Here is a 60,001-nt window from a genome sequence, read left to right as displayed (position 1 = left end):
GGCCGGCCCAGCTCCATTTCTTCCGCTTAATGTCAACTAGAATATCGTCTACCCCCGTTTGTTCTCTGATCCACACCGCTCTCTTCCTGTCTCTTAACGTTACTCCTAAGATTTTTCGTTCCATTGCTCTTTGTGCGGTCCTTAACTTGTTGTCGAGCTTCTTTGTTAACCTCCAAGTTTCTGCCCCGTATGTTAGCACCGGTAGAATGCAATGATTGTACACTTTTCTTTTTCAACGACAGTGGTAAGCTCCCAGTCAGGATTTGGCAATGCCTGCCGTATGCACTCCAACCTAATTTTATTCTTCTGTAAATTTCTTTCTCATGATCAGGGTCCCCTGTGAGTAATTGACCTAGATAAACATATTCCTTTACAGATTCTAGAGGCTGACAGGCTATCCTGAATTCTTGTTCCCTTGCCAGGCTATTGAACATTATCTTTGTCTTCTGCATATTCATCTTCAACCCAATTCTTGCACTTTCTCGATGAAGGTCCTCAATCATTTGTTGTAATTCCTCTCCATTGTTGCTCAATAGGACAATGTCATCTGCAAACCGAAGGTTGCTGAGATATTCGCCATCGATCCTCACTCCTAATCCTTCCCAGTCTAAGAGCTTGAATACTTCTTCTAAGCATGCAGTGAATAGCATTGGAGAGATTGTGTCTCCTTGCCTGACCCCTTTCTCGATAGGTATCTTTCTACTTTTCTTGTGGAGAACCAAGGTAGCTGTGGAATCCTTGTAGATATTTGCCAAGATATTCACGTATGCCTCCTCCACTCCTTGATTACGCAATGCCTCTATGACTGCTGATATCTCTACTGAATCGAATGCCTTTTCATAATCTATGAAAGCCATATAGAGAGGTTGATTGTACTGCGCAGATTTCTCGATTACCTGATTGATGGCATGGATATGGTCCATCGTAGAATACCCCTTCCTGAAGCCAGCCTGTTCTCTTGGTTGACTGAAGTCAAGTGTTGTCCTGATTCTATTGGAAATTATCTTGGTGAATATTTTATACAATACTGAAAGCAAGCTAATGGGTCTGTAATTCTTCAATTCTTTAACGTCTCCCTTCTTATGGATAAGTTTAATGTTGGCGTTCTTCCAGCTCTCTGGTACACTTGAAGTTGTGAGGCATTGCGTTAAAGGGCCGCAAGCTTTTCAAGCATGATATCTCCTCCATCTTTGATTAAGTCTACTGTTATTTCATCTTCTCCAGGCGCTTAGCCTGGAGAACATAGCCTATATGTTCTTATAAAACAAGGTTTTCATGTCAAAGGTGGAAGGGCAGATAAAATCTACTGCCCTGGCATAGGTATCTTTGCTGGAATTCTTAGGCACTAGTCAAGGTTCATGATTTACACAGCGTTCGAGTGCACTCAGATATATATATTACAACCTAAATAAACCTGTGTAATATAACGCTGTAGCTTAAGGATTTTTGGAATGTGTTTTATACCTTACGTCTCAAAAAGTGAAGGATTTCACTATCATTAGGGCTTCGAACTTGGTCATTCGGAGTCAAGGCTGGGCCCGAGCCCTTCTGACCTATCATCATCATGAGGCTATATTTATGTCCACTGCAGGCCTTCGTCCTGCAGTGTAATGCAGAATTGGAATAAAAGCAGATTGGAATATTTTTATGTTATACCGGCCCTACTTTCCGTATATAGTTGTGTATTGATATATGGGAAGCAATTTTTAGAGGCTAATTAGCTGAAGACATGAGGCAAATCAACCAAGCAATGTATCCTTTCAAAGGGACACTAAAGAGAAATTCTAAGTTAGTTTAGATTGGCAAAGTACTCTTTTGAATTTACATGTCAGTTAATTTTGCAGTCATGATTAATCTATTAATAATTAGAGAAAAATTAGGATCGAAGCTCTATTTTTTAAATTTTTCACGAGAACCCCAGTGCCAGTATGTCAGTCTGATGTCGCAGATTTCAAAGTAATTCTCTTATCTTGCCTGTTTTGGTCCGGTAAACGTTCCCAAAACTTCCTGAGCTCAGTCTTTGGCCCTTTTGGAATACAATGTGGTATATCACTATGGATGAAAGATTACTTGGGCGCGAGCAGGCGCCATCTAAACCCATGTCGTCACATCGAGTTAGTATGGGAGCATCAAGGTGGCATCACCTTTGCCACTCCTCTTTTTATTTGGGTATTTCTGCGGTTTAATTATGTACAACTGCACAACTTGCTCCTTATTTCGAAGCTGCCAGTCTGGACACTCAAATGATAAGTCACCACTATTTATATTGGCCTATTTTAAAAATGTGGTGCAGTTAAACAAAACACTCTGTACATGCTGATCTCTGAAGTGGTATGAATAAATGCACGCTTGTTATGTATGACCAAAGAATAAATCATACCTCCAAAATGGTGTCAGTAAATGCAGCTTTGTTGTGCAAAATCAAATGATAAATCAGGGCATAAAATGTGCATATGTAATGCAGCCTTATAGGGGACTCCAGTGCACAAAGAACTGTTAGTAGAAGAGCGAATGATTTGTAACAGCTTCTTTAAATTTGAATATGTTTGGCCTACCCTCATACTCGGGCCACAGCATATGTGCCACAATCACAAGGTATATGAAAACCTTAAGTGAACTTTCGTATCTGTATTTTGACACAAAGGGTATATTACATATGTTTCGTTCTTGCCTCTGCAAGTGAAAGCAGTGTCTTTAAGAAAGTAACTGCATAGTAAACGTTTATGAGGTTTGGTGAACTTATGGATATGTAATCACAAATTTTCTACTTGAAGTTTTAATTTCTTGTTTGGTGTATGTAGCATGGTTGTAATGCTAAAGAATAAAGGCGACTTCAATGCCTTTCGTAGGTTTTTGCCTGCATACATTTTCTGCTAGGTATTCTTCTCGTTGTCGGTGTTTAGGGGGATGCTTTTTTGTGCAGGATGAATGGCTGCCATAAATTTTTTTATAGCGCGTGACAGGTGCACCTCAGTGCGCATTCGTACCACCTTAGTGCCATTGGCTCTAGACAGTTTGCTTTCAGCGTGACCTTTCAGGTGGGCAGGTCAGTGCTGCTTCATATTTCACTGCATAACATTGCTGAAGCCACTCCACATCACCTTTGTCGTGGAAGTCTCAATGTAAGTTGCTGGACTTAGGAAAAAGGCATCTGAGATAAATACAATCATCACTGGCTGGCTGTATGGTGTTCTTCTGTATTGTACATGGAGCAACATGATTTGCATCATGTATGCACATTTGGAAGTGGATAATTAATTACAGGAAATGCTCTTGAGGGCTTCTTTCTGAGCAGAAGCTTTTGATACTGTCTGTCTCGCGGTTTTGAGATATAGCTTCTGGCACATGCCACAAATACACTCAGGACTATGCTGCTCACATGCTCCAGACAAGGGAAATTGAGGGCCCCAATCTAGTCAGCAATTTAGACTTGAATCTAGAAAGTGTGCAGGGGGATTCAATCTTAGTCTCCAATTTTGGGAGCTTTGCTCTTGAAATATATCTTTACTCTGTAGTTTGCAATATTAAAAGTTGCTAATGAAACATTGCTTTGAAGGAATGGAACAGAAGCTGTGACACTGCGCAACCGCAAGCCAACACCCTTGCGTTAGCAGCAGTGTCAGAGAAATACCTGGCCTCCCTACAAGAGGACACATCAACGGAAGAAGAAAATGAAGATGGCCAGGGCGCTGTGGCAGTATATTATGGTGAAGATTTGGCTGTTGACTTCACCAATGGAGAGGACACTGTGAACGTTACCCAGGACATCAACAGGAAAGAGGAACCCATCAACTGCAGATGCTCACTGGGGGAGGACCCACAGGCTCCTCGGTGCTTGTGGTGCACTGTGCTTGAATACAATGACCCGCCGGTGATCCCCGTCTTCAGGTTCGATATCAGTGTACCACCCGGCACTGTCTTGATTATCTAGTCGCAAACATTTCTCTTGTCTGTGCCATAATGTATGGTGTACAGCTGGTTATGACAATATGTGTCCCAGCAGTGATGAAGACAAAAAAACTAAGGGAATAGACACAAAGAGCTGAAAACATGATGGTCATTGTTGTTTCTAGCTACTGTCTTTTCTTTGGCCTTGTCTTTAAGCTGATCATTTGCACACTTCCACTAATTCTCTGATTTGAACCACTCGATGACTTCTTTGCCAAATACAGTACTTATTATGCGCCGGATTACATGCTCATATTAAAGGTGCACAGTGGCAAATGAAGACACTGTGGTTGGTGCACATAATCAGATAAGGACAGCATTGTCTGCTTTATCAAGAATATTGATTTAAGCCCAAAAGCTTATTTCATTGTCATGAAAAGTGTGACCTTTGAATCAAGTTTATTACAATGTTGCCTTGTAAAGTACAAATCTTGCACTGTCTTTCTGCTTCAATGAGAACTAGATCTTCATTTGCACATCTTATTCTACTGGGTCGACCTGGCATGTCAAGGTGCCTTTTATATTTTAGTATTCCTGCATGATGTGTTCTGTGATAAGGAAAACAGAAAGAAAGACTGCATTTATCCATTGTGGTGTCCTTTACTTTGTGTTTATGTATTACTACTGCTCAATGTGGAATTTTTCATTGTCATATACCTCTAGTTGGTGAGTCTGTGTTGTATATTCCTTATTTTGTTGGAATGTTGCAATCAAAGAGCTTGTAACATCACATTTCATCTGCTATTAGTAACCTTTGTTTAGCCAAAAATTGGGTACCATATGTAGCTTATTTGGTCAACTTGTTATATTTTTGCAACATGGTTGGAACGTTTCTACAAACCTGTCTGCTATGCTGTGACCAAGAGCATGCTTGGTGTGAAACTTTCTTGGGCTGGATTTGGATTTCATAATCCAGTTTAACCGTGCCACCTTGTACATATTGTGGTTCATGTGTAAAATACCATAAAACGCTGTCAGGGTGAATACAAAAAAAAAAAAAAAAAAACATTGTGCACCATAGAAGTCTACAAGAAGATGCTCAAGGAATTCTACATTAATGTCATATTTTGTAAGTTCTCAAAGCGAGAGGAATTTCTGCCAGTAACCACACGTGTGCTTTCAACAGAAAATTAGTATTGGTCCGGCAGTATGCCTTAGCCAATAACCTCAGGAACAGATCAACCCTGTCATCAGCGCACAAGTTGTGTGGCCTCACTGGTGAATACTTTCAGTCGTTTCTTTATTGACGTATGTTCTAATGCCCTGCCTTTAAACAGAATTCTGATACTAATGTGTGTGAGACGGCTTTCTTAACTTGAAAGTAGAAGTGATAGATGACATAAAAGATTCCGTCCAGCGGCATGCTGTGGTGTACGTAGTTGATGTTAATACTCATGCACAGCTGCCTCTGCTTCATCCGCTTAAGTTCAGCAGCATGAAAGCCGAGTCCACTTCACTCTGTCATTGACTTGTTTGCCACTTGTTTCATCTACCCTTTTGCCCTACTTGTAGCAGTGCAGCTCTACCAAGTGTTTCTACAATTTGAGTTGACTCACAAAGACAGTGCAGTAGAGATAAAATTGTCTGTGCCAATTGGCATGAAAAATGTGCAGAAAAACCATTAGGCCATTATCTAAAATTTAATATTTTAGCTTTATTGTTGCTTTTACATGCCAGAACGTGCGGCGGTTGCAGAATTGAAAGCAAGTACCCAAGGCTTGTCAAACTTACTAGGCATCCTGTTATTGGTGCCAGTATCAATATAACTGGCTGCAAAAGTAATGCAGATTATGTTGGCATTTCGGTTACTTTCTTTGGGCCTGAATTGCTTCTTGCTGGACAAAAGTGTGTTATGTAAAAGGCCAGTGTTTTCCATGGCAGATATTTGGCACAAATGTCAAAACTCAAGGCATATACTCTTACTTGCGTACATGCCCTGATTATGTACCAGCTTCAGTTCGATTATTGTACCATATTTCCTAAATCGAATATGATAAAATAATGTTTTCTGAACTTTGGTTGAATAATTTCAGAACAAAAGAAGAATTTAATCACAATTTCTGATGTCCTCTGGCTTCAATAATTTATCATTGACCTTCTGTACTGCAGCGTTTACAAGAATTGATGTATTAGTATAAAAGGATTTGTGTTTTTCCATAGTGCTATATGACATACACCACTTTTTAGTTTTTTGTTGCACGAAAAAGTCTTAACTAGGCCACAAGCAGTTGGTGATGTGCCAGTTCGGTATTCACATGCAGACACTGCACAGTATGGCACCACAGCTGGACCAATGTGCTTTGAAGTGCACATCAGCTTTAAAACATGTGCTATCCAGCAGATCCTGAAACACGTCATGAATGTTCGTGCCTATTGAAAATCGCTTGTGGTTTGAACGCTCGCATCATTTGATCTCTGCTCCAGCTGTGTTGATTATTCTAAGCACAGTGCTGGGTGTGCCAGTTATTGTCATTGGTGGCTAGCTCTTGAATATGTTGCAGCCTGTATGACTGTAATGTTTTCTGTTATTAATTATTAGCCCCTTAGACAGTGCTATTTTGGCTTGTGATTTTTTGCCGACACTCAAATTATTCATTTTTATTCATTGACAGGCATGTTATATTAAGTGCTTATTTTTATGACAGCTTCATTTTTGTGTTTACCGGTGACAATTTAATTACTGGCAGTTACAAATGTTACTGTATTCTGACTGTTGTACTTATGTATGCACATGCTTCTATTTTCTTACTCCAGTGCATTATTGTGCAAAGACCTGTTATGCCATAGCCAGACTTTTAGCATCTCTTTTAGAGTTCGAGTTGATTCTACAACTGCCTCTTCCATTAACTTCTCGTTCACGGTAATGAGTGTAGTCACATTCAACCATGAGCACGTTTGAGTTCAATGCAACGGTGATATGTAAATAAAGTTAATTTATCAAGTGCTGTTCTGCTTTGTGTTTGGTTAAATACAGTGAAGGGATTGTGGATGTTAAAAAGAAGAAAAATGCAGTCGAGGGGAACAGAAGATTAGATGAACCAAAGTGATTACGAAAATTGCAAGCATACGATGGAGTTCGCTAGACACCTGACCACGGTAACTTGCAATTTCATATTTTATTACAGTAATGTACGTTTAAGCAAGTACAAAATGAGTTGCTTGCAGATGAAAAAAAAATTACCACTATCGCTTGAATGAGGAGTAACTGGGTTACTAAGTCGTCATACCAATGCTCTGCTGGTGAAATTCTCTAGACAATTCTGAATATAGGAAGCTTGGGATAAAAAAGTGCGAACTGGTCACAAACATGAAACGCACACTAACTTGTGCACGTGCACGTATTCACACGTACCTCCTCTAGTTTATTTTTATTGTCTGTGCACTACCCAATAAATACACTTCCCACAACACTTCCAAATGAAATCTGTGCATCATTTCGTAAACAAAATAGGGCATTGGCCGGACGTCCATGTGTGGATATCCTACCACGGAGTTCCGAAGCATATTGTGCATGGACCTCTATTTGGCTTATACAAGACTAGAATGTCCTCCAAAAAAGCTTTCTCTTTGAGTTTATAAGATAAGTATGTTTTCTTATCTACTAAAATTACAATCCTATGGTGTGCGGCTTGTGCATGCGTCGTACTTTGCAAATTTTCTGAAGGAATGTTCAATAAGCCACTTCTGCTTGGCAGAAGGCCTAGAAAAATGAGCATACTGCACTTCCGATGTCTACTGTGCGACCAGAATGCATCTGTTGATACTTGGGTTCTCTGCCCTATGGAGCAGCAGGCGCAGTGAATGGAATAGACAGTATATAGGAAACACTGCAAAAGGCCAGGATGTACTTAAAATGTACACAGCATGTCCCCATGGTGTCCCTCGCGGAAATGCAAAAGATGTCCACAGGTCACTGCGGCCAAATGATCGTGTAACAGGACGCATTTGACACATACCTTGGCTATCGGTGTCCTGCCAGTGGATGTCTGTGGGCATGATGTTTATTGGCATCCCCTTTGAAACTGGCCAGAAACAAATATTCTCCTAGCCTTCCTGATGTAATCAGGTTTTACTACATTTATTGCTATTTTGCCTTATGCCAATCTGATCTCAATACATATTTCGTATTTACCACCTCTATCCCTATATTGAACCATTACCTATATACGCTTGCAAAAGTCCCGTTTTATCAATCTCTTCCCTGATTTTTTCCCACCATTTCTCTAATCATCTCTTATTTATTTCGACTTCTGACTAGTTCATTCTTCCATCTTTAAATCCCAATGCTTCTGGAAAGTGGACTAGACCAAAGAGATAACTATTCCCCAGCAAAAATTCCCGATAGAAAACTAATAGCCTATTTGGTTATTGACACCTATTGGTCTATTGGTTTTGCATTTGCCTATTGGAACTATATTGGCCTATTGGTTATGTATTTGCCTATTGGTAATGTATTGCTTTTGTATTTGCCTATTCGATCATTGAGACATATTGGTCATGTATTTGCTTATTGTAATTAGTCTTGTATAAGTGCGCCGTGGGTGTTCATCTTCACACATAGGGCTCACAATGTGGCAACACCCCTAGAATGATAAGCATAGTGGATGATTGGGGCACATGTACAAATATATTCTCAACATGAAAACTAAAAATGCTTCTTCTGCCCCTTCATGATGTCGGCTATCTTGCAGAGGACTATTCTGCCAAAGCAACTGTCTTGTGGCAATTTCTTCCAGGCTGCTGCATCAGCACTCCAGGTAGTGCCTGAAAATTGCTGAAAACAAACAGGGCCATGAAATCAGAAAACTGAAACACTTTTTTTTTAATCATCAAAGCTTAATTTTGATTGCTAAGTATTAGTATAGAAAGTTGGGTGCACAATGAGAAATTATCTATACCTTTAATTCACCGCACATGTGCACAATGTTGCATCAGCTGAACTATACCAAAAGCTTGCATGAAACATTACACACCGACTATAGCATTTTAAGTGGGTTAGAGCATACCTTTTAGAACATCATATTTTGTAGTATTCAAGGGGGGCTTGGCCTCCGCTTTAGTTCTATTTGATGCAGTACCTGTGACACTTCTGCTAAAGAGGCCTGCAGCCGAAAATATTTATACACTGGCCTCACTAACAAAAATTCCGTCTTTCGGGTGCTGCATCAAATGTTCATACACAGATTTTTGCAGCCACACGCCACTGCCCAGGAACACCTGAAATGATAAAACAACCAAAGCAATACTCTCGCAAACGAATTTACTGTTACATACTGCAACAGAAAACTAAGCCATGTCATACTATTCTTTATAAATTGTTTATGTCATTGCAATCAATAGATTGTGAAGTAATGCAACTAATTACCAGTAAAAAAATGCAGCTGCTTGTAAACACAGGCATGCAACGTTTCAGAGTTATCATGGAAAAGGACATTCGACAGTGGGTGTAGGCAAGCGAAGCAACAAAGAAGGAAGAACAGCACGAAAGAAACGAGATGAGTGAACACGACTGGCGCTCAGTTATGAACTAGCCCAAGAAAATGTTTTGCTAAGAAACAAGTTTGGTCATCATCATCAATATTTGGTTCCATATCAAATCAATATTTCATTCCAGCAAGATGCTTTGCTAGGCTAGTAGTGCTCAATCCTATCGCCCTCCTTTTTTTCTTCTACTTTCCATTGTGCCCATGTTCCATTGTATGGAGCTACACAGAACACGACACGAAATACTCACCAAAACCAAGGGCAGAACAATCAAGTACAAGTTATACGGATGACAAGGAAGATCCCGCATGTCGGAGCACCAAATCATGTCAATATTTGAGCACTAAACCACCAAATGAGAGTCAGAGCAGGCCAACGGGCCATTCATTACCTGTACTTTGAAATGAATGAAATTCAAGTGAAGTTAGCACAAACCTCATTCACAATCACTGAAATTATCTTCGAAGCTTCCAGCCTCTAATTCTTGTAAGCATCCTCCCAGCTTACTAGTAGTTCGGCCTCTGCAGAAAACTGTGGCCTGGTGGGCAGTGATGGCTCAGGTGTGGGTGCAGCAGGTGACACGTTCTGCTCTCCTAGGAGAAACCTGCATCTGTGGTGAAGGTTTCTTCTGTTGGATGCATTTCTCAGCCACTGTTGTGCAGCAGCCAGGTTGATGCTCCTGGGACAGCATGCGGTTTTCTGGGCACACACATGGTGGTCCAACTCAGTGGAAAATCATTGTTTTTGCTCACAACTTCCGACATTCACCTACCACATGTGTTCAGTATAAGGGAAACAGATATAACTAAACAACCAAATATGTACATCTTAGTATTTAGAGATAAAAATTTACTGTTGCAAATGAAATAAAGACTGCAACAGAATTCAAGTCTGTCTTAAAAGATCCTGCTGCACAATGCATTTTCAAGCATTTCCACACTTTTGTTCATTTTAACATTTTCAATTTTCGGATGCTTATTTCCAGCTTTCAGCAGGTTATTCTTTTTCTCCACCCGCTTGGCCTCTGCTTCCCAGTCTGGGTCACTAGGGCCATTTCTGGGAAACGGCGCATCCATCTGTTCTTTTTGAGAGGCCGCTTCTTCTTCGGCATCGCTTGGCAGCTTTTTTCATTACCTGCATTTAAAACGGAGATGGAGAAATGTGGCCAGATAATATTTACTGCACTTTTAGAGGGAAAAAACTTGAATAAAGAATTTGTGGAACTGAAAAATTACAGCATGACTGTTTGCATGGCAGACTGTCGTGAAAATGTGGTCATTTCTTTTTCAGTAGAAGCAAATTGTTTGATACATCAAGGTGTCCTAAAGCTGCTACACGGAGAAAGAAACTGTGTGGTTAACATTAAATTACAGCAAACTCTTTCTTCAATGAATTACCATCACTGATATGTTCTTTTCCGAGATGGTCGTGACTATCATTCCCCCAAGTATGTCACTAAACCTCAACTTAAAGATGACATGAAATAAATTAAGCTATAGTACTTTCACGATGAGGCAACGAGAAAGATCAGTTTGAAAGCAAGCCAGCCTAGGTTCCAAATTGTAAGTCTCTGCAAGCCAAACACTTGTCAAGCTGAAATGAGCTGGATACCAAATATGCTGCATGTTGCATGCTTATGCAATTAGAGCAACTGCATTAATAAGGCACGCAGGTATATACGCAGTTTATCCACATTCTGTAATGAATTAGACATATTAGTTGGCCTACATCATATGGTTCTTGTGACGATATATGCACCAAGTTTGATAAGCTGCTTGGCGCGCACTACAACATAAATTGCATTGACTTGAGTGTTATGAGGCGATAAATGCGTTTTTGACAACACGTAAGTTACGTGCACAAGCTGTACCCGAACACAAAAAAAAAGGGTTAGAGAGTCTTCCAACAATGCTCACGTGCAAGGCGTGTCCTTGACATTTACTCTATATTCAAGCCGTTTAAGCATGCTGACAAGCACAAAAACAAACTGGAATACTATATTCACCATTTCCCAACCTCGATTAGAGAGTGTGCTTGAAATCGAGGTGTCGCTGGCCTCGCTGTCATCAGACACCGGACGTGGAGGACGAGGGACACGTTTTCCCGGCCTTTCAGCTTCCTCCCTTGTTTCTAATGGGGAAAAAAGTGAAATCAAACACACCTGAAATATAAGCAAATCCCATGCCCTTGACTTTCCAAACAATCGGAGCACTTGGGTCTTGAAGTACCCTTCTTGTTGCTCGTCTTGCCAATATACTTGGTGCCATTTTGTAGAGTCATAATCCAAGACATTTTTGGCTGTGAAGTTCTTAATCTGGTTGACACAGACCGCAGCCTTCATGTCATCATTGTGGAAGTGCACCAGAGCAAGCATAATTGAGGCTCACGTGAACTATCAGACACCAGGGGTTCACAAAGCGGCTGAGCAGACAGAGCGACTCGGCTTGACAGGCTGGGCTTGCCTTCATCCGGCCAAGTGCAGATGGCACGCAGGACTCACGGTCGGTCGCGTTTGCAGATCCACATTTTCTCTCACAGTTCATCACAGAGAAGTTCTGCTGATGCAGCTGTGTTGACCGATATCACAGATGGCGCCTTATACCAGAAACACATGGAAGGCTGCCAGTGGAGTGACATATCCCTCACTTTCAACACTGACGGCGCTAAACTACTCAACTGCAACAAGACAGCCTTGTGGCCCATCCAGGGCGTAATAAATGAGCTGCCTGTAGCATTGCGTTGGAGCAATATGTTTTACTTGATGGTCTCTGTTTTTGAAAAGGACACCCGGAAATGACTAAATTTTACAAGTCTTTGTGAAGGAGGTGCTTGAGACAGGTTCCATAAAGTGGCAGTACAATGAACAAAAGCTGGAGTCAAGGATTCAAGTGATTTGCTGCTGTTGTGATGCACCAGCACGTGCAGCAGTCCTGAGAAGCAGTCCTTCCACAGCTACCTTGGTTCTCCGGAATTAAAGTAGAAAGTTGCCTATCAAGAAAGGGGTCAGGCAAGGAGATACAATCTCTCCAATGCTATTCACTGCATGCTTAGAAGTATTCAAGCTCTCAGACTGGGAAGGCTTAGGAGTGAGGATCAACGGCGAATATCTCGGCAACCTTCGGTTTGCAGATGACATTGTCCTATTCAGCAACAATGGGGCCCTAGTAAAAATTCTAATACAAAAACTAATAGCCTATTAGGTTATTGACACTAATACAGTGTATTGGTATTAGACTAATAGCCTGTATTAGGCTAATAGGCTGACACTAATAGGACTAGCCTAATAGCCTGTATTAGACTAATAGGCCTAGCCTAATAGCCTGTATTAGACTAATAGGTTGACACTAATAGGACTAGCCTAATAGCCTGTATTAGACTAATAGGCCTAGCCTAATAGCCTGTATTAGGCTAATAGGATGAGAACAATAGGCCTAGCCTAATAGCCTGTATTAGGCTAATAAGACTAGCCTAATAGCCTGTATTAGACTAATGGCCTATGAGCGCTGGTTTTAATAGGTGTATTACGACGCTCTATTCTGCATACAGGCACACCGGGTAGCTAGATCTTTCTCATGGCATGCATGTACACTGCGTGCAACACTATGACAACTGTAATACACAAAAAAAGAGATTTATTTTGCTTGTATAGCTATACAGTGCTCAATGACTGTTGGCATTTTCTTCGCTGTCCTGCTGCCCTGCTGAGTTAACTTTCATTATGTCCGAAATCTTGATGGCAAGGATCTTATTCATCAGCTTTTTTCTTTTTTCCATTTCGCCAAGTGGATATCGTTGCAGCAAGAAGTTGCTGAAGAAATCTGGGGAACCAAACACACATAAGTAAATGAATTTCAAGTCCCACACACACACAAAACATGAAATGCACACAGCAAGACAACGATAATGTGTTCTTGATCAAGCTGTGCAAAAAAAAAAAAATTGCCAACATTGACATCCTGGTATTTATAACCTGCTAACTACACAATAAAGCAAATAAATTGTGTAGGCTAAGCAGACGGTCAAGACAATCGGGCACATACTATAATGGGTATTACCAAATTGATTTGACCATCTGTCTCAGTGAAGTTAGCAAATGTATAAATAAGACTTAGGTATAAATACTTAGATTAAACATACCACTCAATACTGAATACTTCGTCTTGTCCAACGCTGGCTTTGCGCCAGTTTTTGTGCGGTTGGACATTGCCCTGGTGACACTGTGGCCAGCCAAGCCTGCTGTGGAGAAAATGGCCACAGCAGCTTCCCGGACAAATCGGCTGTCAGTCTTGGCAGCCATGAGGCGGTTATACAGAGCCTCCGCGACGTACACGTCCTTTCCCAAGTGTACCTGGAACAAGTCACATGCTAAATGCTCTATTGATCTTCTTTATGCAGCAAAAAGTAATCGAAAAGACTGATCATTTAGTAATTAATGTGACAAAATTGTCACAGCATGATGACAAAGGATCCATGGTGTTATCCCATCTTTACCAACAAACACAAAGTTGACACGTTCCCCTATCAGAGAAGTGTATGTGAAAACAAATACTTACTTGTCCTTCAGCAGTTTCATACAGGGAAGCTGCCAAATTTTTAGATTTTGGCTCGCCACTTTTATCGTTACTGAACGATACTGATTCTGCGTTCCGCTTCATTTCATCTACCCTTCCGGAGGGCAGGAATGGTTCAGGAAGACTCCTTAAGGGCTGCTGGGCTGGTTTCGGTCCATTGGGACTTCTGGAGGGCTCCTGTGCCTTCTTAACGTTTGCGGGTGGAGCTTTTTGACCACTTTCCGAGCTCTTATGTTTCTCTGGAATATAGGTTACGAAAAATTGTCATATGTTAAATACACAAATTTTAATGACAGAACACATTTTCCCACTGCAAGCGTCAGCTGAAGACAATAACACCATATCAGGCACGCACAGGCCCATCTACTTTTATGGTAGATGGTTAAAGCAGCAAAGTAAATAAAATTTTGGACCCCAGTAGAGTTTTTTTTTTTTCATTTCGCCTTTGCAAACCTTTCTACTCCCACCAGCTGGAATTATCGTACTTGAGAATGTGAAACTTTCAATGTTCAATAGTGCAGACATATGGGGAAAGAATTGCACGTTAGCGAAGGAACTTGACAGATAATTAAGAAAGTTCAGGGCAATGCAGGGGAAGATGGAAAAGAAAAATGAAATTAGACATTCGGAAGAAAGCAAGCAGCAGGTCTGGGGAGATCTCTGCAAAACGCTCAATATGATAAAATTGCAACTCAAACCTGCATCGAAGATCTTGCTGCACAGAGCTTTTTCCAGCATCTCTATTCTTGCAGAGAGTTTTGAATTTTCCGATTTTAGCTTCAACACTTCCTGCTCCAGTACGTTCGTCCTAGAGTCCTGTTCCTCAGGAAAGAGAATTTGCATGTTCTTCTTCCTAAATGCCGCCTCAACATTCTTTTGGCGAGACTTGGCCTTTTGTTTGTTCTTCTTCTCCTGTGCATGAACAAAAGAAAAAAAAAAACATGGAGTACCACAGATGTGCATGCAGGCACATCTACTCGTTAAATATCCAATAGCAGACCACAATGGTGTCGCCTAGAAATAACTGCAAGTTATGGTGCCAACTCAATAAGGTCACATGTGGACATGCTGCATTCAAAACTCCTGGCTTGCCCTGTTGAGCATGGAAATGTCATTTCTGGATGATAAGGTGCCTTAAATTTCGATAAATAATGTGTGTGTGTGGGGGGGGGGGGTTACTATGCATGGTCATTGTACGCGTTTACACACGAAAGCGATGTCACGTTACATCGCGTAACGCCGAAGAAGTCAATAAACCAATCAGTAATCTGCGCTCGATCTTTTTTTTTTCGCGTTCCTCCTTAGGTACTTCCCGGCTCGCATAATTAATGAACAATCGTTAAAATGAACGAATTGCTAACCCGACATGTTCTACTCAATTGGCCTAACCGTGCAGCTAGCCGAGTTGCCGTAAACTGCCCTTCGCCCATTTCCCAGGGACCATTAGTAATGCCGCAGGGAAGATAGACAGTGAAAGCACTGAATTCGGGCCGCTCAATGGCCGCATTTTTGCACACGTGCCAGGCGCAAGCTACCTGACCATGCAGGCCACCAATAAATCAGCGCCGCTGAAAGGCATTTTTACGCCACCAAATAACTTAATGATGTTATATAGAGATATTTATACGTCTAACCTCTCGGAAGGATTCCTGGCTGGTGAAAGAATCTTCTTCCGAATCACTGTAGAGGGGCATTTTCGGGCACGAAAAGCGCTTGTCCACACCTTCCGTGCAAGCATCGGCCTCCTCCTTGGTTGCTGGAAATCACATGAAATTCGCACTTGTCGACATCCATAACAATCGCGTCATGAAACATTACAAAGAAAAGCATACTTACCAAACAGCTTCATAATCTGGGCCCGGAAATAGCCGCTGTTTTCTTTGTCTTCCCAGCGCACTCCATACCATTTTGTGGAGTTGAAGTCCCTGAGATTTCTCGGACAAAAATTCTTTATGCACTCGACGGCCACAGCTACCTTCATGCCATCATCCCTGAAGCGCACAAAGGCATACATCGTGTCGGGATGTTGGGATGTCGCGATCGGTGTCAAAAACACGTGCCAATTGCTGCTGACAGCACAACTGCGACACCACAACACAAACTTCGTCGGCGAGACATGTGCGAGGCTCCGCGTGGTGATCGATGGCGATGACGATGGGTTGGGGTGGATAAAAAGATAACGAGAAAACAATATTGTTTTATTTATAATAAAGTTATTTTTGCGTTCACTATACTTTAAAAAACAGTAGTAGTTGCATCATGTTGAAGTTTAAATACATAATTTATGCTTTTACAAAAATTATATGTAACAGCCGTCAGCTTTTGTACTCTTTTGCGCAAAGCCGTCCTGTATGGCTGTAGGTTCCAAACCATGATGCGTGCAACCGCAACGATGAATTTTTCCTCCACATTAATTTGGAATAATCCACCCATTTCTTGCCCAATCCCCCACCGTGGGTAGGAGCCACATGCGTGATAGGCTACAACAACAACAACGAGACTTCCAGTTTGTATGGATGTTCTGTGACGCCCATTCACGAATCTTTTGCCGCGCCGCCTTTGTCTGTCCGTCAGGATTCGCCGCTCAGTTCTTTATTTTTTCACTCTTACTGAGCCATTTTGTTATTTCTTCAGTTTTACCGTGCCGTGTACGATGCCGTGAATAGACATTTTCATGGTGGAGAGTCGAAAGACATCTTGGAGTTCTACATCATGGACCAGGCGCGAAGCACCTGCAACGGCGGCACGTCGCAACCTCCAAAGCGTAGGAAACGTTATTTAGAGCCAGGGGAGACCTATTCCTTGCCACGGACATCTTTGCGGTACCAGGAGAGGGTCCAGGACAGCCAGTCATCTTTGCAGACACCTCAGCAGCAGTCTCTCAGAAGCTCCGGCGCTGGAAGTGCAAATGCCGGCGTATGTAATAACTATTTGTCCTGCGAGATTTCTGACAACGATGATTTCGACGCCAGTGATCAAAACCTTTACCATGCGGAAAGCGACGAGGGAGATAGCAACAAACAGTACGACAGTGAATCCAGCTCTGCTGAAGACTGCAGTGGTGCAGAAGAGTGCGAAGGTGATGGAGATGAATTTTGTCGCCTGTTCTCAAGCGAATGCCTTCCGAACTCTGACATGAGTGTCAGAGATGCCATGCTGACACTGATGGCATATACTGCGTCAGTAGGCTTAAACTGGACCGACATGGAGAAGCTTGTGGGTGTTATAAACCTTTTTCTAGGAAAGCCTGTCCTTCCTACTTCGAGCTACATGCTTAGAAAAGTGTGGAAGCAGTGGATGGGCGGCCTTGTCGAACGGCACTACTTTTGTGAGGCATGCGAAGCTGTGATACCGAATCCTCGTCAAAAGGATTTTTCATGCCCACACTGCAATACCACCAACTCGGGACAAAATTTTTTTGTTACGTTGGACCTCAAGAAACAAATTGAAATCATGCTTATTGACAAATCAGTGTCAAAGGGCTTAATGGAATCCCTCAAGAAAAGGCAACTTCAATCGGACGAAGGCACTGTGAAAGACATCAGTGATGGGCGGCTTTACAAAGAACAGATGAAAAACTCGTCATGGTGTGACATCTCTCTGACATTCAACACAGATGGTGCAAAAGTTTTCAAATGCAACAAAGCTTCAATATGGCCAATTCAGTGTGTGGTGAATGAGCTGCCATTATCATTGCGGTGGAGTAATGTACTACTATGTGGACTGTATTTTGGAAAAGGCCACCCAAGAATGAGCCAATTTCTTGGAACTTTTGTTAAAAGCCTCAAACAACTGAACTCTGTCAAGTTTAAGTGTGATGAACAGGCGCTGTCCTCGAAGGTACACATCACATGCTGTTGTGTTGATGCCCCAGCACGTGCAGCGGTGCTCAATATGAAACAATACAACGGCTACTTTGGCTGCAGCTTCTGCCTTCACAGAGGTGTCCATATCCGTGGTAAGTACTTTCAATTACAAGCTAGTTTATGGCCTTTTAAGCACTTATTTGTTCCCATATATATAAAACAACATAGCTTGAGTTAAATTAGTCAGAATTGCAAAGGGGGCACTTCAGTACATAATTCAATATGTAACATGTTTTGAATGTCATCTATGACAGCACTCATGCCAGTGTTATTTTACCATTTAGTGGACAACACAAATCATACAAGGAAACTGGAATGGGTATTTCCTAGTTTATTCATGCCAACATGCTAAATAGAACAGCTATGTTTGATATGCATTTTGTCAACCTAACAGAGCCAGTTCAAGAAGCATAAAAGTAAGGGTGTGATATGTGATTTATGTTCCCAGGGGCCCTGAGATACCCAGTGCCAGAGGGAGGACGCCACCCAGACCTGAGGACCAACAGAAGTTTCAGGGAAGACATGCGGGTATCTCTGCAGTCTGGAGAACCATCCCACGGCATAAAGGGAGCTTCAGCACTTGCCCACATGCCGAACTTTGACTTAGTTTGGGCTGTTTGTCCAGACTACATGCATTGCGTGCTAGAAGGAGTTGCAAAACAGCTGGCCGACATATGGTTTGGGTCAGTAGATTCACCATCATATATTGGAAAGCCAGCTCAAATTAAGAGAGTGGACAAAAGACTGCTCAGTATCAAACCACCACAGTGGTTCACCCGACTTCCCCGCACTGTTCAGGAAAGAGCGATGTGGAAGGCAAGCGAATGGAAATGGTGGGTTTTGTTTTATGGCGCTCCATGCCTCGATGGCATCCTGCCATCAAACTACCACAGCCATTTCTGCTTGCTGGTGTCAGCAGTACACCTTCTACTCAAATCCAGCATTAGCAAAGAAGACATTAGTGATGCAATGGGAAAGCTTTCTAGTTTCGTCTTCAAAATGCAGAAGCTCTATGGGGAGACATCAATGACTTTCAATGTGCATCAACTTTTGCACCTGCCAAAGAGTGTGGTGGAACTTGGTCCTTTGTGGGCTCACTCCACATTTGTTTTTGAGTCCGGAAATGGGGTACTGTTGAAATTAATAAGCAGTGCAAATGGTGCGCCAATCCAAGTTATGGAACGCTTTGTGATGCAGCTACAGCTTGTAATGCTCAAGAATACTTTACTTTGCAGCCTCAGGTGAAAGAAATTTGTGATCAGTTAACAGCTCCAGCAGCTTGCAAAACTAATGAAACAAAAACTTTGGGAAGAGGGGTTGTGTGTGGCATTGTGGACAATGAGCGAAAGAATGCATTTCTTGCGGCGCTTGGCTACATACCAGATAAGGTTACCAGCTTCCAGCGCATTTTAGTTCGAGGCCACCTGCTTCACACCTGTGCATACCAGCGTGCAAAAAAAACCAGGAACTGTACCTTCAAATGCACAATGGGGCAATTCTACACTTTGCACAATGTGTATGAACTTTGTGATAGTTCTTGCATGTTGATGTGCACACAGTTGGCCTGTGAAAGGTATCGTAACATTGCGCACATCAGCTCCTGCGTGCTAAAGAGTGAAAAATTGTTAATGTCTCTTGACAGAGTAGATAGCATTTCTGTTGTAATGTCTCTGGGCAGCTCCTGCTATGTTGCTGGCCTACCCAACTTGCTTGAGAAAGACTAAAACAAATGGTAGTCCATTTAATAAAGGCAAGTCAACAGCTGTTGACATCGAAGAAAGTTTACCAATTCAAATTAGTGTATCATGTGGTTTGTTATTCCACATTTCCTTTTTTTTATTATTATTTGGGAGGGGAGGAAAGCTCCCCTAGAAGACCTTGGGGCTTTCTTCAATGTCAACCACTGCTGAGTCGCCTTAACTTCACCTATACCACCGTACCCTGCTTTAGTACCATCTTACTCCTACATAGAGCCTAATTTGCTTAACCTTTACTTTACTTTCATTTTAGACTGCACTACTTTTAGGTTTACCCCACATGTTTCACTGAATAATACCACACTTCTGGGGGCTATTCTGTAAGAGTCCACCTAGTGGACTGTCCATTTCGGCCGCTGCTGATTGGCTGGAGCTGCATGAGTGAGGAGGCGACAGGTGCCGCCAGCCAATCTTCTCACTCGTGCAGCTGCAGCTAATCAGCAACAGCCGAAATGGACAGTCCACTAGGTGGACTCTTACAGAGTACCCCCACTGGGTCTAGCTTTAGGCATATGCAGTTTGAGTGAGCACATATGGGTTTAATCTGGGCCTTTCTTCACAAATTATGCATTATTAATGCTTTGTACGTAGCTCTATGCTAACTTTGTGTATCTTTTTGTTCCAAGCTTCATTTAGACAGCTTTCTCTTTGTCCTCTGTGCACTAGAAGCCCTAAAATCCTCTAATTTACGAGACAAAGGTGGTTATATACCCTGATCCCACCAACCTCAAATCGATCTGAACTTGCCAAGGAAGACATCTTCAAAACATCACTGTCGGCCACTTCTGTGGCACCAATTGAACAACTTTTATTTAGCCTAACTGTGCAATCTTTACGCTGCCCGCATTTTATTATTTATTTATTTATTTATTTATTTATTTATTTATTTATATGACAATGGTGCAGGCTGCCTTTTAGAAGGTCACTTATATAATATGACCAGAATGCATACTTTCCCTTCAATGGAGTGTGAAGAAAAGCACAATTAACAAAATAAACATTTCCAAATACACATGCTGTGCATAGTAGTAACAGCAAAGTGTTGACGCTGTTACATTTTCTGTTGGAAAGATAGGTGCAAAAGATGACTCAGTACACAAATGCCTGAAATTACAAGTGCACCTGGACTGCAAATAAAAAGGACTTGGGAGTGCTAGAGTAGACCACATTTTGTGAAAGAGCGTTCCATTTGCTTATTGCTTTAGGAATGAACTATAAACCTTTTATGATTCTTGTCTGTGGCACTAAAATGGTTTTAATGTGTAAAGGTTGTTATATCTATTGTGTTTCTGTCACAGTTTATTAGATTGAATGCTCACTTCAGCGCACTTAATGCTCAACATCTGCAAGCGGTCTAATTTGCATCAAGCTTATAGTGTCTGGTATCTGTGACTGAGATATGCATATTGTATTCATTACAAGTAAACCTAAGTGCTTTCTTTGTATGCATACTATGGTACTAATTTCTGTCTGTGTGCTGCTCCTGGACAGCATCTATGTATTTTAACGATGGCCTGATGATTGTCTTGTCTTAGCTTGGTACACTGGTGCAGTGTTTCAAGCATTGTTTAGTAACCAGAACTTTTTCGTTGCCGCCGAGAAAATATACTGGCTATGTGCATTATATCTCACTGTAGAATCAATAGGTATTTCAAGGTATTGCAAGTTCATAAACTTGTCACATTTTTATATTGCTTATCCTGTACTTTCAAGCTAGCTACTTTGTCTAATGTGTAATTACCATGTGTGCACATTTTTTTATGTTTAGAGTAATTAGCTGTTTATTGCTACAAATTACTTGCTTAAAATTGATTGGTCATCCACAGACAGTACTTGAGCATGAGCTCATGCTGTAGATTCAAGAGAAATATTGTTCTGATCAATAAGAGAGAAAGGCAGCATTTGATCACATACTTTACTTGTGACCTTCCTTTTTTCATTTCATCGAGTGTGTGAAAATAAAAGATTTGGAAAAGTAATTTTCTTAGTGATGGACTGTCTTTTTTGATGCCACTACAACTAAACTGACATTGAATGTCTTGCAATTTTTCTTTTTCAGCAACTTCATTCTGAAGCTTATTCTCGTGTCATATCAAAACCTCCTAAATACATGTTGGCTCAAAATTCTGCCGACTGCTAAATATCCTCATAAATGTCTCCAAGTTTCATTTCCTGCTGTAGCAGTCTACTTTTGTTAATCATTTATAACCGAAGCTAGTGCAAGCAGTGATTTATCTGTACTGAATAAAAGGATTCTTTGCTGGGGTAGTTGGTGAACAGATTATATAGCAGTAGCAAAAAAATTTGTTGCCTCTGTTTTTCTTCCAAATCTTTGGGCTACTTTCTTGGGTATTGGGTAGTCGTCTATTGGGTATAAAAAAAAAGCAGCAAAATACAGGATGCCACAACAAAACTTCGTATAATAAAAACCAGTATTAGAAAAGTAAGAAAATTTCTTTGGTAGCATTTGCTGGGTATATATTTGGATTAATCAAAAACATATACCAAGCATATAGCTTAACGGTTACCAAGAACTTGCTAACTACCTTTATAATTGTATTATAACAGAGAACTTCATGCTAGGCGATATGTGAAACATGTCTATTTGATGAACATTGCATAGGTCACTGGAGTTTTGTAATGTTTATACTTGCAAATGTGGGGCACATTTCATTGGTGTCTTACTTGATATGTCCCCCCATAAAACCATTTTTTATACAAAGTGTGAAAACGTATTGGCCACACCAACTCATTTTTCTGTGCTATTACTGAACCTATAACTAATCACAGGGTGTCTACCATATTATCACACTCAAATCCTGGCTGGCTTCAACTTTGCTATTACATAATGGCACCGAAGGCTGGAAATTATTAAGTTTACATGAAGTTTTTTTTAACAGCTTATGAGTAATATTGTGATGCATGCCTGACATGTGCAGCCACAAATATATGTTACCAAAAAATCATCCCTCTTCATAGCTCAAATTCTGCAATTTTTAATATTTACTTAAAGCCCTCTTCAAAAAACTTTGTATAAAAAATCTCAACCGTATTTCTGTAATGTAGTAGGTGCCACATCAAAACTAATACGACACCTATTAGGCTAATGAAAGTTTCAACAAGACTAATACAGCAGACTAATACAACCTAATAAAACTGATAGAACACCTATTAGGATAATGCAAGTGTCAACAAGACTAATACAACCTAATAAGACGGATAGAACATATCTATTAGGATAATATGAATTTTGCCAAGACTAATACAGCAGACTAATACAAACTAATAAGACTGATAGAAAAATGTATTAGACTAATACAAATACTAATAGGTGCTGCACCAAAACTGATACAAAACCTATTAGACTAATACAAATTTCTACAAGACCAATACAACACTAATAGGACTAATAGAAAAATGTATTAGACTAATACAAATCCCTATTAGAATTTTTGCTAGGGGGACGAATTACAACAAATGATTGAGGACCTTAAACAAGAAATGGTAAGAGCGGGATTTTCTATATCATCTATCAGATGTGGTCACGGCGCGCCGAGTAAGCTGGCAATGGAAACGAAAACCCAAAACTGGAATGAGAAACAACTGCTGGATGCAACATCACCTCCTCTTTAATAAATCAAAAAAAAACTTAAACACTTGATAAAAATTGTCTAAGGGATGACTAAGTCATTAAGCCATGCCGGAGGTTGGTTAACTTGAGTTCTAAGCCCTGGCTGTGCTTTAAAGGGACCCTGAAACGATTTCGAAGATTTTGTACAAATGTACGGAGTTGTTAAAGAAGGTCCTAGCTTCTGATCATTGGTTGACGCACCTAAGTGCTCTACGTAAAGCATGTAATTTATTACAAGGTTTTAAAAAGGCACATCGCTACCGATCGCAGCACGCCACTCGGATGAATTTTAAGCCGCCCCTGACCATTTGACGCGCTTTGACCATATCACATCAGTAGGGCTAGCTATCTGATTGGCTGCACAGGGCGAGTCATCGGTAATTTTTCCAACATCAGGGTGAACAAATGTTCGTAATAGTTGAAATGTTAGTTAATTTGTTTCTATAAAAAGAAAGTAACAGAAAGAGAATGCACAAGGACAGTGTGTACTACACTCTTGAAAGCACTTCCGGCACGCAGCAAGTGTCGTCTGCTTGTGTTACAACGTGCTCCATGTTGGCGCGAGATGCGTGGATTGTGTTAGTCTCAATCTGTCTTTTTGCAAGCACCACTGTCGCATTGTGGGCTGCAAACGTAGCGATCGGCGACATGTCAAGCTGCGACATCGTGTCCCTCTGCAAGGCAAACATGCGAGCAAAGTGGCTGCAGCACTGGTTGTGGGTATCCGATCGGCAACGGCATTTACGCGATTGCGGCAATTCATGTCGAAGGATTACTATACAGCACAGTAGTGATTCGCGTGTCCGGTGTTCCGGTAAACGCTAGCGCAAGCTGACAGCGCCGGGTCTTTTACGGGATGAGCGGAGGTACGGTGGCTAGATACCGTAGCGGATGTGCAAACGTGAACGGGAGCGACTAAATCCCCACCAAAACACACCAGTGTTGCCAGATCTCTTCTTGTGCGGTTCCCTAGATTTGCGAGGCGGAGATGTCCCTAGTGAAGTCACGCGACTGCGTGCCGCGCTCGCCTTCTTCTGTTACGTTAGTCACTGTCGCACTCTTCAACATTCACCTGATTTTTTAACGGCGTGGCGGCGCCTAGCATTCCTAGATTTGTTTCTTAGCTTCCCTGGCCCAGCACACCCGTCCTTGTTATATCTTGCCGTGCGGAAATCAGCGTTCTGTAGGTCTTTCGATCTTGTCGATGCTCAACACATTTTCTTTTTCAGCAACTTCATTCTGAAGCTTATTCTCGTGTCATATCAAAACCTCCTAAATACATGTTGGCTCAAAATTCTGCCGACTGCTAAATATCCTCATAAATGTCTCCAAGTTTCATTTCCTGCTGTAGCAGTCTACTTTTGTTAATCATTTATAACCGAAGCTAGTGCAAGCAGTGATTTATCTGTACTGAATAAAAGGATTCTTTGCTGGGGTAGTTGGTGAACAGATTATATAGCAGTAGCAAAAAAATTTGTTGCCTCTGTTTTTCTTCCAAATCTTTGGGCTACTTTCTTGGGTATTGGGTAGTCGTCTATTGGGTATAAAAAAAAGCAGCAAAATACAGGATGCCACAACAAAACTTCGTATAATAAAAACCAGTATTAGAAAAGTAAGAAAATTTCTTTGGTAGCATTTGCTGGGTATATATTTGGATTAATCAAAAACATATACCAAGCATATAGCTTAACGGTTACCAAGAACTTGCTAACTACCTTTATAATTGTATTATAACAGAGAACTTCATGCTAGGCGATATGTGAAACATGTCTATTTGATGAACATTGCATAGGTCACTGGAGTTTTGTAATGTTTATACTTGCAAATGTGGGGCACATTTCATTGGTGTCTTACTTGATATGTCCCCCCATAAAACCATTTTTTATACAAAGTGTGAAAACGTATTGGCCACACCAACTCATTTTTCTGTGCTATTACTGAACCTATAACTAATCACAGGGTGTCTACCATATTATCACACTCAAATCCTGGCTGGATTCAACTTTGCTATTGCATAATGGCACCGAAGGCTGGAAATTATTAAGTTTACATGAAGTTTTTTTAACAGCTTATGAGTAATATTGTGATGCATGCCTGACATGTGCAGCCACAAATATATGTTACCAAGAAATCATCCCTCTTTCTAGCTCAAATTCTGCAATTTTTAATATTTACTTAAAGCCCTCTTCAAAAAACTTTGTATAAAAAATCTCAACCGTATTTCTGTAATGTAGTAGGTGCCACATCAAAACTAATACGACACCTATTAGGCTAATGAAAGTTTCAACAAGACTAATACAGCAGACTAATACAACCTAATAAAACTGATAGAACACCTATTAGGATAATGCAAGTGTCAACAAGACTAATACAACTTAATAAGATGGATAGAACATATCTATTAGGATAATATGAATTTTGCCAAGACTAATACAGCAGACTAATACAAACTAATAAGACTGATAGAAAAATGTATTAGACTAATACAAATACTAATAGGTGCTGCACCAAAACTGATACAAAACCTATTAGACTAATACAAATTTCTACAAGACCAATACAACACTAATAGGACTAATAGAAAAATGTATTAGACTAATACAAATCCCTATTAGAATTTTTGCTAGGGGGACGAATTACAACAAATGATTGAGGACCTTAAACAAGAAATGGTAAGAGCGGGATTTTCTATATCATCTATCAGATGTGGTCACGGCGCGCCGAGTAAGCTGGCAATGGCAAAACACACCAGTGTTGCCAGATCTCTTCTTGTGCGGTTCCCTAGATTTGCGAGGCGGAGATGTCCCTAGTGAAGTCACGCGACTGCGTGCCGCGCTCGCCTTCTTCTGTTACGTTAGTCACTGTCGCACTCTTCAACATTCACCTGATTTTTTAACGGCGTGGCGGCGCCTAGCATTCCTAGATTTGTTTCTTAGCTTCCCTGGCCCAGCACACCCGTCCTTGTTATATCTTGCCGTGCGCAAATCAGCGTTCTGTAGGTCTTTCGATCTTGTCGATGCTCAACACATTTTCTTTTTCAGCAACTTCATTCTGAAGCTTATTCTCGGGTCATATCAAAACCTCCTAAATACATGTTGGCTCAAAATTCTGCCGACTGCTAAATATCCTCATAAATGTCTCCAAGTTTCATTTCCTGCTGTAGCAGTCTACTTTTGTTAATCATTTATAACCGAAGCTAGTGCAAGCAGTGATTTATCTGTACTGAATAAAAGGATTCTTTGCTGGGGTAGTTGGTGAACAGATTATATAGCAGTAGCAAAAAAATTTGTTGCCTCTGTTTTTCTTCCAAATCTTTGGGCTACTTTCTTGGGTATTGGGTAGTCGTCTATTGGGTATAAAAAAAGCAGCAAAATACAGGATGCCACAACAAAACTTCGTATAATAAAAACCAGTATTAGAAAAGTAAGAAAATTTCTTTGGTAGCATTTGCTGGGTATATATTTGGATTAATCAAAAACATATACCAAGCATATAGCTTAACGGTTACCAAGAACTTGCTAACTACCTTTATAATTGTATTATAACAGAGAACTTCATGCTAGGCGATATGTGAAACATGTCTATTTGATGAACATTGCATAGGTCACTGGAGTTTTGTAATGTTTATACTTGCAAATGTGGGGCACATTTCATTGGTGTCTTACTTGATATGTCCCCCCATAAAACCATTTTTTATACAAAGTGTGAAAACGTATTGGCCACACCAACTCATTTTTCTGTGCTATTACTGAACCTATAACTAATCACAGGGTGTCTACCATATTATCACACTCAAATCCTGGCTGGATTCAACTTTGCTATTGCATAATGGCACCGAAGGCTGGAAATTATTAAGTTTACATGAAGTTTTTTTAACAGCTTATGAGTAATATTGTGATGCATGCCTGACATGTGCAGCCACAAATATATGTTACCAAGAAATCATCCCTCTTTCTAGCTCAAATTCTGCAATTTTTAATATTTACTTAAAGCCCTCTTCAAAAAACTTTGTATAAAAAATCTCAACCGTATTTCTGTAATGTAGTAGGTGCCACATCAAAACTAATACGACACCTATTAGGCTAATGAAAGTTTCAACAAGACTAATACAGCAGACTAATACAACCTAATAAAACTGATAGAACACCTATTAGGATAATGCAAGTGTCAACAAGACTAATACAACTTAATAAGACGGATAGAACATATCTATTAGGATAATATGAATTTTGCCAAGACTAATACAGCAGACTAATACAAACTAATAAGACTGATAGAAAAATGTATTAGACTAATACAAATACTAATAGGTGCTGCACCAAAACTGATACAAAACCTATTAGACTAATACAAATTTCTACAAGACCAATACAACACTAATAGGACTAATAGAAAATGTATTAGACTAATACAAATCCCTATTAGAATTTTTGCTAGGGGGACGAATTACAACAAATGATTGAGGACCTTAAACAAGAAATGGTAAGAGCGGGATTTTCTATATCATCTATCAGATGTGGTCACGGCGCGCCGAGTAAGCTGGCAATGGCAAAACACACCAGTGTTGCCAGATCTCTTCTTGTGCGGTTCCCTAGATTTGCGAGGCGGAGATGTCCCTAGTGAAGTCACGCGACTGCGTGCCGCGCTCGCCTTCTTCTGTTACGTTAGTCACTGTCGCACTCTTCAACATTCACCTGATTTTTTAACGGCGTGGCGGCGCCTAGCATTCCTAGATTTGTTTCTTAGCTTCCCTGGCCCAGCACACCCGTCCTTGTTATATCTTGCCGTGCGCAAATCAGCGTTCTGTAGGTCTTTCGATCTTGTCGATGCTCAACACATTTTCTTTTTCAGCAACTTCATTCTGAAGCTTATTCTCGTGTCATATCAAAACCTCCTAAATACATGTTGGCTCAAAATTCTGCCGACTGCTAAATATCCTCATAAATGTCTCCAAGTTTCATTTCCTGCTGTAGCAGTCTACTTTTGTTAATCATTTATAACCGAAGCTAGTGCAAGCAGTGATTTATCTGTACTGAATAAAAGGATTCTTTGCTGGGGTAGTTGGTGAACAGATTATATAGCAGTAGCAAAAAAATTTGTTGCCTCTGTTTTTCTTCCAAATCTTTGGGCTACTTTCTTGGGTATTGGGTAGTCGTCTATTGGGTTTAAAAAAAAAGCAGCAAAATACAGGATGCCACAACAAAACTTCGTATAATAAAAACCAGTATTAGAAAAGTAAGAAAATTTCTTTGGTAGCATTTGCTGGGTATATATTTGGATTAATCAAAAACATATACCAAGCATATAGCTTAACGGTTACCAAGAACTTGCTAACTACCTTTATAATTGTATTATAACAGAGAACTTCATGCTAGGCGATATGTGAAACATGTCTATTTGATGAACATTGCATAGGTCACTGGAGTTTTGTAATGTTTATACTTGCAAATGTGGGGCACATTTCATTGGTGTCTTACTTGATATGTCCCCCCATAAAACCATTTTTTATACAAAGTGTGAAAACGTATTGGCTATCTATTCAGCAAGCCAGTTGCTAAACTTATGGTGGTGCAGTTTATTTTGCAATCAGCATGTCATCAGCACTGCATGGTTCCAGCTAGCAGGCTGACCTGAGCCGATTATTGTAAAAATTTTGCACGTCTGAGAAACTCGATCTTGGTTCCGCTTGTGCCTTTGCATATTCTGCATCTCATAGCAGCACACACCGCGCGACTTATCGATTCACAAGTTCAAATAAAGTCAGCCTAACCTGCGTTGACAAACGCGCTGACGATCTACAGGCGCATTGCAACAGTCGCCTTACTTAATTATTCGACCTGCCACGCGGACTTACCGTAGCTCTAACCGGCAACAGCTCACTGGCTCAAGAAAACGAACAGATCCTGTTTCTAACGTGACTTTTTGGAATCATGAGGTTAGTGGGTGCACAGATGTGAACAGATTGCGCAATTTGAGAACACAGAAAGAGCCTGAAGCTTGACCGCGGAGCGTACTAAATTTCTTGTCAAATAAACACACACACACACACGTACAGGTTAATACGAATAACCGATTCCTTATCGCGCACAATCGACCACTTACATACAGAAAAAGGGTCAACAATTAATCGTCACCACCAAGACGATTCATCCAAATGATTGCACATGCCACACAAGACCATAAGGCATCGCCGAAGATGAAGTTGTTGACAGTCCTAACCAACTCCCCGTGAATTCATGTGAGCGCTCGCGAGATAACGCAATCCTGGCTAAAACAAACAAACAAACACAGAAAATATTATAAACAGAACAATGCGCATAGGCGGGTCCATCATTAATCACATGGGCAGCAGCGAAAAAATATGCCCAGCGAGTTTCAGTTCGCCTGTTCAACTTGACTAGGGAATTTCGGCCTCCATTCTGGGTACATGAAAGAGCTAGTTTTGGGGAGCAGCCCAGAGTGGCCAGCATAGTGTTTTCTATACCGCTAACTTTGGGCGATGTTGCGGTCGGTATTTAGTCTCGCGCCTGGAGCAGTGACTTTCTATTGCGGAGCAAGCGGTGCGTGGATGGATGGATGGATGGATGGATGAGGCTGAACCCTTTAAATCGGGCGGTGGCATACGCCACCTAGCCATGGCTATTAACATAATTTGTACTTTGTGGTGGGTGAAATTTCACCCCTGCCTTAATTTTATCCACCAATCAAATAACCTCTGTTTGGTTATTTCTACCCGCTTAAAGTCTATTTTGCCTTCACTGTCCCTAAACCCCAATGCTTTGAAAAAATCAGCCCCGTTGCCTTGCACTGTAGGGTTAAGCCCCTTACAGAAAAGTATGAGGTGTTCAGCCGTTTCCTCTTCTTCTCCACACGCACAGCACAACGTGTCTATACCTTGGTACTTGACTCGGTACATCTTAGTCCGCAATACTCCCGTCCTGGCTTCAAACAACAAAGAGCTTCCCCTAGAATTATCGTAGATATTTTCTTTGGCAATTTCTTGCTTGAAAGTTCGGTATGTGCCCAGTGCTGATTTCGTCTGCATCCCTGTTTTCCACAGACCCCTCTCTGTTTCCTTAACCTTTTTCTTAACCGCTGTTTCCTGGTTTGCACCCCTCCTGCAGTCCAAATATTTGATTGACAGTTTTCTGGTCAGCTTCCTCCATTTTGTATCAACATTCCTCATGTACAAATAACTGAAAACTCTCCTTGCCCACCGCTTTTCTGCCATCTCTCTCAATCGCTCCTCAAATTCTATCTTGCTGCTGGCTTCCCTGCACTCGAATGACGTCCATCCCATGTCACCCTGTACCCCCTGATTTGGTGTATTTCCGTGTGCTCCCAGAGCCAGTCTACCTACCCCTCGCTGCTTAACTTCCAACCTTGCTCGAACCTCTGATCTCATGCACAGGACCGCATTGCCAAAAGTCAAACTAGGGACCATCACCCCTTTCCAAATCCCTCTCACCACTTCGTACCTATTGTAATTCCACAGTGCCCTATTTTTCATCACAGCTGCATTTCTGCTACCTTTAGCCGTCACATATTTTTCATGTTCCGTTAGGTACTCAGCCCCATTGTTTATCCACACTCCAAGATATTTGTACTTATCCACCACCTCCAGCGTAACCTCCTGTATCCTATGCTCGCTGCCCTGATTATCATTAAAAGTCATGACTGCCGATTTTTCTTTACTAAACTTCAAACCTAAGCTATCTCCCTCTTTACCACAGATGTCCATTAATCTCTGCAAGTCTTCCTTGCTGTCAGCCATAAGTACAATGTCATCTGCATACATCAGTCCTGGTAATGACTGTTTAATCCATTCTCCCTGCTTGAAATAGGAAAGGTTGAAGCCAAGTCCGCTCCTCTCTAATTTTTTCTCTAATCCTTGTAAATACAGCATGAACAACAGAGGTGACAGAGGGCACCCCTGCCTAAGCCCCTGCTGTATCTCTATAGGCCCAGATATCTTGTTTTCCCATTTTATAAGCACCCTGTTACTTTTATAGATATCTTTTAAAAGATTTCTTACTCCATCTTCCACCTCTAGAGTGCCCAGTATGTCCCACAAATCCTTTTGGATTACACTGTCATAGGCTCCCTTGATATCCAGAAAGGCAAGCCATAGGGGCCTGTGTTCCTTTTCTGCTATTTCAATACACTGTGTCAATGAGAACAGATTATCTTCTAACCTTCTTTGTTTCCGGAACCCATTTTGTAGTTCCCCCAGCACCTCCTCGCTCTCCACCCATGCCTGCAGTCTGTCCTTTATAATCTGCATCACCACCCTGTAAACCACTGACGTCACTGTTATGGGACGGTAGTTGTTTATGTCGGCTTTGTCCCCCTTTCCCTTATATATCATGCTCATCCTGCTCAGTCTCCACCCGTCGGGGCTTTACCGTCCATTATCATTTTGCTCACTGCCTCTCTTAATGCTTTCTTAGATTTTGGGCCCAATGTCTTTATCAACATAATTGGGATGCCATCAGGACCTGTCGACGTGCTACTAGGAACCCTCTTCTCTGCCCTTTCCCACTCGCTTTGTGCCAGTGGAGCCACTGCACTGACTAGTCTATCCTCACCTGATTGAGCACATGCTATGTTTCGTTCTTTAAATTTTTCTGCCATCATTGTTCTTATATGTTCCATTGCCTCATCTCCCTCTAGTCGAACACCTTGAGCTGTAACTATAAACCTCTGCTCTAGGCTAGTCTTATTACTCAAGGAGTTGAGATGTTTCCAAAATTTCTTCGCTGCTTTTCTATCCTTTTTGTTTACTTCTGACAACCATTGGCTCCCCTTTCTTCTGATCTTCTCATTGATCAAATTGGATGCTTCCCTTCTACAGCTTAAGAAGTTGTTCCATTTTCTGCCTACATCAGCTTCTGGTTCACCCCTCTGCTTTGAATATCTGTGTTCCCTGGATGCTTCCTGGCGTTTCTCTATGGCCTTCTTAACCTCCTCATCCCACCAGCTCTTGGGTTTACGTCTTCTGTTCCCTTTTGTCCTGACTCGTACCTTAGTAAGCTCTAGCTCAAATAGTCCTGTTAAATTTGCATATGTCCATTCTGTTTTTGTATCCTCTGAAATTACTTCCTCAATTTGCTGGGTTGCTATTTCAAGCTGCTTTTCCGAGTAAAATATCCCACCTGGTTGTTCATCTTGCCTCCTACCTACTTTCATTTCCCTTCTAAAACTCACCTTAATACGTTTGTGATCACTACCTAGACTTCTGGAGCCATATTCATCTATGCTCATTACATTTAGCCTATCGTGCATCCTATGTGACATTAGTGCATAATCTATCGTCGACTGCAGGCTCCCTACCTCCCATGTTATGTGCCCTTCACACTTCTCAGTACTGTTGCATACAACTAAGTCATGCATTTCACACATATCCAGCATCATGTTGCCTGTTGAGTCTGTGTACCCGTCCATGTCTTCTATGTGTGCGTTCATATCTCCTAGTATAATAATCTCGCACCCTTCTCCTAGCTCATTAATGTCACTTGATATGCATTCCAGCATTTTTTTGTTTTCCTCTTTGGCATTTGCTCCTGTCCACAGGTATACAAAGCCAAGGAGTGTCTGCTCTCCTGCAACTTTCCCTTTTAGCCATAAATGCTCCTTGCATTCCTGTTTAACCCTTTGCCAGTTCATACTTTTATGAATAAATGCACCAATTCCACCCCCTTTTCTGCTGCCCTCTGTTCTATTGCAATATTCCCATGCATAGTCAGGGTTACAGGGAGGTTGCTCCATGTCCCTAAGATGTGTCTCCACAAACCCGTATACCATCAGCTTTTCTTGCCTTAGTTGCTCGTCTATCTCCTCCCACTTCAGCCTATTCCTGCCACCTTGCATGTTAATGTAACCTATGTCAGAATGACCTTGCCCCTGGTGCTTACGTCTATTTCTTCTACCGATTCTCCGTTTCTTGAATCTTGGAGCCTCTCTGGGTCCGTCTTCGTCTACACTGGTGGTCTTAGGGCTCTGGGTCCCCCCAAAAAAGCCGTAGCTTGGCGCCCTATCCTACTACCTACGCTCCCGCCCGTGGCACCACTGTAGTGAATGCCATCCTGTGCAAAAGGCTGGGAGCCAGACTCGTACACTTCCCGGTTTACCTCCATTACACCGTACCCAAGTGGTCTGCTCAGACCCCTAATGACCCGGTTAGCCTCACGCACCCTCCATTCCATCGCGCTAGCCTGGCCCCGGACATGTGGGATTGTGCATATGGTCACATGCACTTTCACAGAGGTTTCTCTGAGTTTACGCAACCCAACCTCTAACTGTCCGTTTAGGTTCTGGCTCCTTCCCTTCAGCACATCGTTGAGACCAGCATGGATAACGACCAGATGTTCATGCTCGAGGTTGTCCGATACCACCTTCTGAGCTTCTGCCATTGCGTCAACCATGCACTTCCCTGACTGGGCCTCCACCCTCACCCGCCCGTCTGCCTTCACTGTTGTAAGGACGCCCTCCTTAACCCTAGCTACGTTGGAGTCCCCCACCACTAGGACCCTTCGCTCTACACGTTTGCCTCCCGCCTGCGATTGTCGTCCTCCAGTTCGCGCTAGCTGGTTCTCCACCCGCCCTGCGCCACTGACACGTGACGATGTGCTCCCTGCCGTTCGTCCCTTCCCACCCGAAGCCTGCCGCACTACCTCGCTGTAGAGTTGTGGAACCGCCGTGTTGCCGCCGGCTCTCGCCTGCTGTTCAACGGCCCCTAGGCGTCCCTCCCTGCTCTCATGGCATGCCTCTGCCTGAGTCTCCGCGCTGTCCCCGCCGCCCGCCTGAGCTGACCCGGGATTACGCGCCGCCTGTACCATTAGCGCCTCCACCCGCTCTTCCAGCACGGCCCGCTTTTCCCGTTCTTCTTGTAGCTCGCCAGCTATTCGCTTTACCAGGACGGCCTCGGCCCCCTCCCTGTTAAGAAACTCGCCGATCCGAGTTTCGAGCTCAATTCGCCGCTCTCGCTCCACCTTCAGCTCCCCTTTGAGCTCTTCCACACTGGCTGCCCATTCCCCTTCCATCCGCCGCACAGCTCCCTTAAATCCTTCACACGACCTGCACGCGAAGCTAGCCTCCTCAGCGTCGGCTAAACTGGCGAAGTGCGTCTCGTCCAAATAACACCAACGTTTGCACTCCTCGCACTGCACCAGCTCGTCATCACCCCTGTCCTTCCTAGCCTGCCGCGCCATTGTCCACCCGTCCACCTATCGAGAAAGCTCAATAAAATACCTGAACAAGGCCCCACGGTAAGCCGTACGGCAAACTCGCTATCCGGCTACCTCCGCTAGCTTCCCTAACGCGGTTTAAAACTGCCGCTTTACACTGCTTTCACCATGCAACACGTGCGCCACAACCCGCTTCCAAAAAAAAAAAAAAAAAAAAAAAAAATTTAAACAAATTGAACTATTCGCTACCTACTAACGTCCTACCAAACTAACCAAGAAACTAAAAAAGCATGAAAAACAATATATATAGATAGCTCGGGTACCCTAACACTTCTATCAACCAAATAAGAATAAACCGTAGTGTCAGAAGTTAGCGTAGTGTCAGAAGTTAGCGCCACATCGCGGAAAGCCGGAGAAACACAGCGGCCGACGTGCCAGGCATCTCAGAGTAGAGGAGGCGCTGGTTCGGAGTAGTTCGGAGTTCCCGCGCGCTTTCGGCTTTTTTTTTTAGCGCGTGCATAGCGCGTGTCTTTGCCGAGTACACGCGGTTCGCGCCCGTTGTCAGTGCGAGTTTCGACATCCTATCACCGCGACGGCGTGGCCAGGCAGAATGTTTACAAACGTCGACGTCCGCGGCGTTGCACGAGGACACTGCTCTCGCGACAGATGCGAATGCGACGGCTTTACGCGCTCCCACACAGAGGGACACGTCAGTGGAAGCGGGGTTGTCGAGTGCGGCTGGTGTTGCTACTGCGGACATGCGCCAGTCTGTCACACTCGTGCCGGTAAGGGTCTTCTTCGATATGCCACTTTGTTCTTACTATTGCCCGGATTTTTGCGTCTGTCTGCTTGTCTCAACCCGCTGCCAGTCACAGAGGAGCGCTTGTCGGAGAAGCGGGCTTACACTAACCACGTCACGGCCGCTCGTAATGCACCGAGGCGTACGTGACGACTGCTGACCGTTGATTATTTCACTTACGGCGGCATTTGCGGACCTCTTATTTGCTTCGTAACTACAGCAAAAAGCTTTGTAACTGCAGCTTGGGGAGGCGCAGGCTCATCAGTGGGTGATCGATTAATAGGCATGGCATGCTATTGAACAAGGGGCCCGTCGCGGTGGCTGAGTGGCTTGTTGTTCTGCTGCTCAGCGCGGGGTACCTAGTTCGATACCCAGCCGTGGCAGCTGCATTTTGATGGGTGCGAAATGTGAAACACCACGTGATAAAAAAAAAAAAGTCTCTAGAGACAGCCCCAGTGTCGTTTTGCGACGTTATAACACCTCGAAATGGAGAGCTTAAGATACACTCTGCGCGTGCACAGTACCGTGGCCCCTTTGCCCCTAGTTCTTGCGTACGCAAGCCGCTTGCGTCCCCGAATCTCCAATATCCAATGAAACACTTCTCACGTTGTAGTGAGCCTTAATGCATTAGATACGTATTTGTAGTTTAAAAAAAAAAAGTCGCCTTGTTTGTGATTTCCTGCCAGAGTTTAATTTGTTCACAATTTGGTTTTTGTTTTGTCAACAAACCAGACCCAAACATCTTTGGACGGGGAGAAATTTTTCCTGTCAGCTGGCAAGCTGCCCGGCCACCATTGCTTGACCAGTCGGTGTGTCATGGTAAGTAGGCCCTAATACCTAACTGCATTGCAGCAAGTAGGGTGACTCTTATCTTGTCATGTTTGTCACTTCAGACTCTGACAGTGTCATATTGGAGCCGGAGGAGCCAGTGCTTGACGATGTCATTTTGGATGAACCAGAGGATGAGAAGGACGTATTAATTGATGAAAACCAACACCTGGAGCAAAGCAAGGTAACCAGTGTGTATAATTTAATGGTAAAGCAACATGTCATTTTGTTTTGTATCTAAATTAGAAACTTCCTTGATTCACTCTGGCAGGCTGAGTGATTTCACAATGTAAATTTAAAAATAGAAAATCTGATAAATATGGGTAGAAAGAATACATACAAATTAAGTTAGGTCAAGGAGCTATATGTGTATATCGGGAAAGTATTTAAACAATAGATTACAACAGCAGTACATTAAAGAAATGCAGGAAGTCAAGTAATTTGGGAAAAGAAAAGCAACGTAGACAATCTTCATACAATACCAATACACGAGGCTTCAAAGTCTGAAGTATTGATAAGATAGCAATTTATTTTTAAAAATGGACTAATAAGAAAGAATACTTGACGTGTGACAGGAGGTAATTGCATAATGATAATGTAGTAGAATAAGCATCATGCTTTCCATAAATTGAGTTTATTGGTATTGACTGTCAATACCAATACGTTGGAGGATGATGTACTGTATCGCGATTGACGTTACACAGTGTCCTGTCTTAGTGTACTTCCTTTGCCTTGTGTTACGTAGTGCATCATGCCTTCTATAGTTTGAATATATTATAGGCAACAAAAAATTCCTTAGCCCTAACATGGTTGGAACATAAGCGGGGAAGCATAACATACACAAAGGAGCAAGCAAAGATGATGCACACCTGCCATTTGTGGAACTAAGTATTGTGACAAAAAACATAGTGAACTGCTTCGCAAGCTAAGAAAGTAATCACTTGAAATATGGTGTAAGGCATACAGTGTACAATATCAGAGTACCTGTTGCTCTTGAGCCGAGACATCATGGCTTCATATGGAGCAACTCAGTAGTTGACATTTGATCACTTTTAATGCTTCATAAGATTGGTGGCAATTCAGGTCACATGCGGTGGGCGAGGGGCATGTCTGCTCTGCCCAGAACCAGCGTCCCTACGTGTACGCTGCGAAGACTTCATATCTTGGTCAAAAGTACAAGACAAACATCTTTCTGCGATGGTCCTTCGTTTTAGATAAACATTGTCAACAAAAGCATGTCTGCACGAGCAACAAACACTTGATTGACATGTTGTCTAGTAGCGGTTCCTCTAATAGCCCTTTTGATCATCAAGCCTCTTGGCATAGCTCACTCGCCGCCTCAGCCAACAGGTTTTTTGGTCCTGCCACAACCCATTATTGAGTGCTTACTTTTGCCTGCATGATATATGTTTGTATATGTAAGTTGTGCTGTACTAAATGCAATTGGGTTTCTAAACGCCATGGGTGCTAATAGGAAACATGTAATACTTATGCCACACGGGCACAACCCGACATGCGGTCGTTAATGCTTTAAGTTCCCTAATGACATTTCTTTTCAATGGAGCTGCCACTTGTCCAATTTTAAGGAAATTTGACACGAGGATGTCAATGAATCTTCTGAAGTGAGCATTTTTAGGGTAATAATTTTTTAAATGTTTGCAAATTTAAGCTGCTTTCGGGAATAGCAAACTAAATTTAAGCGTATTATGCTGCAGTTAGATTGTTTGTTGCTCTCTTTTACAACGTTTCAACCGACCATAGCAACTTTGGCCATTTATGTCAAATCAAAGCCCAGACGCAAAATGGTGCCTGCCGTGTCGTAGCTGTTGCTGCACCCACCAGACGAAGTTTGCCGAGTACAGCTCCTGACAGGAGCGTTGTTGTTGAAGAGTTGTGTACAAATTTTTTATGTGGTAGACGCTTTCTCAAATACAATTATACTGCACTGTGCAAACTATGGCATCAAGAGTACCCATTTCTCAGTCGAACGAGTTCTCGTGAATGCAATAGATGACAAATGACATTAAGGCAAAAAACAATAGGTTTCTCTATTTGACATCTCGAAAGTGTCATTAAGACCCAAAGCATTTGCACATTAATGTCATTTTCTGTGCCCGTGTGGCACATGTGTGAGCCAATCAAGCTTCCTTACTGAGGTGCGTGCTGTCCGTCTGCTCGAATGAAATGACCACGCATTGTGTCTCCCATGACGTCAGTGGTTGAGTAGGTGCATTCTCAACTCAGCTTTATTCTGCTGGTTGCTGTTTCGTGTCAAACAAACTGCAGCCAACCTTATGCTGCTGTGAATGGTAGTAGATGTGGATGCCACGAGCGGGGTGACCGGACTTGTGAGGAGCTGGCCCACTACTGGCTCTGTGGCAGGCAGAATCTCTCAGTGTGCATGCATTGGTTTTGTCTCACGTCCAATCCAATGGTGCACGCTGTCTGCATCTGTTGGAAACCGGTGAGCTGCGGTAGTTGGTACCAGTCAGATGCTGGATCATACTGTCTCCTCAGACGCGAGCCTGATGACTGCTCCAACAGGGAAGTGTGCCCAAGAAACGTCGGAACACATATTGAAATCAGCCACTCGTGCTAACTTTATAGAGACATAGGGGTGTGTGAATAAGTATTTTTGAGATCGAATGAAATATAGATGGAATATTGCCTGAGTCAAATGTAAAATAGTTTTTGAATAATAAACAAAACAGTGTTCACATCCTCGTATTCTTAAAATTAACACGTTCCCGTCATTACATAGTATGTTATGACGCATTGTTTATTGAAAGCAAAAATGGAGCATTAGAAGGGCAAACAAGTAGTTTCTTCGCATGCACAGTACTATTCAGAGATTGCTGTATAGCCTGTAAAGTATGGCTACCTATCATCATTATCAGCCTATATTTATGTCCACTTCATGACGAAGGCCTCTCCCTGTGATCTCCAATTATCCTTGTCTTGCGCTAGCTGATTCCGACTTTCACCTGCAAGTTTCCTAACTTCATCACCCCACCCAGTTTTCTGCCGTCCTCGACTGCGCTTCCCTTCTCTTGGTATCCATTCTGTAACTCTAATGGTCCACTGGTCAGTCGTCCTACGCATTACATGGCGTGCCCAGCTCCATTTTTTCCTCTTAATGTCAACTAGAATATTGGCTATCCCCGCTTGCTCTTTGATCCATACCGCTCTCTTCCCGTCTCTTGACGTTAGGCCTAACATTTTTCGTTCCATCGCTCTTTGTGTGGTTCTTGCTCTCGAGATTCTTTGTTAACCTCCAAGTTTCAGCCCCATATGTTAGGACTGGTAGATTGCAATGATATGGCTAGCTATAGTCGGGTACAACTTAAGAAGGCAGGAAAAGCCCTGCCCAGATGACTGAAGCGAGGCAGCCTGCTGACGTGACCCGACCCAGTTCGAAGTGCAGCCTGCCATGTTCTTCGTCCGCGGGGTCACCAGCCGTCCGGCTCATGACAGTCTAGAGTGCGCGCCCATTGGTGGAGGCTCTTGTGCATCTTTGAAGGGGCAAATGCCACTGTCTTCTAAAGTTGTACCCGACTGTAAGCGATTTAGCCACTGCGCAGGTTCTCATGTTTTGTGTCTAAACTATGCCCACGGGGGTGAAAATTAACCCTAGTTTCTCCAATTTTATGTGTAATTATGTGCAGCTGACGTCTTGAAATATCTGAAGATAGTCGTATTTACCAATAATTACTATTCAATTTGAAGACCGAATCGGATAGGACACTATTCAATTCGTTATTCGAAGTTTTTGAATATTTGCACACCTGCTAGACATTGAAGAGAAACGCTAAAACAACCTAAACTAATAAATTAAGTGAAAACTTTAATTACGAGAATTTAATGGCCATGAATTGATTATTAGAAGAGAAAATGAAGCTAAGTTCAATTCCTTGTATTCGGGACCGTAACCCAAATGCCAGCACGTCAATGTGGCGTCACGGATTTGAAAAAAAAAATTTTCTCATATTTGGCCAATTGTGGCTCGGTCAAAAATTTTTGAAAGCTTCCAAGTTTAGTCTTTGACTGTTTTAAAATACAATGTATTTCATCTTTACCGATATTAAATTGACTGGGCCCGAGGAGATGCCATCTGTATTTATGACATCACAGCGAGCTGTTGTGGGAACTTCAAGGTGGCGGCAACACCTGTCTCGTGTTTTTGCATCTTTTTGGCTTGCAAAGACTTGTCTTGGCAAGAGTTGGCTTTTTGGAATTGGTCACAAGGACATACCATTGGGCTGCCTTACTGTATACTAAACTTTATTTAGAGAAAGCATAGCCATTTATAGTCTTGTCGAAAAACCCGCAAACAAGAAATCAAATTGACAGGCATGCACACACGATAAGTGCAGGTATCTGTCCAGAAAAAGCGTTGTTTGCTTTGATAGGCAAAGTGATGCTGCACTGAAAACTTATATTTTGCTTTTTGCGATGGGCAGTAAGCCTCTACAATTTCTTTCTTTGGTTTTTGCATGTTTGCAGACCCTGGTATTGCTAAACATAGGAGTGCATGTTCTGCATGCAGAACTCCCCGATACCGTGTATGTAGTGATTTTTAGTGAATACTTCCCGGATGATTTTGTGTTTTAGTAAACATATAGTCATTGATCAAGCATGTGATGGAGGCGATGTATTAGATCTAATTAAACACATCTCTTCTGGTTAGGTCACTCTTCTGCAGGATGTTTCCTTGTTGGACGTTTCGACATTGAACAGTGATCTCCAGCAGAGGGTTGATATCCTGCAGAAGCTTCAAAAGCTTGAACAGGAAAATGAGGAGCTAAAGAACCATATCGCTGGTAAAAAGAACCTTCCTGGTAAGTGTTTCAGTGATTGTACAGGCCCTTGAAATCTAAGTTCTCTCCTGGAGTGCATGTTCAGACTTTTGTCTTAGCTTCAATTTGATTCTTAAAATGAAAGCTTTTCCAAATACGAATAGTAAGTGTCGAATAGTCAAATGCAGACACATATTTATAGCAGAAATATTAATTTTTATATACCGTATTTACTCGAATCTAACGCACACCTTTTTTCCGATAAAACAGGACCAAAAATTGCGTGCGCATTAGAATCGAGTATGACCCTAGATCTGCGCTACCATATAACCATCGGCATTTCAAAATGGCCACCTCATATGGGCTTCGAGCCTAGTTGCCGTAGCTTCCTCAGTGTGCTGCAGTACGTGTGCTTAGGCATTAGTCTACCGTCTGTCATCCCGTTTTCTGCGTTTGCTCTATTAGCATGAAGTGCAGAGTTCATCATGATGCCGCATTTAAAAGGAAAGTGATTATGTGCGCGGAGATGGACGGAAATCGGGCCGCATCACGGGTGTTCGGAGAATCTGAAACTTGTGTGCGGGACGGACGCAAACAGGAGGAGAGGATTTTTGCCAGCAAAGCAACGGGGAAGGGTTTCAGTGGATCGAAGCAGGATGTATTCTGCGACGATCCACTTAGGCGATAAGATCGCCTTGGCCCTATCGTGAAAGCCATCTGCGACGGGGAGAGTCCGACGCGCTGTGTTTTTGCCACTTATAGTTCGCGTTGAAGCGAGAGGCATGTCAGCATGAAGGTCAATTCGATCGCCGCGCTTTGTCACCCAGCGTTTTGACAGCGAGTTTCCGCGGTTAACGAGCGAGATGTGTTCATGCTTGGTGATTTAGTGCCGTGCTTGGTGATTTAGTTAGTATGCGAATGTTTGCAAGTTTATATGGCCGATAAAACTGCTATCCTTTGTATAGCTGGTCCACTAATTTGCTATCGCAATCGATGCTTCGCCTTTTTGGCGAAACTGCGACTTTTTTTTTATTCATTGTAACTTTAGTGCATCGGGAGTAAATCTGTTTTCCCAAATGAAAGTTGTATCTCTGTATGAAGGCATGAGGTACGCGGTACTGTAAAGGAATTGTTTTTTTTTCGGTCACAGAAAACGGGTGCGCGTCTCAATCGAGGGCGCATTAGAATCCAGTAAATACGGTAATAGGGAACCGCACCTGTACTGACTAGTACAAAAAGATAGCTAACTACCTCAGGTACAATGAATCGGTTATGTACTCAAGATGACTAATTGTCTTTAATAAACTGCGAATAGCCTCTCAACATCCTTTAAAGCATGAGGGGGGGGGGGTATTCTGTAACTGTCCACCTAGTCACCAGGTCCATTTCGTCTGCTGCTGAAGTTCTGATTGGCTGGGGTACACATCAGAAGGACATAGATGCTCCCAGCCAATCACTAGTTCGTCAGCAGACAATGGACATGCCCACAAGTTGGACACTTGCAGAATACTCCTCCCCTGGTTGCAAGCAAGCTTTCCAAAAATGAATGGCTGCTGTATGACTAGCTTTCCAGTTGTGCAAGAAGAAAAAAAATATGGCGTTAAAGGACTTGCCTGCAGTGAATGCATGTAAGCGGGCCTGTTGCAAGGAAGACATCACTGGCTGTGGCGTAAAAGAAAACTGCTGCATGACCAGACTTCCAAAAGCACTAAAGAAGATTAGAAGCAAAAAACACAGTTGTCATGTAGGCTTCCACGTCAATAGAAAAATATAGCATGCCCTTTGTTAACCTCCAAGTTTCTGCCCCATATGTTAGCACTGGTAGAATACAATGATATGGCTAGCTATAGTCAGGTACAACTTAATTAAGAAGGCAGGAGAAGCCCGCCCAGATGACCGAAGCGAGGCAGCCGATTACCTCCGTGACTAAAGATTTCTGCTGACGCGACCCGACCCAGTTCGAAGCGCGGGCTGCCATGTTCTCCGTCATGTTCTGACCTTTGCGATCAAAAAGAACGAAACGTGCATAATTAGCCTTCACAGGCGTAAAATTTTAAAATTAGCTTCCATAATGAAAGTGGTGCGTCGTCACCACCATTTGTGCTTCATTGGCCGCAGGTACGAAGAACAGGGGCGGTATTCTCTTAGCGTTACTACTATCACTTTCTCAAGACTGCATCGGACTTGTCGACGTATGCGTCCATCAGCGTTCTTGGCACTGTGCGTAGATAGGAAGTTGGTGCAGTGCCAGAAACGCTGTGACTGATTACGCCGATGCATCCGTCGCTGAGTTGTATGAAATTTCGTGAAAGTGATAGTCAAACCTCATTACAACGAACACCACATTAACGACACTGTCCTACGCGAATGACGACACCATATTGTCCTACACGAATGCTCCCGTGACGTAATTCTCGGTTTACTTTCTGCAAGAATATGGCGCTGTTATTGATCTACGAGGAGCCGTAGTCCCCTTCTCAGCTGAGCGAGCAATCGATGGATACAACAACAAACGACGTGGCGACGCGCTTCGTATTTCCGCCGAAAGTGTTACACTTCCTCCACAAGCCAGTGTCCTAGTCGAAGTGATGTGTGGTGGAATGCGCAAAGGTGAAGTGGTCGCAAAAAGTAACTTAGCGCATCTACTGACACAAGGTGTTTGTGCGGCTAAGGGTGTGCTACAGCTTAGTGATGGCCGATCTCAGTTGCCTATCACTAACTTTAGTAATGAGCATTGACACCTTTTCCGCTGTACTTCGATAGCATTTGCCAAAAAAATAGAAGTTGTTGCTGAATGTTTTGCCCCTGAACCAGTGGGGATGGCTGACAAGTCACTGGGCAACATCAACATTCATTCAGAGTTATCGAAAGATAAACGGGCAGCACTGCATGAGCTCTTGCTTGAATTCGGGGCATGTTTCGCAAGTTCATCTAAGGTACACCAGACATCAAATACAAGGCACAGCATCATAACATGCAACGACGCACGCCCGATTTGCCAGCAGCCCTACCACGTGTCGGCAAAAGAATGTGAAGCAATTTGTATGCAAGTACAAGAGATCCTTGAAGATGGCGTTATCAAACCTTCCAACAGCTTATGGTCGTCTCCGGTCGTTCTTGTCGAAAAGAAAGACGGAACGCTATGCTTCTGCGTCAACTACCAGAAGCTCAACAACGTAACTAAATGGACGTGTACCCACTGCCACGTATCGACAACTCATTAGATAGACTGCAGCGTGCCCAGTATTTTTTGTCACTTGATTTCAAAAGCAGATGCTTGCAGATCGAGGTAGACGAATGAGACCGCGAGAAAACTGCCTTTGTGACTCCCGACAGCCTCTACGAATTTCGAGTGCTCTCTTTTGGTTTGTGTTCAGTCCCAGCAACTTTCCAGCAAATGATGGATACTGTCCTCGCTGGACTGAAGTGGAAGAGTTATCTTGTGTATCTTGACGACGTAGTTGCCTTTCCTGAAACGCTTGAGCAACATCTTCGCCTGCGTAATGTGCTAGAAGTGATCCGATCGGCTGATCTCGCGCTTAAACCAGGAAAGTGCCACTTTGGTTATTAAGAGCTTAAGAGGAGTCCGACCCGATCCCGACAAGCTTGCCGCTGTAGCAGCATTTCCTTCTCCTGCCGACAAGGTTGTGCGGCGCTTCGTGGGCTTGTGTGTGTATTATCGCCTCTTCACTGAAAACTTCTCGAAGATACGGGAACCCCTGACTCGCCTTACAAGGAATGACTCGCGATTTGCCTGGCCAAATGAGCAACAGGCGGCCTTCGCTGAACTACGACAATGCATGCAGTCAGAACCTGCTCTAGCACATTTCGACGAAGAGGCTCACACCGAGGTGCATACTGACGCCAGTAACATCGGTCTTAGCGCAGTACTCATCCAATGTCAAGACTACATTGAAAAAGTAATAGCTTATGCTAGCCACTTGCTGTCCCGTGCGGAGGTGAACTACTCTACTACAGAAAAAGAGTGTCTCACGGTCGTGTGGGTGATCACGAAGTTTTGCCTTTCTCTATGGCCTCTCTTCAAAGTGTTGACAGACCACCATGCTCTATGTTAGTTGGCGAACATACGCAATCCTTCAGGACGACTGGCATGGTGGAGCTTGTGGCTACAGGAATTTGACATCACTATCATTTAGAAGTCTGGCCGCAAGCACGAAGACGCCAAGACACTCGCGTGCACCTGCCGAATCTGTCAATCGAGAGTATAAGGACGGTGACGACTTCCTGGGTGCCATTACTACATCGGGCTTTACCAGACAACAGCGTGATGATGCTGAAATTCGCCCTATCATCGACCACTTGCAGGGCCGCCCAGCAACTACACGACGCCATCTATGTTGCGTATTGACGTCCTTCTGTCTACGAGACAACTTGCTGGACAAGGAGATCACCTGTTCAAATGACTGAGATTGCCTCCTGGTGGTTACTGATGACTTGTGGGACGATATTCTTTTCGCTTGCCATGATGAGCCCACATCTGGTTACCTTAGGCTCCTCACGAACGCTTGCCAGAGTACACAAGATGTGTTACTGGCCCAGGCTTTCGGAAAGCGTCAAGCAGTATGTCAAAAGCTGCCGTGAATGTCAGCGGCGAAAGTCACTGACCATGAAGCCTGCTGGGTTTTTGCAACCCATTGAACCACCTCATAAGCCGTTTGACCAAGTCAGCGTTGACATTCTTCGGCCTTTTCCTCTGTTAACCAATGGCAACAAGTGGGTGATTGCCACGACTCGCTATTTAACTCGCTATGCCGAGATAGATGCGCTCCCGCGAGTCGCAGCTTCTGAGGCAGTGCAGTTCTTTGTGGGTCACATTGTATTGCGTCACGGTAATCGCACAGAGGAATGGCGTTCGCAGCACAGCTCGTGGACGAAATTTTTCAACTGAGCAACACCAGGCATTGAAAGACGACTGCTTACCATCTGCAGTCCACTGGACTTTTGGAGTGGTTAAACAAGACTGTAGCAGACATGATCTCTATGTACATCGACGTCCAGCACAAGGCAAGGGATCGTATCCTGCTTTATGTGACCTGTGCTTATAATACTTCCGTACAAGAAACAACGCGCTTCACACCATTTCATCTCCTTTACAGCCGCCAGTTCAGACGATGCTGGATGCTATGCTTCTGTGTCAAGACACCGAAAAATTTGCTCTGCGCATTGAGGAAGCTCACCAGTTGGTGCTGCTACATATCGATGATCAGCAACACGCAGATGCACGGCGTTTTAACATCGGTCACAAACAGGTGGGCTACAGTCCCGGAGGCCAAGGGTGGTTGTGTCGCTGTTCGCTGCCGTGGCCTTTCTGAAATGCTGCTTAGCTGGTATTCTGGTCCACACGAAGTGCTGTGCCACATTAGTGATGTGAACTACGAAGTTGTTCCGGACAGTGGGGCGCAAACACGGTGACAACCATCTAGCCCTGACATAGTTCACGTAGTACGCATGAAACCGTATGTTGCACGTTCGTGATCTTCATTTATTCATTTTTATATTTATGCTCCCATTTGCAGTTAATGTGGTTACCTCTATGTTTCTTGAGACTGCATGTTACGCTTCACCTCTGCTGTACTTTCGTCTTCTGCTCTAGTGGGGAGAGTGCCAGAGAACATGCACAAGAAGAGCGTGCTAACTGCCCCGCTCGATAGCTAGCTCTTGCCGCCGTTTTCTCCAGGAGCCAGCAGCTCTTAATAAACATTGTTAGTCCGCTTTCAAAACACGTGGCAATATACCTATTTACTGGAGTAACTAAGCCAATTATAGTGGAACCCCGGTTATATGTCCCCCGGTTTTGCAATGACCCGGGTTTTACGAAGGATTAGTCTCCACAGAAGCAATGCATTAAAAGCCCTGGTTATCCTACGCAATTTCACGCCTGGGGGGGGGGGGACCCGTGTTATACGACGACCTTCGCGAAGCACAGGACGGAACGGTGGACGAAAGAAAAGTGCCGCGGGCTTCTTTCCTCGCTCCATCTCTCTTTCAGAAGGGGGCTCCGCATGCGGAGCACTTGACCCCACTCGACTGGTTCGCTTCGGCGCAGCTTTCTTTCCTGCCTTGTCTCGTAGTTCGTTTCTCGCAGCCGCTCGCGACGCCCGCTGTGCTGAAATATAGCGCCTTTTCTTCTCCACAATCACTTTCTCCCTCTCTTCTCGGTGGCGTCGCCTCTCGTCGTGTAGGTGAAGCGTTTCTATCCTTCCAGTTTCCCAGCAGCAGATTGCCGACAAGGTAGCGTGGAGAGGCCTAGGTTTTTCGCACATGTTTTTCGTCGTAATCGTAGCGATCAATGTTCAGGGGAGGTTGTGAGTTGTGTGGAGCAACGCGACGCACAATGTCTCGAAAGCGGACAGTTCTGTCGCTCGGCGATAAGCTGAATATTATCGAGGAGTCGGAAAAGCGGCATGGAGCCATGAAAGCCACCATTGCTCAGGACCTTAAGATACCTGAATAAGCTGCCCATTTTTATCTGCACCTCAAAGCAAAATGTCTTTTGCAAAGGTCGTTAGTAACACAGCATGCATAGGAAAGTTCAAAAAACAATTTAGTGCTCATTTCGGCATTTAAGATATAAACCAATAGCTTTATTGCACACAATAGGCCTTTGTGAACATGCTGAGGTGAAAATCTTGATGAACTTTTGTGTAATTAATGAATTAATTTTGGGATGACCATTAGAGGCTGTCAATTATTGTAACTCAAAAACTATAATATATAGCACAAAACTGATTTCAGTTTTGACATCAGCATAACAAATAACACCTACATGCCAAATTTCATCAATTTATTCCCATTAGTACAAAAATTGTTTTCATTGCCACGTCCCCCTTCTTATCGCATTTACTTTTTTGGTAATTTGGGTTTCCAAGGCCTGCAGAGTGTGTTAGTAGTTTCCATTGAAGTTTTTTGTAAATCCGTCATGCGACATAGTATTTCTATAGGCATAATTTTTGTTGTTCGGATCTTATGATGTTTTTTCGCGGTCACGAGAAAATCGTATACAGGGGAGTCCACTTATAACGATATCAAGAACGAAAAATCTGATCGTAATAACCGATCATCGCTGTATCTGAACTGCTGTAAAAAAAGAAAAAGAAAGAAATCCCGCGAATATATATTTTTGTAGTCCCGAAACCAAATTTGCCACTTGCGATAAAAAATCGACGTTGTAGAAAGGCTGTGAAAAACAAAACATTTTTTATACCTCTCAATAGCGTCTCAATCGTTAGGCGTGCTGAAATAGAGATCTGCGCTTGCTTTCGCAGAAATTTCGGATTCACAACTGCCACGTGCATTGCATCCAGCTGCTACGCGAACACTGGCGGCTATAATTTAGCGTGCATGAAATCAATAAGCGACTCGATCAACGACATTGCACTTTGGTTGAACATTGGGGTTTGTGACAATGATGGGCCATTGTCAATCTCGTCGTCACTGCCGCTGCTGTCGTCGCCTCTGTCGCACAACGCCGCAGTCTGTCGGGACAATTATCGCCCCGGCGGAGATCTCTTCAAAGAACGAGGCAGCACTACCTGCACTTAGAAACTTCTTCATCGAAGCACCACCTATTTAATCGTCAGTAGCGACGTGCTCCCAGAGTTCGGTACTGTCAGCGGCTTCCACACTTCGTTTTGGCCATGCGGGTTTGGTCCTGGCACACAAAACCGGGCGTTTCCGTTGATCGGCATGGCCACTGCTTCTAGCCTTAATGATCGTGGCGCTCCCAGTTTTCATAATCGATATCATCGAGTGTGTGAGCTCGTACTAATTCAGGTCTTGCAAAGTTTGCAGCTTCGTCTCGAGAGACACTGCCCACACAGCTTTGTCGGCGCACCTCCCGCTCCTTCCGCGGCGAATTTCCGTGCTTGAGGGAGATTTTAAAGGCAGCGTAGGCCGCGAAGGCGCCACTCGTTTATCGCTTTCTTCCCCCTTCTTTTCTTTGTACGCTCGCTTGCGCGACCACTGGCGACATGGACGTAAAGCAGCTGGCGCCATCTTGTGTACGCTGTGTCAAGTTGCAGTGCTCTCCGTGGCTTTCGTTCACAAACGGCGCCCGGGCGGGATGCACTGCGCAGTAATGGCGGCAGATATGAACTCGTGTAGGCAAACTTTCGCCCCATCTCGATTAAGGGCAACTTAGGGATGCAAATTTCTCGATTATTCTGCATGAAAAACGCCGCCCAGAATAAAAATTTAGATCGTTATATCCGATACGCAGTTAATAACATATCGTTATGTATGTTTTTTTTTCTCATAGCCCTAATTCATAAGTTGATACTCTTAGGTCGACCCACGTTATAACCGATATATTCTTATGTGTGGTATCTTTATAAGTGGACTGCACAGTAATCGGGGTTCCACTGTGCTTCAGTCCCATATTTTCCTACTTTTGGGCAGTTGCTTAAGAGACAATAAGACAGTGCTGATATGATGAGTATGAACGTAAGAGGACTAAATCAAATTCTTCCTTAAGTAAGTGTCTCAGTTCTTTATTTCATAAGTGAGAACGGGAATGTTCTGGTGATATTGGGGGAAGCTATTATTTCTGCCTCAACACTCTCCTTGCGTTGTGGTGTGGGCGACCACTGTGCTTGCAGTTGGTTCTGCGAAAAAAATTGTCGCAGTTTCACCCGAAAGGCGAAGCATCAGTTGCGATTGCAACTTAGTAGAGAGCTATACGGAGTAAGGGTAGTAGTTTTATCAGCTGTATAAGCTTGGACATGCAGCAGCACCAGCAACGTGCAGAACTGTTGTTTTTGCCCGCGTTCGCACCGAACGTGCGCGGCGTTGGTGACTGTTGCCAGGGCCTCTGGGGCGGCTCGGAGGTTTTCGACAAGATCAGAACGGGAAACTCGTCGAGCAGCGTCAGAAGTCTTAACCACTTTCTCGCCTCACAACGTTTTTATATAAATACGCATTTGGTGCCGCAGCTAAACGTCGCCTCCCCTCTCTCCCTCCCTCCCGTCCCCCCACAGCCTTTCGCGCGATGTAAAGGAGGAAAGAGACGCTTAATTCTGCAGCCCTTCAAGGAGCACGGTGCAGAATGTGCGTTTCTATTCCACCGTGCGTTCGCTCCCCGTGAAAGCGCAAGTCCCTCGCGCCCTTTCACTCGTACATACAGCGTCCGGCGTGCGGTGACGATTTCATCGCCGTTGACGTCATGCGGAACCTCACGGCGACGCCGACGGCAGAAATCCTCTTTGAGTGTCCATATAATTGCTTTCGCAATAAAACATTTCTGAGAACATTTTTAATTTCACGGTCACTTTCAGAATCGCTTCCCAAATTGGATGATCGGGGGAAGAGCGTCGGGCACCTGCTACCGGAACAAAAGAACAGCGGTGGGAAAAGAGCAGATGACTGGGAACTCCTGCCCGAACAAGAGAACAGCCCCAGGAGCGTTTCCAGGAAGGGTCGCAGGAACATTCCACGGAAGGGTAGCAGGAAGTGTCTCCGGAAGAGTCCCAGAATCAATGGCCAGAACAGCTCAGAGGTCAGCAGCATGTGCAATGACCCGTCCATGGTACGGCTCGTTTCTCTCTCGCGTTACTTTAACTCTTTCGTTACCGCGAGGAAATCGGGTTTCAGAGAACTTTTTGCCAATACAAAAAATGTTCCAGCACGCACTGCTGCATAGTAAATTGTACATAATGAAATGCTCTTTCTAAAAACATGTTGCAAAGCAAAAGAATTATTCGGTAACACGCAGAACTTCTAGAAAGTGCGATTTGGTGGCCAGTTCATAAAAACATTTAATAAACGTATGTACAAAAGCATTAATATCAAAGGAAATTCAGAATAAACATTTCAAAGGTAAATTGCTTAGGAATAGTGTGAAAAAATAAATGCTCATTACACCGCTGTTCATCGGATACAAAAAAAGAAACTAAGACCAGGAACTGCTTCATCTCTCGTACCATGCGGGAAAACAGTGTTTGGCTTTTCGTGAAGCACAGGTGCACTCAGTGTTTTATGCGCAAAGCTTTAGTTTTTTGTTTAACTTTGCGACCCTGCTAACACAATTTGCAGTTTCACCTTTTCGGCATCTTCTGAAACGGTCCGATGAGAAGTCCAATGCACTTTACCAGTTCCTCTGGAGCCCCTCTTTCCAGAACCCATCTCTTGGCGTAGCGGAGCAACTACAGAATACGCATCCAATCATATTTCTTTGTATTTTTTCCAGATAGTCTTTATCACTTCCGCAGTGAAAAGCAGAAAGAAATCCCGCGCCGTTGTAAAGTATGTTGTGCTGCTCCGTAGTGCTGGGCCAATACGTGTTCAGGACGGCCTTCTTGGAAGGAATTTTCTTTGCTTCCGGTGACAGCACACCCTGACCAGGCAAAGTACGCACCTTGCAGACAGTCAGTGCAGCTCTCGGGTCATGCACAAAGATCGGCAGATAAGCGCGCACGTTGGAGACTGCTCAAGGCCGTAAACGAAACTAGCCGGTGAACAGCTGCGGATGTCCTGGCCTGACTCAGAACATTGTCACCTGTCAGAGCTTGAAGCTGGTTTGCTGTCATCCTCGGACCTATATTTCGAGTGATGATCCCTAAATTCAAGTGCAGGGGCAGCTTATTTCTGAGCGGGGCACTTTTCTCGTGGTGCAGTTGCGCGGGATGGAGCCGCCATGGGAGTGACTTTTGATAAATGCATTGTAACAACGGCAGCGGCCCTCGCCAGGATACTGCGAGTGAAGCGAAACCAAAACTCTTCGAAATTGGCTGAAAATACCAGGTCCACATGTTGGACATGTGGCGGACCTGGTACAGCAGACGTGGTAAAAGAAATGTGCTTTGGTGGAATAAAACTACTTGGACTCCGAACCAAAGCTCACTATTGAACGGTTAACATCATTTTAGGTTACTTATCACCGTTCAGCACTCCAGATGGCAAAGCCAACAGCATAACTTGATTCTTGACTTCCTGGGAGTCTCCTTAATACGAGAATTGGACGTTAGTGCAGCCTAATCACGAGCGGTTCGCTTTTTTCTCGTCTGTGATAACCATGGCCCTTTTCAGTTCAGTTCAGTTTATTGTCCTTAAAGACCCCCGGAGGGGGTATTTTCAGTACAACACACACCTTAGTTCGCAAAAACATCCGTCAAAAATTATAACATCGCCAGAACGAGAAAATTTAAGCTAATTCTAAAAGTGGAGTGCCTGGACTAGCCACTGGGTGGGACTAAGTGCATAAGAAACTACTTCAATATGTCGAAATCGGCGATTTAAAGCACTGATCACCAGTGATTGATCTGAATAGGCGTAACGAAAGAGTTAAGGGGTGACACTGCTATTGAAATAATGTTCACCATTTTTTTCATTTATGTTAATGAAGGTTTTTCGGCTTTGTAAGATATTTTGTACCGATTTTCAGTATGTAATTTTGCTATAGGTCAATTAGTCCCTAAGATAATTAACATTTTACTTCCATTGTTTAAGGCCACAATGGAAAATGGCACAATTAAAAATTAATTGTAAGGAGTGGTTAAATAGCATAAAGAGTAAGGAATTAAGTATAAAGCAAGCAGTTTTTTTTATCTGACCAATAGATATTTTACAGCCCATTGATTACAAGCCCACAAAATGTTGCAGAAAATGTAGCAAAATAATTAATTTCGAAATGAAAACAAAAAAATTCCACCTGTTATACTTCATAGAGTACACATTAGACTGTTCTGCAAAAAAAAAAAATAAAAACAAATTTTTTTAGTTCCATCTGTTTTGGTGTTGAGATTTCGAGACATTGGATGGCGCCCAATATTTGCATTTTGAGAAAAGGGCAATAAACAAACAGCACTAAATATGAGAGGGCATGGCCTCCGGAGCAAAGATTTTTGTTATTCGCTCTAGACTAGATTTTCAGTGTCATTTTCGTTCCCGGTGCATTACTGCACCCAGCTGAAAACTTCTGTCAGAAACTTTATCTAAAGAATGAAGTGCAGCGTCGTGTAGCTGTTTCGAAACTGCAATCACATTGAGAGTTTCAAGAACTGCAATCACATTTTCATTTCATTAGTTTCATTTCGAAACTGCAATCACAATTTGAGAGTTTGTGATATACTTTACCACCAGCAGGACATGACTGTATTCTACTAGTGTTCTAAGCGTTATAGTAGCGTATTAGCGTATTCGAAGTGTTCTAGTAGGCCTGACGCAGGCGCGTAGCCAGGGGGGGGGGGGGGCTGATAGGGCTTCAGCCCCCCCCCCCCCCCCCCCGAAATTTCTTCGTGCTGGCATGCACCGCCGACCAAAAGTTCCACCGACGCCGGCAATCATTCTGGATTTTGTCTACAATGTCTTTTTCACGCTCGAAAAGACATTTCGGCACGAAGATTGCGAACTCAGGCTGGATTTCGTGACAACGCCCTTGCACCTGGAGTCACGTAACGCAAGGAGCCCCATCCAAGCACAAACTTTCAACGGCTTTTCGATAGCGAGCGGGCGCGTTGCGGCATCTCGCAGCGGCAGCGGAATAACGGAGCGCATGGATTTCAATTGCGAAACTTTATGGGTATAAAGTTCTCATAAACTTTTGACGCGAAAGGTGCCCTGACATTTCCAAAGACATGCTTTAAAAGATTTTCAATTCTAGAACTTTATGGGGTTAATGTTCTTATAAACTTGGGCCAACATGCGCACACTGGAGCCCTCCTGTCCAAGCCATTCCAGAAATGGAAGCACGCGTTCGCAATCTTCCACACACACGAAAATACTAAATATCACTGGGACTGTCAGCTAGCAGCTGATACTTTTCTACAAACATTTTCAGGAAGCGTGCCCAATGTGATTGGTCAGCTGGACCAGGGCAGGCAAAGTAAAATATGAGAAAACAGAAGAAAGTAAACGGCCTATTATTGAGATTTTTTTTTTTTTTTTTTTGCGGGCGACAAGGTCTGGTTCTCCGTGGCCACAAAGACAGGGGCCCTATGGATTTAAGCAACTCCCCTGCTGAAAATACAGGCATTTTCAGAGTGCTTCTTCGCATGCGAGCTGATTGTGGAGATACATATTGGAAGAACCATTTGGAAAGTTGCCCCAGTAATGCCTCGTATTTAAGCCCAGACGCATAAAACCAAATTATAGAAATGTGTGGTGACATCATCAAAGAAAGCCTAGATTCAAAAGCAGGCTGCTTCTCCATACTTCCTGACGAAACGACGGACATCGCTGGAATCGAACAGCCTACTGTTTCTGCAAGGTACCTAAACAAGTATGCCAACGACATCAAGGGAGTGTTTTAGGTTTTAGCACCGGAATAGATGCCCATCTCATTGCGACAGCAGGTTCTATGTATATGTGTAAATACTGCTGCAGCTTCTAGTCACTCTTCCAGTGACCACTGCTAGCGCAGAAAGAATATTTTTTAGCAAGAGTTCACTAAAAACTACTTGCGCTCTACAATGTCTGTGGAACGCATGGTTAGGCTGGCGCTTCTATACACCCACAGAGACGTCGGCATCAACGTGTCCGAAGTCATTGACCGCTTCGCTCAACTCTCCCGCCAAGAGAAGTTTGTCCTTTAGATAGCGAAGCAGCAAAAATCAATGCAAGTAAAAAGCACTGTTCCTTCAGGTTCGTAATTCTTAATTATGAAAATGTATGACCGTTCATTAGCTTTTAAAACCACAGAGATTTTCGCCTTTTATTCTAGCAGTTGGCATCATGATCACAATTATCACGCGAATACAAAAATTACGAGAATACCAATAACCAATTTTGACCGACCTTGCTCATTGAAAGCCCGGCCCACGCGGAGTTCGCCAAAAACACACTCGGATATTGGGTAGTTCAACTTACCGCATCATCTGTGGCCTTCGTTTGTCCTTTTCTTTCATTTTCAGCTACCTGCTTTTATTTCTTTTTTGAAACGAAGGAATACTCTCCTTTAATTTTGGGTGCAGAATAATTGTTGGCTTTGTCATACCTGCCAACTCTTCCGAATTTTCCGTAAAATGTACGAATTTGGACCCGTCTTACGATTTTACGAATGCCGGCTCAATTTTTACGGAAAAGTGGTTATATTCGCGAAATAGTTTTTAAAATTTTTAATAAATTCACACCGTTGCTGGTGGGTAGGGGCGCCACTTACGTAGGGGCGCATAGAGATGGAGGTATGCGCCGTAATCTTTATTGTCTGCAGAGTAAGGAGATTTTTCAATCTCTGACGTTGCCTTCGTCATCGGATTGTTGGACTACCTGACGACGGCTGGAAGTCACTGGTTGTCGTTACTCTCAACATAGAGGTCCACCTGTACGTAAGTGGCGCCCCCAGAGACGACGGCGATTTCGGGTCGATGCGGCAGGCGCAGTTTCGGTATAGGAGGCTGTGGCTAGTCGTCTTGCCTGTCACCTTCGCTAGGCTTTTTTCGCGAGTACAGTAAAAGCTCGTTAATTCGGACACGTCCTTTGGTCCCGGCAGGCGTTTGCATTATTTAATGCAATGAAATTCTCGTTAATTCGGACGTATTTGGCCGCACATCGGTTAATTCGGACAACTCTTGGTTCTCGGCGAGCGCGGAGCGCCGCAAATGTGCGACGCAAACGAGCTATAACTCGTCCACCGAAACGAAGCGACGGAGTTCAAATCGTACGGGAATGACAGCAACGCCAGGACGCTTCGTGCCTATTTGAGCCTTTAAAGCTTTTATTCTTGCGTTTGCCGGCGCGCATAGCACTGCGTTGGCCGCGTGCCTTCAAAACTGCGTAGTCGCCATCCGTGATCGCGTTGATAGCGGCCGCGGTTTCATCCGCAGCGGTTGCGGCAAAAAGTAGTTTCGTTTTCACTAGTACAGTCTAGTTTTCACTCAGTGTCCGTGCCGTCAGGGAATGGAATACGAACTCCTTGAAAAGACAAAAAAAAAAAAAAAATGAGCTATTTCACGCAGCCGCGCGTTGTTTTCCATCCTTCTCCGCATCGCCAGCCTCGCGCGCCTCTGTCCCGTTGCCCTTCCGCCCCTCCGAACACGAATGGTCCGCGCCCATAGCTCTAAGCCACGCCACCCTCCGAAACATGAATGGACCGCGCCAAAACAACGTTAGCGTCCACCGAAACGAAGCGACGGAGTACTGGAATGACAACAACGCCGGAAGGCTTCGTGCCTAGCTTGCGTTTACCGCCGCACATAGCACCGTGTTGGCCACGTGCCTTCATGACTGCGTAGTTACCAACCATGATCGTCTTGATAGCTGCCGCGATTCCGTCCGCTGCGGTTGTGGCAAACAGTAGTTTCGTTTTGACTCGGTACGCACGTCGGCCGCGTGCCTTCATAACTGGGTAGTCGCCATGCATGATCGCGTCGATATCGACAGCGGTTTCGTCCGCAGTTGCAGCAAACGGTAGTTTCGGTTTGACTATGCGTGCGTCGGCCGCGCGCCTTCAGAACCGGAAGGTCGCCGTGCATGATCACGTTGACAGCGGTTGCGGTAAGCAATAGTTTCGTTTTTACTCAGTGTAAAGCTGTCGAGGATGAAGAGAGAGAGATTGCGGTTGTGAAGAGGAAGAGGCGCACCGTCTACATCGCGATGGGCGGAGACCCGGCGACATTGGCGAAAAAATAAACGGGATGTGCGCGCGCTAGTGAAAAGCCCGTCTCAGATGAAGACGCGCGCCGCGGCCGCAATGTGAAGGAAGTCGCGAAACCTTCGCCGCTGCGAGCTCTAATCAGTCGTGAGATGACGAGAATTGCAGCTTCCGCATTGCGTTTATGCAAAATAGAAACAGAATTTGCTGATTCATACTGCAAATAAGAGCGTGTTGACGTAGTAAGCATTTGTTTATTGTTTTCTTGATACCCTCGATAATTCGACATTCGGTTAATTCGGACATTTGTTTCGGTTCCGTGAAATCCGAATTAACGAACTTTTACTGTATGACCTGTTTTGTGGGCCTCGCTTTTTTTGTGCGACGTGCTGCTGCATCGGGCGCAGTGCGACTCCGGCACTCCGGTGTTTTGTAGCCGTAGAGGCTGCGAAGTGTGATGGCGTGCTCAAAGCCTCGTCAGTACTATATACTATCAGTACTTCCAAGTGTGTTTGAAGTCGTACTCCTCGGGAGAATTCCCGTGCACGCCCCCCCCCCCCCCCCCCCCCGGTCGCGAGTTTACGAATTTGAAAGTCTTGAGGTTGGCAGGCATGGCTTTGTGCAGGCAGTTAAATTACACATTTTCATACTGATTTATGCATTATTCCTCTATTATTCTACCCACATGGCACTGTCGCGACCGCTGCATGGCCCAAGTACATAACACAATTTCTGCGATCACAGTTATGTTCTTGCCTAGATCATCTGTATTTCTGTGCGAAAAGTTACTATCTGTGACTGAGCGACATGTTTATTTGTCTTATTTGACGCATTATATACACTGACGTTTGCTTAAATACATAGATTTATTGGAGACTCATACATATTTTTAAATCTCTTATTGCAAGGTTTTCTGTATACAAGCAGTGAACTTTGTTTCCAGCGACTCTTTTTTTGCCCTTTAGCGAGTTGTATCTTCGCATTTGTATATTCCATTCTATATTCGCATTTCTAATATATATTTTGCAGAAATCCCACTTTTTATTTGTACTCACTGCTGCGAGTATTATCTCGGTGTAATTACAATACACTAGTTACAGCTGCTCCTGCGCAATCGATTGCAACGAGGGATAGCGTCATTGAGGTTTCTTCCTGGCCGTTGCATTTGTAGAAAAATGTAAACAAGGTTATTGAATGACAAAGATTCATCAAAATATTTGTCCTCAACTTATTCATTTCATGGCCTTTGCGTTTTTCATATAAGCTGCATGCACTGCTTTGCTGGTTTCGAACTGATATTGACCCTTTTCGCGGCGATCCTGTGGGCGCTGCCATATTTGATCACGTGGTGACGCGTCCATTGCTTGCCTCAACTGCCTCCGTTGCCTCCTTGTTTACAATGGAAGTGCATGACGCCGGCGCGGCTTAGAAAACCTCTGTTTTCGGAGATATCGTAGACGGTGACTAGGTGGGCGACACGAAGCTTTGATCACAGCTTCAGAGAACATGCAAAAGCGCTTTCGGAGCTGATTAAGGTATGTCCAAACGGCACAAGCAGTGTATATGGTGCTTCTTCTAAAAGCGGGGCTAAATATGCATTCCAAGCTTTCCGATTATGATTTCAGTCAGCATTAGTGTGTTTAGCTCTTTGTTCTTTATTCGGCAAATATTTTGAAACAGTGGCTTGTCAGTTTTTGACTCAGTGAAGTTCCTCGGTGCGGCCACTATCTGATTATTTTCTGCCTAATCACTCGCGGCTGTGCTCAGTTCCGAATCTAATAGATTTGTTCTTGCTGCGCACAAGGCTTGAAACGTAGCTGTTTTGTACATTGTAATACCTTGTAGCAAATATATATTACAGCTAGTAACTTGCTTACTCTTGTGGACCGTCACGAAACATTCAGCTTCGACCATTGGTGCGCCATAGGTGTAGTCCGTCATTTATTGTGTGTATGCAGTGCGCATATATTCAACTGTGCGTCCATTCGCTTATTCTTGATACGTCGGCGATAGAGTGGGCGTAAGTTTTCCTGCCATTTGGACAGATGTGTATAGATAACGTGTGTGAAACTTACTATGACAGGAAGCGGCGCTACTCCCTTTGTCATTGTTTAACGAGTGGTACTCACTCTTGCCGACGTTCTGGGGATGAAGCCCTTTCTTTGAAGGTTAGCGATACAAGGGTGGCGGATGAGCAAATTTATGTATCCTCGAGGAAATCCGTACATCACGAAGTGCCGGTAACACGTTCGGACAGTTGCAGCAGCGGTCCGCGAACTTCGCCACACAGATTCATTCTATTCCTTAACATGCCAGTCACTATTTTTGCAGCCAACTACTGCACGCGTCTTCAATCCACATTATTCAATCTAGCATGATTGGAGCACAGTGTGTTAGCGAAAACTCAGTTGCATTTCCGACAGCTGATAGCACAGAAGCAAGGTAGAAGCGGTAATGGTTTCGTATTCGTGCACGGTCGCTGAGGAGAGGTATGGCGCGCCGCCGTGAGCACCATCTCGTTTCTCTACAACAAACTGCTCCGCGAAAAGGGTCAATAGTTGTAAAATTCATGTGATGTTTTCTTTACTTATTAATTAGACAAAAAAAAAACGCGGAAGCATTTATTTCAGTTATTTCTACCACAATTTTTGGGGCATACGAATATATTCTTTTATGAAAACATACATATTTTAATGGACAGTGCATAGCGTTCAGTAATTCGCTTGCAGTATCTAATATACAATGAAATTGGCAATGTAGTTATTATTCATGCATATGATCCCTTGACAAATTCTATAAGGAGGAGGCCGCGCTGCAACCTGAGCCCCCCCCGAACGAAATTTCTGGCTACGCCACTGGCCTGACGCCTAAATTTCGGAAACTACTTTGGCATGCTGCCATTCTGCAAAGGTCTCGACATTATGACAGCACATCAACCACACTAGAGCCTTAAAATTATGTTATCTATGTTGCTTCGGGTGACAAAAGAATGCGATGTTCGAAAGGTAAAACGTCACCACAAACCATTATCAGCAATCAGCAACGTGTAAACGAAGCGCTGCCAAACTGTGATCGCTTGATAACGGCGAAGTAACTGCCGACTCTTTCCAACCTTGCGTGGTGGCAGCACATGGTGCAGCGTTCTTGTCGACTTGGGCCGCATCGACAGGAATGCTTGAGTGGCGGTTCCCATATTGGAAAGATAGGTGGTCGTTCCAAATTGTTGAAACAGGTGTAATGCACATGGTGCCGCGCTGGCAATCTGCCTATTTCATGGCCTGACGGCGCATGCGGCCTGCCCTGGCGGATTAGTCGTGAAACGTTTTGGAAGGGTTGCGTGGCCATGCGGCCCCATCTTGGGGATAGGTCCCCCCCTCGCTCGGACGCCAACGTGCCGTGTAGCACGTTGAAACTCCACTGGTAGCTCGACGTCGGTGCGGTACTGAAAGCGTGCGTAGCGTAAGACTGGCTTTGGTACTGCGATGGGCTTTCTTGTCAATGGCACCGATAAAATCACCATGCCTATAGCATCGTTCGACCGAACTTCGCCCCATAGGTCGTCAAACCGATAACGCGATAGCCGCAACACCT

General features: G+C 43.5%; 1 protein-coding gene across 2 annotated transcripts; it reads left to right on the top strand.

Annotated features, from left to right (window-relative positions):
- Positions 1-34,968: 34,968 nt before the first annotated feature.
- On the top strand, positions 34,969-51,662 carry LOC119434406 (uncharacterized). 2 transcript variants are annotated; one of them, XM_049659475.1, is made up of 6 exons: positions 34,969-35,228; positions 35,975-36,061; positions 36,136-36,254; positions 40,758-40,908; positions 50,160-50,410; positions 51,212-51,662. In XM_049659475.1, the coding sequence occupies exons 1-6, from the start codon at positions 35,054-35,056 to the stop codon at positions 51,320-51,322; spliced, it is 894 nt and encodes a 297-aa protein (XP_049515432.1). In that variant the 5' UTR covers positions 34,969-35,053; the 3' UTR covers positions 51,323-51,662. The 2 variants fall into 2 exon arrangements, with proteins under 2 accessions (XP_049515432.1, XP_037557492.2); XM_037701564.2 differs by lacking the exon at positions 51,212-51,662 and having other exon boundaries at positions 50,160-50,722.
- Positions 51,663-60,001: the final 8,339 nt, after the last annotated feature.

Source organism: Dermacentor silvarum, unplaced genomic scaffold (genome assembly GCF_013339745.2).
Source record: "Dermacentor silvarum isolate Dsil-2018 unplaced genomic scaffold, BIME_Dsil_1.4 Seq1048, whole genome shotgun sequence".
Classification (NCBI taxonomy): Eukaryota; Metazoa; Arthropoda; class Arachnida; order Ixodida; family Ixodidae; genus Dermacentor; species Dermacentor silvarum.
This window is presented reverse-complemented; position numbering and strand designations above follow the sequence as displayed.

Coding starts and splice junctions, on each gene's coding strand:
- LOC119434406 (XM_037701564.2), top strand. CDS start 35,054: ATGTTTACAAACGTCGACGTCCGCGGCGTTGCACGAGGACACTGCTCT. Junction 36,062..36,135: donor TGACCAGTCGGTGTGTCATG/GTAAGTAGGCCC, acceptor TTGTCACTTCAG/ACTCTGACAGTGTCATATTG. Junction 40,909..50,159: donor TGGTAAAAAGAACCTTCCTG/GTAAGTGTTTCA, acceptor GGTCACTTTCAG/AATCGCTTCCCAAATTGGAT.